The sequence below is a fragment of the Hordeum vulgare genome, chromosome 1H (assembly GCF_904849725.1).
Source record: "Hordeum vulgare subsp. vulgare chromosome 1H, MorexV3_pseudomolecules_assembly, whole genome shotgun sequence".
NCBI lineage: Eukaryota > Viridiplantae > Streptophyta > Magnoliopsida > Poales > Poaceae > Hordeum > Hordeum vulgare.
The window spans coordinates 370811928-370884016 of record NC_058518.1 but is presented as its reverse complement, the minus strand read 5'-3'; the positions used below and the strand labels follow the sequence as shown (position 1 = coordinate 370884016).

At 42.9% G+C, this 72089-nt stretch overlaps 1 protein-coding gene across 8 annotated transcripts; it reads right to left on the bottom strand.

Moving 5' to 3' along the window:
• Positions 1-24700: 24700 nt before the first annotated feature.
• LOC123437999 (carotene epsilon-monooxygenase, chloroplastic) lies at positions 24701-31612 on the bottom strand. 8 transcript variants are annotated; one of them, XR_006629168.1, is made up of 12 exons: positions 31065-31611; positions 28692-28988; positions 28370-28567; positions 27253-27354; positions 26995-27135; positions 26817-26924; positions 26284-26366; positions 26021-26183; positions 25427-25485; positions 25173-25251; positions 24989-25069; positions 24701-24906 (listed from the first exon to the last, which is right to left on the bottom strand). XR_006629168.1 is itself a non-coding variant. In XM_045115748.1 (10 exons), exons 1-10 carry the CDS (start codon positions 31536-31538, stop codon positions 25335-25337), a joined length of 1635 nt encoding a protein of 544 aa, XP_044971683.1. In that variant the 5' UTR covers positions 31539-31612; the 3' UTR covers positions 24973-25334. The 8 variants fall into 8 exon arrangements, 2 of the variants coding, with proteins under 2 accessions (XP_044971683.1, XP_044971682.1); XR_006629190.1 differs by having other exon boundaries at positions 24989-25066; XR_006629206.1 differs by lacking the exon at positions 24701-24906 and having other exon boundaries at positions 24973-25069; positions 25173-25344; positions 31065-31612.
• Positions 31613-72089: the final 40477 nt, after the last annotated feature.

Sequence of the window (72089 nt, the reverse complement as noted above, 5' to 3'; positions counted from 1 at the left end):
AATAGCAGGTTCTACTTCAATAATCTTAGCAGTTTCAGAAGTATCATCACATCTAGCAGCAACTCTAGCAATTTGTGCATCAAGGAATGCACCTAGTGGCAAAGCAGTATCAAGCAAAGCATCATCACAAGCATCATGGACAGCAGAAGTAGCATCATCAAGCACAGGCGACACATCAAAATTTCTAGCAGGAGGCGGTGTCGCAAACTTACTCATAACTGAAGGTAAATCAAGTGCAGAGCTACATGTCCTCGTAGTTGCGGGCAAGACTTTGGTTTTTGGATCTCTCGGATTCCTCATAGTGATCAACAGACGTAAATCCCAAGTGACTCACAGAATAGAGCTATGCCTCCCCGGCAACGGCGCTAGAAAATAGCACGTTGACGGGAGACTATTCTTGACTTGAGCTTCCCCGGCAACGGCGCCAGAAAATAGTCATGATAACCCACAAGTATAGAGGATCGCAACAGTTTTCGAGGGTAGAGTATTCAACCCAAATTTGTTGATTCGACACAAGGGGAAGCCAAAGAATACTCTCGAGTATTAGCAGTTGAGTTGTCAATTCAACCACACCTGAAAGACTTAGTATCTGCAGCAAAGTATCAGTAGAAAAGTAGTGTGATAGCAACAGTAGCAACGGTAACAGTAGCAATAGTGACAGGAGTGACAGCGGTAACAGTAGCAGAAGTGACAGCAGTATCAGCAAAGTAACAGTAGCAGCAGTGACAGCAGTAGAGGCAAATTAACAAAGCAAGGACCAGTAGGAAAAGCTCGTAGGCATTGGATCAGTGATGGATGATTATGCCGGATGACATTCATCATCCAACAACTATAACATGGAGAGATATGTAACTAGCTCCAGTTCGTCAATGTAATGTAGGCATGTATTCCGTATGTAGTCATACGTGCTTAGGGAAAAGAACTTGCATGACATCTATTGTCCATCCCTCCCGTGGCAGCGGGGTCCTAATGGAAACTACGGGATATTAAGGTTCTCCTTTCAATAGAGAACCGGAACAAAGCATTAGCACTTAGTGAATACATGAACTCCTCATACTATGGTCATCTCCGGGAGTGGTTCTGGCTATTGTCACTCCGGGGTTGCCGGGTCATAATACATAGTAGGTGACTACAACTTGCGAGATAGGATCAAGAACACACATATATTGGCGACAACATAATAGGTTCAGATCTGAAATCATGGCACTTGGGCCCTAGTGACAAGCATTAAGCATAGCCAAGTAGTAGCAACATCAATCTTAGAACATAGTGGATACTATGGATCAATCCCCATCAAAGCTAACTCGATTACATGATAGATATCATCCAACCCATCACCGTCGAGCAAGCCTACGATGAGATTACTCGCGAACGGTAAAGAGCATCATGGAATTGGCGATGAAGGAAGGTTGGTGATGACGATGGCGACGATCTCCCCTCTCCGGAGCCCAGAACAGACTCGAGATCTGCCCTCCATAGGAAGAACAGGTGGTGGCGGCGCCTCCGTATAGTAAAACGCGATGAACTCTTCTCCTTGATTTTTTTTCTGGACGAGAGGGACTAAATAGAGCTGGAGTTGGAGGCGGTGGAGCTCCGTGGGCCCCACAAGCCTGCTAGGTGCGGCCAGGGGGGCCCGCGCCTGGTGGGCTTGTGGGCTCCATGCTCCACTCCTCCGGTTGATTCTTGCGCCAGTATTTTTTATATATTCCACAAAAAATCCTCGTAAATTTCCAGTTCATTCCGAGAACTTTTATTTCTGCGCAAAAGCAACACCATGGCAATTCTGTTGAAAACAGCGTTACTCCGGGTTAGTTCCATTCAAATCATGCAAATTAGAGTCCAAAACAAGGGCAAAAGAGTTTGGAAAAGTAGATACGACGGAGACATATCATAGCCCTATTGGGCTGGCCTCACCAGCCCACCAAGGGCTGGTGCGCCAACCATGGGCTTATTAGGTTCTCTCCCGGGTGGGTGGCCCCTCCCGATAAAAACCCGAAACCCATTCGTCACTCCTGGTACACTGTCGGCAATGCCCGAAATCTTTCCGGAAGCCAAATGAAACAATCCTATATATCAATCTTCATTTCCAGACCATTTCGGAAACCCTCGTGACGTTTGTGATCTCATCCGGGACTCCGAACAAAACTTCGGTCACCAGCACCTATAACTCAACTACACCAAAACGTCACCGAACCTTAAGTGTGCAGACCCTGTGGGTTCGAGAACTATGCAGACATGACCTGAGACACTCCCCGGTCAATATCCAATAGCGGGACCTGGATGTCCATATTGGATCCTACATATTCTACGAAGATCTTATCGGTTGAACCTCTGTGCCAAGGATTCATATAATACCGTATACCATTCCCTTTGTTCTTCAGTATGTTACTTGCCCGAGATTTGATCGTCGGTATCCCTATACCTATTTCAATCTCGTTACCGGAAAGTCTCTTTACTCGTTCCGTAATACAAGATCCTGTGACTAACACTTTAGTCACATTGCTTGCAAGGCTTATATGTGATGTTGTATTACCGAGTGAGCCCCGAGATACCTCTCTGTCACACTGAGTGACAAAACCCAGTCTTGACCCATGCTAACTCAACGGACACCTTCGGATATACCTGTAAAGCACCTTTATAGTCACCCAGTAACGTTGCGACATTTTATACAGACAAGGTATTCCTCCGGTGTCAGTGAGTTACATGATCTCATGGTCATAGGAATGAATACTTGAAACGCAGAAAACAATAGCAACAAAATGACACGATCACATGCTACGTTTATAGTTTGGGTCTTGTCCATCACATCATTCTCCCAATGATATGATCCAGTAATCAAGTGACAACACTTGTATATGGTCAGAAAACCTTAACCATCCTTGATCAACTGGCTAGTCAATCTAGAGGCTTACTAGGGACATAGTTTTGTCTATATATCCACAGATGCATTTATGTTTTCATGCAATACAATTATAGCATGGACAATTATAGCATGGATAATAGGAAATATAATAATAAATATTTTATCATTGCCTCTAGGGCATATTTCCAACAGATCGGCGCGTCATCGTGTATTTGACCTAGCACCAAATGAGAATACACAATAGAGGTAGAGGTTAAGTTGTTAGAAATCAGTATGGCCTCACATGCCGGATCAACTACCTCACTCACTTTATGTGGTGGTGGCTCACTCACTCCCTCCAGGTAGTTGCACTCAAAGTCACATATGGTGGAGTCACTCATTTCACTCAAGTGGTGGGGGTTGTGGCTCTCCTCGCATGGGAATCGGGGCAACTCATCATATATGGGGCTAGTGGTGAAGACACTCTCACTCTCAACATGGTGGCATTAGTCGCTCAACTCATTTCCAAACACCGTCGTGGTCGAAGGGAAAATCCCATGCTCAACCACGTCGTCACCGTCATCGTGGATGAAGGTCAAAGATGGCACATCATCACTCTCGCCTCCAAAGATGGAAGCATCATCCTTGCTCGCCACTTTGTCGCTCTCCTCTAAAGTATTTTCCTTGAGTTGATCGGTAGTCGTGGTCATCATCGGCTGTCTTCAAAAAGAGTCGTGGTAGACTCGGCATAATCAATGCCACAAAGAGGTATGGCAGTAAAGTCGAACTTAGGAGCGTCGTCTTGGAGCTCGTCGGGCTTGGACATCTTGGTGGTACCGTCCTCATGCTCGTAGTCGTGTAGCTTGGTCATGCGAAGTGTGGGCGGGTTCAAGTATCCTTGGCCTTGAGTTCTTGTTCCGCCTTGAGAGCACCAAAGTAGAGGCCATCAAGAGACTTGTAGGTGTTGGTGAATATAGTATTGGCGATGTCGTTGTTCAATCCCACTGTGAAGTGGAACTTCATCCAAATGGGGTCTACAACTCCGGCTCTTCGCAAGGCTTTCTTCATCTCCATGAAGTACTCACCGAGGGGCTTTGATCCTTGTATGGTGTTCTCCAATTGGATTTGAAGATGTTCCATGTATGTACAAGGCACAAACTCTCGTCGCATAGCTTTCTTTGTCCTGGACCAACTCATCTCGAAGCTCTTCGAAGGTGTGTGAAGCCACCATGTGGATGCGCAGTCATGGAAGTTTCTTGTGGCGCACTTCACTTGATCTTCAGAAGGGACTTGAAGTAGCTTGAGGTAGGCGTCCAAATTTCTCTCCCACTCAAGGTACTCTTCACGGTCATGAGTCCCATAGAATGGAATCTCGAAGTCAATGTCGAAGTCATAGTAGCTTGTGTAAGTCGCGGAAGATGCCTTGAAGTGCTTGTCGATGAAGATGCCGCATATCCAAACGTGAAGATGCCTTGAAGTTTCTTGGTGAAGATGCAAAGGTAGGTGGTGAAGTCATCGAGCGGTGGTTGGTGTCGAGCTTGTGACCTTCACGCTTGTACGTCGTTGGGCGCCTTGATGTTCACGTCTTATTTCTTTGTGTTGCTGATGGTGTTGATGTCGGGTTGATATTGTCGAAGATGGTAGATCAGAAGCATGTGCACTTGAGCGTCTTCTCGAAGATGATGAAGACCTCATGTGGTTGTTGATGAGGGCTTTGAGCTCCTCTGAATGAGCATCCATCTTGGCGTCGATGGTTTTCTTCATGGCATAGAACTCTTCGTTGTCATTGTAGACCGGAGTAGATGTGCTTTGCCTTGCCATCACAAGACTCGAGCAAATGTGAGTGGGAAATGAGATAAAAATACCAAGATACCTTTTCCCAAAGTTGAGGATGTATCCCATTTCACTCAATGTGAAATTAGAGAATAGTGGAATTGGTACGGGACTTGCTCACTCACACCTACAAATAAATCTTATCAAGTGGCTTGGTTAGGACAAGTGGCACAAAATCATGCAAATGGAAGTCCAAAATATTGTAAATGTTGAAATAAATCCAAATGACTCAAAACGCAAAGCAAGTGATCGCAAAAATAGAGGAGGGCAATAAAGAAACACACGCGATGGGATAATGGGGTTTGTGCAACTATAGGGATGCGCAAAGCTCGTGTTGCACAAACACAAGGAGAGACGCTAGATTATTGCACATTTGGGCACGATTCACCACTTGGCACCAATCCTATTCATGCAAGCGAAACGTTTCCTATTCATGTATCCTCATGCACAAATATTTCTTGTCATGCTCAACTCTTTGCTTATAAGCTTTTGATCTTTCTTTCTTGCTTAAAAGCTTTTTTTGTCTTTTTTTGACTCTTCACTTCCTTCCTACAATTCTTATTGAGCCTCAACAAACTACTCCCTCTATTCCTAAATATAAGTCTTTGTAGAGATTTCACTAGTGAACCACATACGGATGTATATAGACATACTTTAGAGTGTACATTCAATCATTTTGCTCCGTATGTAGACACCTAGTGAAATCGCTTAAAAGACTTATATTTAGGAACGGAGGGAGTATATGAGAAAAGTATCACAAGATATGCATGGGAGCACGCAATTGCACTATATGATATTTCCAATGATGCAACAATATGACATCGTATCTCTATGGTGCACAAGTTTTCGCCAAGCCCGACAATAGTCGGATAGCCAGTCTCAATAGGTATGAAGGTAATCACAAAGATGTTGGGGCTATCAAGATGTAATGGCAAGGAAGGAAAAGTGTATGAGGAATGTATACCTTCGCCACACTTAACCTTTCACGAAGTCGGGGTAAACCGGCCTTGCTTCCGGTTGAAGATGGTCTCAAAGGATGGATGGTCGTCGTCGATGTTGATCGTCGATGGTCGATGTAGATGATGGACTGATACAAGTCACCGGTGGTTGATGATGAAGTAACCGTCCCTAATAGGTGAAACACCTTAGGAGACTCAAATCACAACACAAATAACCACAAATGCAATGGTAACCAAAATAGGTTAGGCTGCGGAAGACTATGATGGTAATGTAGATGATACGGTGGAGGGCCTAGGAAAACTTGCCAAAATTTGAAAAATATGATGGTGTCAAATGATTGTCGGAATTATTTTGTGGGATGGTGGATGTTGATAGCTACAGAACGAGCTAAAGAATGTCGAAATCAGAGTCCGGATGAATTAGTTATGGAATAAACAAAATTCAATCGAAATTAGATTCTCGAGGGTACGGACATCCGGAGGTGTCGGATATCTGAGACTCAGACGTCCGGGTGGTACGAAAATCCGAAAATCGGGTCTCTTTTGGGGTTTTGGACGTCCGGTGCTTCGTCGGGTCCGGACGTCCATAAGGTGTCGGACATCTGGTGGGTTGGGGTGAGCTCGACATTTGAGATCTGGAACGCGATTTTGGGCGGAAATTGATGATTTTGGGCTCAAAATTGATGGGGAAAAAGAAAAATTGAGTCTAGAGAACACCAAGGTAAGCAGATCCACTTGCCAAAAACTAGATCCACATATCAAAATCAACAAAAACGCACTAGAAACAACAAATCACAAAAAAAGTTGTGCAGCTCTTTTTGTGGGGAATTTTCAAAATTTGTAAGAACACACAAAATTAAGACTATAAAACAAAGGAGAGGACTCCAAATTCGTGAGAACCGTGGCTCTTGATACCAATATGATACGGAGCAGACCCGTGGGTGTCGATATTTCATGAATTGGAAGGGGATTCCTCAAGAACATGAAGAAGACGTGGATGAACGGGCAGAAATCAAAAGAGAAAACACTCAAGAACAACTTCAATCACACATTCACTAGACTCACCACACAGAAGACGCTCAAAGGTACATGAACAACAACAGAAAAGTAAGATACACGATAGAGTTCATCCCAAATCCCATAGGGAGATGGGGCCTCGAATCCACCAGGGATCTTCCCTCGTAAGGGGCCTTGGCATCCACTACTAGGTCTTCTCGCATGGAGGACTCTCCATGGGAGGAAGTGGTAGATGGAGCTATGCTCAACAATCAAAGATGTCTATGCATAAGTTAACCCTAGAAACGAGGAGGGTGGAGTATATATAGTGATAGCCATGAAAGGGTAAGTGGGAGAGAGATACAAGGCCAAAAGCCACGGCCGTGCATAGGTGGTTCCGGACGTCCGGAGGACGTCGTTCGTCTGATGGCTCGGGAGGGTCCGGACGTCCGGAGCGTCTCGGATGTCCGACGATTCAGCTAAGTCGAAGTGGTGTAGGATTTTCGGAGGACGTCGGTCGTCCGGATGCTTGGAGGTGTTAGACGCCCGAAGGGTGTCAGTCGTCCGGATGCTGAAGAGTGTCGGACGTCCGGAGGCTTCCGGTCATCCAACCACTGTAGACTTCCACATCTCCGTCTTCTTTTTTCTCCTCTTCCATGCTTCCCTCGCAGATGGTGTACATAGGTGATGGCACTCCTCCTCGTCATTCGTGAAGCTCCAACAATACCTATGCATGCACACTAGAGGAGTGTCAAGTAGTATACCATCCTTGAGGGGCACAAGCTCACACGTGTAAAGGAGAAGATTCATCTTTGTATGTATGAAGTAGATGTAGCACGTGTCACTTGGCAATGTGACTCTTGCCATGGTGATGTCCGTGGGATGCTCCGTATCAAAAAATCTCCTCTAGTTTTGCCGCTGGAATAGAATCCCAATACTATCACTGAAAACCAGTACCCTCAAAAACTTGTGTGTTATTCACAACAACCAAACTAGGATTTGAAAGCCTTGAACGCTGCCAAACATTAAGGAATCCATGGGAGGATGAACACTTGATGAATCACCCAAGGATGAACACTTGATGAATCTCTTGATTCTAGTGACGAGGATATAACATTTGACGAGGATAATGTGGAACATGCCTACTACGAATGTGAGAAGACCATATGAGCAATGCTACATGATTTTGATCCATTGATGTAATTCTCGGTGTGTTTTGTTGCGGCGTGATGAATTGTCACTCCAAAACCAGCCATATGTGGGTGGGAATGGGGTTGCCCACACATGTCTGCCACATCGGACCTGACAATCCGACACCACCCCAAACCTGCCCCAAATCCCCCCTCCATTGTGCGACCTCTCCTTTCTTGTCCTAGTTGTTGTTTGCCTCCTCCCACTCGCCACATCCACCTCCCTCTTAGCTCCTTGGTCGCACAAATCCCTCCGCCCTCCTCACTACTAGGTAAAACCCTAGCAGTAGCGCGGGCATCCGTGCTACTACTACGGCGCTACTGCTATGTTACTATAGCTAACTTTTAGTAGTAGCGCCGGTTACCGAGCACTACAGCTAATTTTTAGCAGTAGGGCCAGTTGCCCAGCACTACTGGTAACTGAGTTAGCAGTAGCATGTTTTTTTAACCCGCGCCACTACTAAATGCGCATATTTATTTATTTATATTTATATTCTATTTACACACAGTTAAACATATTAATATACATCAACAATAATAATTATGCAAAAAACAACATTTAGATTAAAGTGGATGGGTGCAAGTGATCAAGTTGCGGTTAGAGGGAAAATATGATGTTGCGAATTGCAACATCATATTTTCCTCTAATTCAACTTGGTCACTTGCATCCATCCACTTTAATCTAATATAAGTCATATAACTTATCATCCTCTTAATGATCTAACAACTCATCATCCTCTTAATCGACTAAGAACTCATCATCCTATTAATCATCTAACAACTCATCATCGTCTTAACCACACCAAGTGAAAATGTCATAAAACAGAAAAATGCCATAATAATCATCATATTAATTGATAATGCTAAGTTAATATATGTCATATAAACTAGAAAAACTCGTCTCTTATAGGACCTAGTCCTCTCTTCTAGGTAAAATGTCATAAAAAAGAATAAGACCTATGTCTCCATGATGAAGCAAAGAGATCCAACGGTCTCCAACTTGTGGCTTGTGATCCTTCTTTATTTCTCCCCATGCATCAATTTGAAGTTTTCCTTGTGGTTTGCGCTCATTCGAGTATGGAAAAGCGAAATGGGCCCTCGAAAGGCTTTTAATTGTCATATTACCTTTGCCATGCATCAACGGGGCACAACAACATTTGGTAGTTTCTGTTGAAGAACATAATAGTAGCCAATTTACATAATAGTAGCATAATTAGCATTGTAATTTGTGTAATAGTAGTGTAGTTAGCAACTCTTACCAAGATATTTGCGCAAATGTCTTCAACCCTCAACCTATGCACTAGTGGCATGTATAACATATAATTCGGGCCATGTCCATTATACATGTTGTCCTTAGAAGACATGACACTATTAACAAAGGTGACAAGAGAATCCTTCTCCTCCCAAGTTAGATGTGATCCATAAGTGCAGCGTGTCCTGTCTACTATCTTCCGTGTTTCACTCGAAGGCATGAAATAAGCTGTCAATTAAAAATAAACAAGTTAAGTAGGGATAAACACCAACTATTTTTAAATAAACAACGCAAATTACTTAACAAATATGGTTGACAAACTCACATAGAGGTGAAACTCGAAGCACATCGACATCCACCCAAATATCTATATTACCTTCAATATCATCTTCACGACAAATATCAAAGGTTATTTCCATATCCTCTTGAAATCCGTATGTCTTGCCTAGAGCTTCCCAAGTTGAGCAACCAAAATACGAGTGATTAACTGTATTGTATAGTTTAACCAGAAATGTGAAACCATGTTTAGTCCTCAGGTGAGCTCTCCTCATCTCCATATTCTCCATTTCTTGGAAACTAAGGTTCTCCAAGACATACCGTCTTGCATGGCAGGGGATGCACTAGTCGAACTATAAAAAACAGAAATTACCCGTTGAAGCAAAGAAGAAAAAATAGTGGTCATTGTTGCTTACCGTAAAAACATCAAAAGTCTCTTCAAGCTTGACGATGAAGAACATGTCGTTTCGCAAGTGAGTCCTGTCGCACAGACCTCGATCGTCGCCGCTATAATCACACTCAGGGATCCCCTCGTCATCAGACGACATTTCCGGCGTTCATGATTCGAAGATTAAAAATCGAGGAAAACTATTGATGTATATGAAAAATCAGCATGGGTTGAGTTTCGGTTTGTCGAGGCTTCCTTGAAAAACTCTCATATCTCATGGTGTATATAGTGCACACTTTCTCACACTAATATGGTGGTGTATGTTGGTGGACACTCCCTCACACTACTATTTCTACTGTCAGTGATGATCGCTCCTTCCTTCTTTCCCGTGTGCATTACCAAAATCTCTAGCACACGGGAACGAAGGAGGAAGTGACCCCCACGACAATAGTCGGGATTCTTCCTCTGATATTTCGACCGTCGATGATGGTCGCTTCCTCCTCTTATTCTCTCCCTCACACTAATATTTCGACCATCGGTGATGATCACACCTCTTCTTCTCTCCTTGCGCATTATACCGAGGTATATATCGCAATAAGAGAAGAAGAGGAAGCGACCCCCACGGCAACAGTCGGTATTCCTCCATCAATAACATACTGAAAGTCACACAAGGAGCTTTGACAAACTGAAAGTCAACCCTATAAGCATTAGTCATCCGAGTGGAAAATGAAGATGAAAATGTGAAAAAAGAAAATTAAAATGTGAAAATGAAACCTCTGAGTGGCCTATGTTTTTCTGGAATGTCATCTAATTCCTATTGTGACAAAATTTTGGCATAACCTTTTCTAAAAACAGAACATATCAAGCACGTGAAATTTGCCGGAACATAAATGAAACAACATTCGACAAAACATAGGCCACTCGAAGGTTTCATTTCTTCACATTTTCATTGCGAAAATACTAGCTTCATTTTTTATGCAATTGATAATCAATTTATAATGGAAATTCTCAAATTCAATATATGTACTACAAAAACTAAATCCCTGCAATAACATACACACCCATACTAATTAACTATTAACTATCTAACATATAAACCCTAGAAAGTGGTCACCTTTGCTGCCATTATCATCCTACCTATAAAATATCTACCATATGAACCCTAGAAATTAAAACAAAGAAGAAGAGAGGTATAGAATGGAGGCTACCTACGGCGAAGGGGACTTAGGACAACGAAGGGGGTCGAGGATGGTGAGAGGCGGCGGGGCCTCGCTGCGGCGATGGATGGTCGGGACGGGGGAGGGCGAACGCATGGGGACCGAGACGAGGGAGGGTCGGGATGGGGGAGGGCCGCCGCGTTGGGAGGACGGCCGGGATGAGGGAGCGCCGACACGAGGGAGAGAGTGGAGAGGGAGGGAGTGAAGAGGGAGAGAGTGAGGGGCGCGGGGAAGAATATAAGTGGATAAACTTAGCAGTAGAGGGGGATGGGTAATAGCGCTACTGCTAAGCTCTATAGCAGTAGCGCGTGTTGGCGTCTCACACTGCTGCTAAGTGGGTCCATCAGCTTACCCGTAGAAACATATGTGTAGCGCCCTTTTAAGGAAACGCGCTACAGATACACTAGTAGCTGTAGCGCTTGTTTTTATGGAAGCGCGGCTAATTTATGCTGACCCTGGGGTATTCTCTGGCCCACTTAGCAGTAGCGTGCTTAGGACTACCAAGCGCTACTCCTAAATAGTACCAGTAGCGCCTTTTTTTCTACGCGCTACTGGTACTTAGCAGTAGTGTTTAGCCCATAACCGGGGCTATTCGTAGCATTCTATTTATAGTGTTTTCCGTAGTAGTGCCTCCCTCCTGGTTGTTGGGCCACCACCCTCCGCTCGCCCGCCAGCATGGATCTTGGTTCGGCAAAATCTATGGGGCTGCTCACAACATCATTGCTGAATGTGGAGAGTCACACCCACCTGGATCATTGTATCTGCGAGCGCATCCGCAAGGTAGACAAGAAGGAGGTCACCAACCTAGACGTGGACATGACGTGCCCACGTTAGTGCCATCCTCGACTACGCCTGCATCCACGCCCTTGGCCACGCCCATGCATGTGGACGACTCTAGCATGCCTTTCCAACGATATAGTATCTAGGAGGGCTTCACCCAGGACCGAGACGCCTCCGCGGATACGTCCTAGAACTTGTCACAACTCCAACAGACATGGGTTCCGATGATGAGTGCGCACACAAACTATTCAAGGATATGCCTCGCCCACTCAAGTATTTCTCTTTCGCCCATATGCATTTTTAGAAATAAATTTAGGATGTTGGGCTCATTGTGATGCATGTTTAGGAGTATTACATGATGTATATGATCAATAATGGTCAAGAAGTTCTAATTTTGATATGGTGATCAATATCCATCGATGTTTGACGTTGGCGGTCATATGGAACGACAAAAGTAAAGAAGAGAGGAAACACATGCATCAACAAAGAAGATACTTTGTTGTGTCAAGCTTGGTTGAATACTAGCATGAATGTGTTATGTGGAACGGAGCAAAAGGACACAAACAGTTGGAAAAATCCATTATTACTTCCATGAACACAAGCAATACATGTAACCACATCCAATAACAAGTTGTTGGAATTATGCCCTAGAGGCAATAATAAATGTATAGTTATTATTATAATTCCTGTATCAAGATAATAGTTTATTATCCATGCTATAATTGTATTGAATGAAGACTCATTTACATGTGTGGATACATAGACAAAACACCGTCCCTAGCATGCCTCTAGTTGGCTAGCCAGTTGATCGATGATAGTCAGTGTCTTCTGATTATGAACAAGGTGTTGTTGCTTGATAACTGGATCACGTCATTAGGAGAATCACGTGATGGACTAGACCCAAACTAATAGACGTAGCATATTGATCGTGTCATTTTGTTGCTACTGTTTTCTGCGTGTCAAGTATTTATTCCTATGACCATGAGATCATATAACTCACTGACACCGGAGGAATACTTTGTGTGTATCAAACGTCGCAACGTAACTGGGTGACTATAAAGATGCTCTACAGGTATCTCCGAAGGTGTTAGTTGAGTTAGTATGGATCAAGACTGGGATTTGTCACTCCGTGTGACGGAGAGGTATCTCGGGGCCCACTCGGTAATACAACATCACACACAAGCCTTGCAAGCAATGTAACTTAGTGTAAGTTGCGGGATCTTGTATTACGGAACGAGTAAAGAGACTTGCCGGTAAACGAGATTGAAATAGGTATGCGGATACCGACGATCGAATCTCGGGCAAGTAACATACCGAAGGACAAAGGGAATGACATACGGGATTATACGAATCCTTGGCACTGAGGTTCAAACCATAAGATCTTCGTAGAATATGTAGGATCCAATATGGGCATCCAGGTCCCGCTATTGGATATTGACCGAGGAGTCTCTCGGGTCATGTCTACATAGTTCTCGAACCCGCAGGGTCTGCACACTTAAGGTTCGACGTTGTTTTATGCGTATTTGAGTTATATGGTTGGTTACCGAATGTTGTTCGGAGTCCCGGATGAGATCACGGACGTCACGAGGGTTTCCGGAATGGTCCGGAAACGAAGATTGATATATAGGATGACCTCATTTGATTACCGGAAGGTTTTCGGAGTTACCGGGAATGTACCGGGAATGACGAATGGGGTCCGGGAGTTCACCGGAGGGGGGCAACCCACTCCGAGGAAGCTCATAGGCTTTTGGGGGACACACCAGCCCTTAGTGGGCTGGTGGGACAGCCCCAAGGGAGCCTATGCGCCACGATAAGAAATTCAAAGGAAAAGAAAAAAAAGGAGGGAAGAAGTGGGAAGGGAGAGGGACTCCTCCCACCAAACCAAGTCCAACTCGGTTTGGGGGGGAGTCCTCCCCCCCTTGGCTCGGCCGACCCCTTGGGGATCCCTTGGACCCCAAGGCAAGGTCCCCCTCCCTCCTCCTATATATATGGGGCTTTTAGGGCAGATTTGAGACGACTTTCTCACGGCTGCCCGACCACATACCTCCATAGTTTTTCCTCTAGATCGCGTTTCTGCGGAGCTCGGGCGGAGCCGTGCTGAGATAAGATCATCACCAACCTCCGGAGCGCCCTCACGCTGCCGGAGAACTCTTCTACCTCTCCGTCTCTCTTGCTGGATCAAGAAGGCCGAGATCATCGTCGAGTTGTACGTGTGCTGAACGCGGAGGTGCCGTCCGTTCGGTACTAGATCGTGGGACTGATCGCGGGATTGTTCGCGGGGCGGATCGAGGGACGTGAGGACGTTCCACTACATCAACCACGTTCTCTAAACGCTTCTGCTGTATGATCTACAAGGGTACGTAGATCACTCATCCCCTCTCGTAGATGGACATCACCATGATAGGTCTTCGTGCGCGTAGGAAAATTTTTGTTTCCCATGCGACGTTCCCCAACAGTGGCATGATGAGCTAGGTTCATGCGTAGATGCCTTCTCGAGTAGAACACAAAAGGTTTTGTGGGCGGTGATGTGCGTTTTGCTTCCCTCCTTAGTCTTTTCTTGATTCCGCGGTATTGTTGGATTGAAGCGGCTTGGACCGACATTACTCGTACGCTTACGAGAGACTGGTTTCATCGTTACGAGTAACCCCCTTTGCTCAAAGATGACTGGCAAGTGACGGTTTCTCCAACTTTAGTTGAATCGGATTTGACCGAGGAGGTCCTTGGATGAGGTTAAATAGCAACTCATATATCTCCGTTGTGGTGTTTGCGTAAGTAAGATGCGATCCTACTAGATACCCTTGGTCACCACGTAAAACTTGCAACAACAAAATTAGAGGACGTCTAACTTGTTTTTGCAGGGTATGATTGTGATGTGATATGGCCAATGATGTGATGTGATATATTGGATGTATGAGATGATCATGTTGTAATAGAAATATCGACTTGCACGTCGATGGTACGGCAACCGGCAGGAGCCATAGGGTTGTCTTTATACTAACATATGTGCTTGCAAATGCGTTTACTATTTTGCTAGGATGTAGCTTTAATAGTAATAGCATAAGTAGCACGACAACCACGATGGCAACACGTTGATGGATGATCATGGTGTGGCGCCGGTGACAAGAAGATCGTGTCGATGCTTTGGTGATGGAGATCAAGAAGCACGTGATGATGGCCATATCATGTCACTTATGAATTGCATGTGATGTTAATCCTTTTATGCACCTTGTTTTTCTTAGAACGACGGTAGAATTATGAGGTGATCTCTCACTAAAATTTCAAGACGAAATTGTGTTCTCCCCGACTGTGCACCGTTGCTACAGTTCGTCGTTTCGAGACACCACGTGATGATCGGGTGTGATAGACTCAACGTTCACATACAACGGGTGCAAAACAGTTGCGCACGCAGAACACTCGGGTTAAGCTTGACGAGCCTAGCATGTGCAGACATGGCCTCGGAACACATGAGACCGAAAGGTCGATCATGAATCATATAGTTGATATGATTAGCATAGGGATGCTTACCACTGAAACTACTCTCGACTCACGTGATGATCGGACTTGGGATAGTGTAAGTGGATCATGAACCACTCAAATGACTAGAGAGATGTACTTTTTGAGTGGGAGTTTAGCGTATAATTTGATTAAGTTGAACTCTAATTATCTTGAACATAGTCTAAGTCCACTTTGAATATATTTGTGTTGTAGATCATGGCTCACGCAAGTGTCATCCTGAATTTTAATACGTTCCTAGAGAAAGCTAAGTTGAAAGATGATGGAAGCAACTTTGTAGACTGGGCTCGTAATCTTAAGCTAATCTTACAAGCTGGAAAGAAGGATTATGTCCTTAATGCTGCGCTAGGAGATGAACCACCCGCTACGGCTGATCAGGATGTTAAGAACGCTTGGTTAGCACGTAAGGAGGACTACTCAATAGTTCAATGTGCAGTCTTGTATGGCTTGGAGCCGGGACTTCAACGTCGCTTTGAGCGTCATGGAGCATTTGAGATGTTCCAGGAGTTGAAGTTTATCTTTCAGAAGAACGCCCGGATCGAGAGGTATGAGACCTCCGATAAATTCTATGCTTGCAAGATGGAGGAAAACTTGTCTGTCAGTGAACATGTGCTCAAAATGTCTGGGTACTCAAACCGTCTAGCTGAACTAGGGATTGAACTCCCGCAAGAAGCTATCACTGACAGAATCCTCCAATCACTGCCGCCAAGTTATAAAGGCTTTGTGTTGAACTACAACATGCAAGGGATGAACAAGTCTCCCGGCGAGTTGTTTGCGATGCTGAAAGTCGCAGAGTCTGAACTCCGTAAAGAGCATCAAGTGTTGATGGTGAACAAGACCACTAGTTTCAAGAGAAACGGCAAAGGCAAGAAGGGCAATTCGAAGAAGAGCGGCAAGCCTGTTGCCAATCCGCCGAAGAAACCCAAGGCTGGACCTAAGCCTGAAACAGAGTGCTTCTATTGCAAGGGTATGGGTCACTGGAAGCGCAATTGCCCCAAGTATCTGGCAGATATGAAGGCGGGCAAAGAAAAATCAGGTATATTTGATATACATGTTATTGGTGTGTACTTAACCGGCTCTCGTAGTAGTGCCTGGGTATTCGATACCGGTTCTGTTTCTCACATTTGCAACTCGAAACAGGAACTACGGAATAGACGGAGGCTGGCGAAAGACGAAGTGACGATGCGCGTAGGAAACGGTTCCAAGGTTGATGCAATCGCCGTCGGCACCGTGTCACTTCAACTACCATCGGGATTAGTGATGAACTTAAATCATTGTTATTTAGTGCCTGCGTTGAGCATGAACATTATATCTGGATCTTGTTTATTGCGAGACGGTTACTCTTTTAAGTCTGAGAATAATGGTTGTTCTATTTCTATGAGTAACATCTTTTATGGTCATGCACCGAATGTGAGAGGATTGTTCATATTGAATCTCGATAGCGATATGCATATACATAACATTGAGACGAAAAGAGTTAGAGTAAACAATGATAGCGCCATATTTTTGTGGCACTGCCGCTTGGGTCATATTGGTGTAAAGCGCATGAAGAAACTCCATGCTGATGGACTTTTGGAGTCACTTGACTTTGATTCACTTGACACGTGCGAACCATGCCTCATGGGCAAGATGACTAAAACTCCGTTCTCCGGAACAATGGAGCGTGCAAGTGACTTGTTGGAAATCATACATACCGATGTGTGTGGTCCGATGAGCGTGGAGGCACGCAGCGGATATCGTTATTTTCTCACCTTCACTGACGATTTAAGTAGATATGGTTATGTCTACTTGATGAAGCACAAGTCTGAAACATTTGAAAAGTTCAAGCAATTTCAGAGTGAAGTGGAAAATCATCGTAACAAGAAGATCAAGTTCCTACGGTCTGATCGTGGGGGTGAATATCTGAGTTTCGAGTTTGGTACTCACTTAAGACAATGTGGAATTGTTTCGCAGTTAACACCGCCTGGAACACCACAGCGTAATGGTGTGTCCGAACGTCGTAATCGTACTTTGTTAGAGATGGTGCGATCTATGATGTCTCTTACTGATTTGCCGTGATCATTTTGGGGTTATGCATTAGAAACAGCTGCATTCACTTTGAATAGGGCACCATCAAAATCCGTTGAGACGACACCATACGAACTGTGGTATGGCAAAAGACCAAAGTTGTCGTTTCTTAAAGTTTGGGGATGTGATGCTTATGTCAAAAAGCTTCAGCCTGAAAAGCTGGAACCCAAAGCGGAAAAGTGCGTCTTCATAGGTTACCCAAAGGAGACAGTTGGGTATACCTTCTATCTCAAATCCGAGGGCAAAGTGTTTGTTGCTAAAAACGGAACTTTTCTCGAGAAGGAGTTTCTCTCGAGAGAATTGAGTGGGAGGAAGATAGAACTTGACGAGGTTGTCGAACCTCTCATCCCTCTGGATGGTGGCGCAGGGCAAGGGGAAACCTCTGTCGTTGCGACGCCGGTTGAGGAGGAAGTTAATGATGATGATCATGAAACTCCAGTTCAAGTTTCTGTTGAACCACGCAGGTCGACGAGATCACGCGCTGCTCCAGAGTGGTACGGTAATCCCGTCTTGTCAATCATGTTGTTAGACAACAATGAACCTGCAAATTATGAAGAAGCAATGGTGGGCCCAGATTCCAACAAATGGCTAGAAGCCACGAAATCCGAGATAGGATCCATGTATGAGAACAAAGTGTGGACTTTGGAGATACTACCTGAAGGCCGCAAGGCTATTCAGAACAAATGGATTTTTAAGAAGAAGACGGACGCTGACGGTAATGTGACCGTTTATAAAGCTCGACTTGTGGAAAAGGGTTTTTCACAAGTTCCAGGAGTTGACTACGATGAGACCTTCTCACCCGTAGCGATGCTTAAGTCCGTCAGAATCATGTTAGCAATAGCTGCATTTTTCGATTATGAAATCTGGCAGATGGATGTCAAAACGGCGTTCCTTAACGGTTTCCTTAAGGAAGAGTTGTATATGATGCAACCCGAAGGTTTTGTCGATCCTAAAAATGCTGACAAGGTGTGCAAACTCCAGCGATCCATTTATGGACTGGTGCAAGCATCTCGGAGTTGGAACAAGCGCTTTGATGAGGTGATCAAAGCATTTGGGTTTATACAAGTGGTTGGAGAATCTTGTATTTACAAGAAAGTGAGTGGGAGCTCTGTGGCGTTTCTAATATTATATGTGGATGACATATTACTGATTGGAAACAACTAGAGCTTTTGGAGAGCATAAAAGGTTACTTGAATAAAAGTTTCTCTATGAAGGACCTAGGAGAAGCTGCTTACATTCTAGGCATTAAGATCTATAGGGATAGATCAAAACGCCTGATAGGACTTTCACAAAGCACATACCTTGATAAAGTTTTGAAGAGGTTCAAAATGGAACAGTCCAAGAAAGGGTTCTTGCCGGTGTTACAAGGTACAAGATTGAGTAAGACTCAGTGCCCAGCAACTGATGAAGATAGAGAGCATATGCGCTCCGTCCCCTATGCTTCAGCCATAGGTTCTATCATGTATGCGATGCTGTGCACTAGACCGGATGTTAGCCTGGCCATAAGTATGGCGGGTAGGTTCCAGAGTAATCCAGGAGTGGATCACTGGACAGCGGTCAAGAATATCCTGAAGTACCTGAAAAGGACTAAGGAGATGTTTCTCGTGTATGGAGGTGACGAAGAGCTCGCCGTAAAAGGTTACGTCGATGCAAGCTTTGACACAGATCCGGACGACTCTAAGTCACAAACCGGATACGTATTTATTCTTAATGGGGGTGCAGTAAGCTGGTGCAGTTCCAAGCAAAGAATCGTAGCAGATTCTACATGTGAAGCGGAGTACATGGCTGCCTCGGAGGCGGCTAAGGAGGGTGTCTGGATGAAGCAGTTCATGACGGATCTTGGAGTGGTGCCAAGTGCACTGGATCCAATAACCTTGTTCTGTGACAACACTGGTGCCATTTCCTTAGCAAAGGAACCAAGGTTTCACAAGAAGACCAGACACATCAAACGACGCTTCAACCTCATCCGCGACTACGTCGAGGAGGAGGACGTAAATATATGCAAAGTGCACACGGATCTGAATGTAGCAGACCCGCTGACTAAACCTCTTCCACGGCCAAAACATGATCGACACCAGAACTGTATGGGTGTTAGATTTATTACAATGTAATTCACATGGTGATGTGAGGGCTAGATTATTGACTCTAGTGCAAGTGGGAGACTGTTAGAATTATGCCCTAGAGGCAATAATAAATGTATAGTTATTATTATAATTCCTGTATCAAGATAATAGTTTATTATCCATGCTATAATTGTATTGAATGAAGACTCATTTACATGTGTGGATACATAGACAAAACACCGTCCCTAGCATGCCTCTAGTTGGCTAGCCAGTTGATCGATGATAGTCAGTGTCTTCTGATTATGAACAAGGTGTTGTTGCTTGATAACTGGATCACGTCATTAGGAGAATCACGTGATGGACTAGACCCAAACTAATAGACGTAGCATGTTGATCGTGTCATTTTGTTGCTACTGTTTTCTGCGTGTCAAGTATTTATTCCTATGACCATGAGATCATATAACTCACTGACACCGGAGGAATACTTTGTGTGTATCAAATGTCGCAACGTAACTGGGTGACTATAAAGATGCTCTACAGGTATCTCCGAAGGTGTTAGTTGAGTTAGTATGGATCAAGACTGGGATTTGTCACTCCGTGTGACGGAGAGGTATCTCGGGGCCCACTCGGTAATACAACATCACACACAAGCCTTGCAAGCAATGTAACTTAGTGTAAGTTGCGGGATCTTGTATTACGGAACGAGTAAAGAGACTTGCCGGTAAACGAGATTGAAATAGGTATGCGGATACCGACGATCGAATCTCGGGCAAGTAACATACCGAAGGACAAAGGGAATGACATACGGGATTATACGAATCCTTGGCACTGAGGTTCAAACGATAAGATCTTCGTAGAATATGTAGGATCCAATATGGGCATCCAGGTCCCGCTATTGGATATTGACCGAGGAGTCTCTCGGGTCATGTCTACATAGTTCTCAAACCCGCAGGGTCTGCACACTTAAGGTTCGACGTTGTTTTATGCGTATTTGAGTTATATGGTTGGTTACCGAATGTTGTTCGGAGTCCCGGATGAGATCACGGACGTCACGAGGGTTTCCGGAATGGTCCGGAAACGAAGATTGATATATAGGATGACCTCATTTGATTACCGGAAGGTTTTCGGAGTTACCGGGAATGTACCGGGAATGACGAATGGGTTCCGGGAGTTCACCGGAGGGGGGCAACCCACTCCGGGGAAGCCCATAGGCTTTTGGGGGACACACCAGCCCTTAGTGGGCTGGTGGGACAGCCCCAAGGGAGCCTATGCGCCAAGATAAGAAAATCAAAGGAAAAGAAAAAAAAAGGAGGGAAGAAGTGGGAAGGGAGGGGGACTCCTCCCACCAAACCAAGTCCAACTCGGTTTGGGGGGGGAGTCCTCCCCCCCTTGGCTCGGCCGACCCCTTGGGGATCCCTTGGACCCCAAGGCAAGGTCCCCCTCCCTCCTCCTATATATATGGGGCTTTTAGGGCAGATTTGAGACGACTTTCTCGCGGCTGCCCGACCACATACCTCCATAGTTTTTCCTCTAGATCGCGTTTCTGCGGAGCTCGGGCGGAGCCCTGCTGAGACAAGATCATCACCAACCTCCGGAGCGCCGTCACGCTGCCGGAGAACTCTTCTACCTCTCCGTCTCTCTTGCTGGATCAAGAAGGCCGAGATCATCGTCGAGCTGTACGTGTGCTGAACGCGGAGGTGCCGTCCGTTCGGTACTAGATCGTGGGACTGATCGCGGGATTGTTCGCGGGGCGGATCGAGGGACGTGAGGACGTTCCACTACATCAACCGCGTTCTCTAAACGCTTCTGCTGTACGATCTACAAGGGTACGTAGATCACTCATCCCCTCTCATAGATGGACATCACCATGATAGGTCTTCGTGCGCGTAGGAAATTTTTTGTTTCCCATGCGACGTTCCCCAACACAAGTGACCCCAACGCGAGTTCTCTCACTCGTAGATGGGCTTCCATCCAAGAGACAATGAACAATTTTTGTGGTGCACATGCTCAAGTGGTGAATAGGAACCGGAGTGGCATTGGAGTCAGAAACCATGTAAATTTTATTTTCTCTACATTTATCAGCATCTTTTTGATTGCTTCATTTCTCACAATATGTTGACATGTATATTTTTAATATTTGGGCTTGACCACCATATTATACCATCAAATTGAAAGGCATTCACTATGTCGCAGTGTTGGTTGGAGTTGAGCGAAAACCCAAATAGGCAACCCTCTTTGAAGACCTCAAGAACCCCAAGAAGAAGAAGAAAAACAATGATGGTTCAAGGTTCCATCAATTTGTTGGATTGGATGAAGAGGATGAGACAAGTGGAACAGCCAGTGGACTTGGGGCCGAGCCTAAGAGAAGTAGGAGCACGAGGGGGAAGAAGTGGGAGAGATATAGGGTCGCGGGTGATGAAGCGGCGAGCAAAATGCCAGCCATGTGAACGGAGTTCCTTTTCAACAGATTTTTTCCGATAAAGGAAGCTTTTATTGAACTCGCATCATTACATCAAGATGATACAATCATGCTGAGATCACTCCGGCCTCTGCATAACTAGGATGCACATAGCCCACACACACAAACAAGAGTTTTATATCAAGTGGAATAACAGAAAAATGATATGGATCGTCAATCCTTGGACTAGACCGCCACCCATGCTTCTGGGTAAAACATTCCCTGACCACCCGCTCCAAATGTTGACACGCCGCTGCAACCAACTCCTGAGAACCCGACTTCATAATAGTCCAGGTACGGAGCCAGTGGGTGACTGAATAAATAACCTGTAGAGGACATGAATTTTTTTTTCTGGTTAAAAACCACATCATTCCTGCATAACCAAAGCGACCAACAAGTAGCAGCCGCCCCTCACACGACTTGTCGTTTTAGGTCATTCCCTATGCCCCGTAGCCAACCACTAAACATATGTGACATACTTTGAGGTGGGAACAACCCCGAAGCTGCATGTATAATAGACCAGACAGCCCGTGCAAAACGACATTAAAAGAAAAGGTGTTGGATAGTCTCATCTTTGTGACAGAAGCAACAATTTTTACTGCCTTGCCAATTACGTTTAGCCAAGTTATCCCGTGTTAGAACTACTCCACGTCGTAAGTACCAAAGAAATATCTTAACTTTGAGCGGCACCCTAATTTTCCACAGGCTTTTGTTGATATTGGGAACATCACAATGCACAAGAGAAAGATAATGAAACTTCACCGAGAAAACCCCATCAGGAGTTAAGTTCCAGCGAAAAACGTCTTGCTCATGTGTGAGAACAATATTAGCAAGTCGAGGAAGTAAATTATTCCAAGCTACTAATTTTGGCCCCACAAGGTCTCTCCTCCCTTGTAACCTCGGGGGGTAAGTTTGGAGGACGTCTGCTAGAGTAGACTGTTTCTGCCTTACAATGTAGTAAAGATTTGGATATTGTTTCCACAACGGGATATTACCCAACCACTTGTCCTCCCAAAACCTGATTTGGGTGCCATCCTTTATCGTGAAAGTACCAACGCGGAGAAAATCTCCCTTCACTTTCATGAGGCTGGCCCAAAAGTGCGAATCTCCAGCTCTCCACTGGACTTGTGACAATGGATTACTACATAAGTAGTTATTGCGTATCAACTGTTGCCACACTCCATCAGTTGTGTGTAGCTTAAACAACCACTTGCTTAGCAAGGCAACATTCTTCATGTCCAAATCATGAATTGCTAGACCCCCTTGCTCTCTAGGGCGGCACAAAATGCTCCATTTAACCAATTTATACCTTTTCTTTTGATCATCACTGTGCCAGTAAAATCTAGAGCGGAAATAATCAATTTTTTATACAAGGGAAGGCTGCTAAGCACCGAGTTAATCAGTGTAAGGCGACCTCCTGAAGAAAGATATTTTCCTTTCCAACTACAAAGTCTTTTCTCAAACCGTTTTAATACCCTTTTCCATTTAGCATTTGTGAGTTTCCTAAAGTGAATAGGAATACCTAAATACGTTAATGGAAATTCACCGGAGGCACAACCAAAAATCTCGGTGTATTGACTCTCCATAGCTTGGGCTTCTCCAAAACAGAATAACTCACTCTTATGGATATTAAACTTAAGACCTGATAGTTGCTCGAACGCAGAAAGTAATATCTTCATGTTTCGAGCCTTCTCTAGATCATGATCCATAAAAAGGATTGTGTCATCCACATACTAGGTCATGATCCATAAAAAGGATTGTGTCATCCACATACTGAAGAATAGATAGACCTCCCTCAACTAGATGCGGCAATACTCCACTTATCTGCTCATCTGTTTTGGCTCTATTAATTAGAACAGCCAACATTTCAACAAAGACTTGGAATTGAAAAAAAAAACATGAAAGGGGAGAAGGAGAGATACAACCTCCACTTGGATTTTCAAGGGGGGGGAGGGTGTGGGAGAAGATGGTAATGTAATTGACAGAGAAAGGATGAAGATAGAGAATATGAAGGCATGAGAGCATATGAAGCTTGAGAAGATGAAGCCAATGGAGATCATTTAGATTGGGAAAGAGAAGGTGAGGATCGTGAGGTTCACCGAAGAGACAATCATGTTGACCGACACGAACCTCAAGAATGTTGATGCCAAATAGTGGACTACCAACACACGCAAAGACGCCAACATACATAAAAACCACTTGACTCATCTGCTTTATCAGCTATGTATGAATTACTAAATTTTATTTTGGCATGGGCCATGTTGGCTTGTTTGAATGGATTGCAAGAAAAGATGAGGATCACAAGGTTCACCGAAGAATCAAGGATCATGTTGACCAACACAAGCATCATAGATGCCCATGCCAAAGAGTGGACCATCAGCACACACAAAGACATCATCGCAGATAAAAAAATCTTGGTTCATCTATTTTATCAACTACGAATGAATTATTGGAATTTATTTGTTATAGATCATATTGGCTTGTTTGAATTGTTTATTCATGCTAAATTTGAGAAGGGGGAAAATGGGGACATCGTTGCTAAGGCGGACAATCGGAAAAAATGGAGGCTCAAGTCAAAAGTGTTTTATGATCCCAAGCTCATGTGAACTTTGGTGAACAATAAAATCAAAAGAAAATAAAAAAAAAACATTTTTCTTGTATGAAACATTGACAACTGTTTTAGTAGCTTGCAAAATTTCAAGCCCAGATGACATTCATGAAAAATCTAGCAAAAGAGCAAAATCGACGCTCCAAAATGTTATAACGTCAAAAAAAATTTGCCAGAATTTCCACAAATGTCATTTGGTATTGAATTTTTGCAAGCTATTAAAACATTTGTCAATGTTTCACACACAAAAAAATGGGATTATTTGAATTTTCTTTTGACTTTACTATTCATCCAAGCTCACATAAGCTCGGGATCATAACAGCCGTGTCCGGCTCAAGTTAGCTATTTGCCCTTGAGATGCTATAAGCCCTGGCATGGTAATACTACCTCCACTAGCTCCTATCGGAGTATTAATGGACCTTCGATGAAAAACAACTCGACATGTTGTTTTTCTGGGCAGAATCCTGCAAGGGTTAGTCGCCACTTCTCAGTCCACGTATATTCTGCTGGAGAAGGGAACCATACAGACAGAAATAAGGTATTTACATTAACTGTCAAAATCAGCAAGTCAATGGTCCACTTCTTTACAGTTTCCGCAACCTATTAGCCAATGATAGCTGGAACCTGCTGAAAAGATACAAGAACGGGGGGCATTTAGTCGGGTCAAAATTTCTGGACAAGGAAATATTTGTTCCTAACATGTCCAAATTGATTTGCACAGGCATCTCACGTATTGACAATTCTGTTGCCGCTGCCTGTACTAATCTCGCCCTGCTCTGCTTTACTTTGCTTTTGCCTAGCCTGATGGACTGCACGAGAGGAGTAGATAATCGGAAGAAGAAAAATAATCACTGAATGCATGTTGGATCATTCTGCCATACTGTCACCGGCACTAAAGAAAACTGGAGAGGCATTATTGGCAATCTGTACTTCTGTAACATCTGTTAGCTTATATAAAGATGATGAACATATTAATGTGTTTACCTCAGTGCTAAGTCAGCTTCTTGCTCAACTTTACGCAGACTTACATTCATGTACAGTCCCTGTACAAGAGAATATGTAATTTTATACCCGAAACAGGAAGTGTAACATAGGGAAGGAAAGAACTTAAGCTTGGTCTCAATTGATTTGAGACATGCTTTTTTTTTTGGTATCAGGACCGTGGCTACCCATTCAAGTAATCACAACACCATCATGGATGACGACAGGCCTACAGCAGCTATGGTTTTAGTCAAGTGATTTCGAAACATGCAGTACTTTTATCCTTTCACTCTTTGTCAGGGAAAGTGACCAAAGCTCCAAATTGCAATTTCACTGGATTTTCCCGATTTCATTCATAGTTCTAAAACCAAATATTTTCATCCATCTTGTTGATGGTGGGACAGGCATAACCTGGGAGCTTTCAACTAATCTAAAGAAACTCATACTAACACCAACATGGACATAATCACCTAATATGGTGTCGTGCAGAGTCTGCCCATGAGAGCTACAGCATTTTATGGTCTGCACCTCTATCGCAAATTGAAAGCAGCCTGATCATGCACAAGACACTGAAGTAATTGGATAGTACTTCCTTACATTGGTTGTATGGATGGTGGCCCCAGTGGTCATGCTGATTTTTTGATCTGCCACAAGCTGAACGTCCATCTTTTGTATGACAATTGCAAGTGCCACAATTGCTTCTAAAAGAGCAAACTGATCTCCAACACATTTTCGAGGACCTCCACTGAAAGGGATAAACCTGGCAAAAAAAGGTGATAATGGGAGCACAAAATAATGTAACCATTTTGCAACACTAAAATAACAGGATAAAAGAATATTTCTCAAGGTTACTTTCTGACCTGAAATCGGTGTTTGACTCATTTGGAATGGGACCCTCCAAATCAAATCTGTCTGGAATGAATTCATCTGCTCTGTCCCATACCTTCAATAGGAACAAAAGAATAATTATTGCAACGATAAAATGTATTCATGCCTGGACGCTTCCTGAGGATGACGATATACAGTAGACAGACTACTTCCAAGTTTTCAACCTCTGAAACTTAGCGTGGTAAGAATTTCTCTTAGTTCATGTTATCATTCTATTATGTAAATTGGTAGTTGGTATCATAAATCCATAATATCATCAGTGTAGGCAGCATCAAGGCCATACACATACATAAGTTATTTAACTGGTACTCCCTCTGTAATTAACTGCTAGGTCATGGTTTGAGAATCTTTTGAGTAACCATACACATTTCTGGTAATTAACTCTATTATTCATCAATAGACTAAACATAGATATGCTATATTTCACTATGCAAAATAGTTAATAAATAGCTTAAAAAATACCAGTCAATATCACAAGATCAAATATTCAGATGAAAAAGGATACCTCAGGTGATCTGTGAATATTGTACACAGAAATCATAATATCTTGACCAGTCTTAACCTTGTAGTTTCCAGGAAGCACATCATCAACTAGTGCACGCCGTATCAGCACCTGTTAATACAGTGTCCTTGAGTAACCAACACTAACTCTGAAGTTGCTTGTCTGAAGCACAAGGAATTACAGGAGGATGTGGGTATAGCCGCATGGACTCATTGATACAGCGCATCAAGTACTTCAGCTCTTTTACATCTTCATATCTTGGGAGTCTACCTTGTAGAACACGATCTACCTCATCTTGGGCTCTCCTTAGTGCTACTGGATCCTTCAGCAGTGTAACACTGAGCAGTCAATAGATATTAAAGAGATAATTTAAGTAATGTGTTGCTTCACATTTGGGATTTTATTTGATATATCATTTGGACAAGATAGAAAGGAGTACCTTACTGAGAAGATAAATAGTCCATGTCAGTACAGAGCCTGTTGTTTCGTGACCAGCAACTAACATTGACAATAGATCATCACGTAACTGCAAACTGCTGACCTGGGTCATATAAAGAAAGCATGTTAGTTAAAGCAGTAAGCAATTGAGCAAAGTGCTTGTAACATAAATAGTGAAACAGACAAAACAAATTGCAAAATTGCATGCAAAAACGGCACAACTGGGTTAGCACCAAAAGAATATACAGTGTTCGAAATAGGCTAATGTTACGTCGCTGCACAGAACAGGTCCTATGTGCTGTCAATACTCGAAAATACTCTATTACATAAACACCACGGTATTTTATACCTAGATGCTAAATTATTATTTTTTTACCAGAAAACAATCAGAGAGCCCTTACAGTAAAATTATTATTCAAAGGCAACAAAAAATATGGACTATGCTAAATATTACTCCCTCCGTCCCAAAATAAGTGTCTTAAGCTTAGTATAATTTTGTACTAGAGCTAGTACAAAGTTGAGACAGTTATTTTGGGACGGAGGGAGTATTATTTGTATGCGTAAAAGTGCTAACGAGTACAGCTAATTTTATGTCACTGCGCCAAACAGGTCCTCTGTACTGTCAAGACAACGGTATTTTATACCTACAGGCTAAATTGCTGTTGTTACAGGAAACACTAGGTGGGGGGGGGGGGGGGGGGGTCCTTGCGGTAAAATTAGTATTCAAAGGCAAATAATAATATGGTCTATGCTAAATATAATCATTTGTATGTGTATTTTTTACGCTGCAATAGTAATAGGATGTCAATAATTGCTGCAGAATCAAAAATGCTTTCTCCATCCAAACATTCAGTTGAATTGACATTAGCATCATTGATCAGCTGAGCACTCAAATGCATGGTGGATTAACAATTATCAAATAATGCAAAACTAAATGGATAATAAAAATAAGCCATCATAAGGGAAGATGAAAAACCCTGAGATAATAAGAACAATAAGACTAATTTCCAAGAATATATGAAACGAGGAAAGGTGGATTCCTAGACAGTACAAACATCAATAAGAACAATAGGAAATTGACATCAGACATTGTTTTAGCTTGGGATAAACTAAACTACCTCTTCACGGCTAGCAAGTAAAAAACGCAGGATGCTAGGATCTGCCTCATTTACATATTCTTCACCCTCAATCTGTTCATTTTCAGCATCTACGATTGCCTTGCATTTTATAATTAGCTCTTCAACAGTATTCCTTATTGTGTTAACTGCCTTTTCTGCTTTGATCTGTCTAGGAACAATCTTGCACAGCAAATCAATCTGTAAAAAATAAACAAGGATCACATCAGACATCAGTCGTGCAATTTTTCCCTTCTGCAAGTTAGCAAGACCAACGTCAACCAGAGGTCCAAAATTAGAAATGTAACATGACGAAAGAACCTACCTGCCAGTATGGTAAAAGATCTGTAGAACGAGCCTCTGCTTCTTTCAGTGCGGTGTAAACAGCATCAATAACAGGACTATCTGATGTGAGGGAATCAAAGTTGTAGTTGAACAAAGACAAACCAATCACATCTAGTGTCATTTGAGAAAATCTCGCTTCCATATTAACAGGTTCACCGCTCAAAGCATATGTCTCGAGCTTTTCCACCAATCTCTCAGCACATTTACAAAACACTTTATCAACCATTACTGAGAGAAATCTTTTGTGTAGAGATGGTACAACTGCTCTACGTCTCACCTAAAATAGCAGATTAATAGTAAGTTAAAGAGAGGATTAATAGATGAACAAAAGGGCATGAAAACTCAAAATCAAATTCATGTGAATTAGAGGCAGGAAGCTTTCGAATTGCACAAGCATCACTCCTTACTAGAAAATAGGAATTGGTGAGTGTCCCCCGAGTTCCAATTTCCGAAGAAGTCTAATAAAGTAATAGGGTGTATTTCACAAATACAAGGAAGCGAAACTGAGGGTCGTGGTCTGGTTATCAAGAGATCTACTCTAGTTCTGAGTCTTATTCTACACACACTAAGTAAACTTTAATCGAAGTATAGATTGTCATCTTTGTATTTTGACCATGATGTCCAGTCCAGCACCTATAGTTTGTTAAGTCATATTGGAAGGAGCTACACCGACACCATGTACCAGATAGTATATCAGCAAGTAAGGTGTATAACTGTTGTCTTAAGTCAAACTTGTGTAAGGTTGGCCAAGTTTATACTAGAAAAAACTGTTACAACTACAATACCAAGCCAAAACCATTTGATCCATTATAAAATGGGCTGTGCTACGCGTCGGCCGGCGCATCTTTTTAAAAGATCCGCCGGTCTACGAGCTGTCTGATCTGACCCTATCTCCGGGTCAGGCGTTATTGCCTTTTTGCAACAGAAGACGTGTTGCGAGAACCTTTTTGCAACACATGTCTTGTTGCAGAAATATTTGTAACAAATGTTTTCTTGCAGATTTTTTTGCAACCTAGGTCTTGTTGCAGAATATTTTTGAGATTTTTTTTAAATAGATCTCTTGTTGCAGTTTTTTATTGCAACAGATGTCTTGTTACAGAAAGCCAATGTGTTGCATTCCTTGCGGTCATGGCCTCGAGCAGAAGCTCGGTCTTGTTGGGGAAGGGAGAAGGGGAGTTGCGTATGCAATGATGGATTGATGGTGGTGGTGGAGGTGATGCAACATGGGGCAGGAGCGGCATGGATCGGCAACGACGGCTGGAGCGGAGATCCGGCATGCGCGCTCGAGCGGCCACGGCCACTGGCCGCAAGTGGACACACGGAGACGGGGAGTGGCGACCTCACCGGCGTGCTTGTCGGCAGCCTCGTCCGTGTGCTGCCGGCGGCGAGCAGCAGTGGCGGCGGTCGGAGCAGCACATGGAGGTGTCAGCTTAACGGGGAGCTCGGGAGAGCACGAGAGGATCCAGATCCAGATCCCGCAACACATTACTTGTTGCGGTGGGGGGATTGCAACAACGGCTCAGTTGCGAAAATTAGTCTAGTTAATACATTGCTTCCGAGCCATCTGATTAAAATTGATCTGAAGGTCACGAAGCCGGCAGACGCAGACGTGGTTATCAGTCGGGTGATTTGAATCATTTCCCTTATGAAATAGGGTCGCGATAACGCCCACATGTGTGGGCATTAAGGGGTCTTGCCACACGTCTCGTGTGGTATCTAAGAAAACCAGCCCACACGCCTACGTGTGGGCCAAACAGATAATGCCCACACGTCCAGCCTCCTGTCTCGCGGTCCCGCCTAGACGCCTACGAGTGGGCAAAATAGGTAACGCCCACAAGCCCGGTCTCCTACCCCACGGTCCCGCACGCCCGCGTGACTGTCAACAGTTGCCATGGTTGCTGAACTGCAGTTGTCATGATTGTCCAGCTGCAATCGCCATGTCTGAACAAACTGCAGTTGCCATCTCAGGTCAAGTGCAGTTGTCATTTATGGACAACTGTAGCTGTTGCCATGTATGGCCTGGTCTACTACAGTTGCCATGATTTGAAAAACTTTAAGAGTTGTCACCTACTAACACTAGACAGTTGCCATATAACACTTGAAAGACAAGGCAAAAATAATATCATGGAGTTGCCATATGCTTCTAAGCACACTAGGCAATTGCCACAAAAACACTACAAAAAAGACATGGCAAAAATAACATATTCGGGTAAGAGAGAGAGTTGCCATCTGCTTACAAGCATAGTAGGCAGTTGCCATGTATCACTACCAAAAAAAAAAATGATAACTGATAGTTTGGGATGTGGGAGAGGAGACGCTAATAACATTTGAGAGATAGAGAGAGAGAGCACACCGTCCAGAGCGCTCCCTCGGCGATGGCGAACCCAGAGCCAAAGAGGAACTCGGAGACCTCGGCGACGAGCCCCTTCTCGTACCGCGTGCCGTACCCGCGGAGGACGTGCTTGGCCACGGCGGGGTCGCTGACGATGACGAAGTCGCGCGGCCCCGCGGCGAGGCGGTAGACGGGCCCTTCCTCGCGGAACCACTTGAAGAGCGGGAGGAAGAGCGCGCCCCCGAGGAGGTCCTGCACGTCGTCGAGCTTGGCGGAGGCGACGGGGATCCCCGAGTCGTCGTTTCCCCGGCCGAGCACCGAGCGGGACAGCGACGTGAGCCAGTCGGGGCTGACCCACGACGTGGTGGGCTTGTCCCCTCCGCCGCCGCTGCTCCTTGGCGGGGGCAGGCGGAGGCTAGCGTGCCGAGGGGACGGTCGTGGGGCCCATGGAGGAGGAGGAGACGCGAGCGCGGAGGCGAATGCCGCGGCGGGCATCGCGCCGGCCGCCGCGGAGTTATGTCAATTTGGGTCGGGTTTGGGTGAGAGCAGTAGTGGGGGTGTGTGACAGAGAGAAGGGAGAAGAGGAAGAGGATGAGGTTTTATTATTATTGTTATTTTGAGGGAGAGCGCTGCGTGAGAGTGAGACCGTGAGAGCATCTCCAACGGCCCGTCAAATTCCACGCAGCATGCTCCACATCTTCAAATATTATAGCCTCTCAAAAATAAGTACTCCTCGGTAAACTAATATAAAAACATTTAAATTATTATTTTATTTATTTAAGCACTCTTATAATTAGTTTACGGAGGAAGTACATCCTATTCTTAATTCTTAGCGTAGTTTTCTGTAAAGCTAGAGTATTATGTTAGTTTTTCTTTCAAATAAATGTTATGTTGGTTTGATGATGCATTTTATGAGTGATTTTTACGTGCCAGAAATGATGCCACAGTGCTTTAAAAACCGCGGTTTAGACTACCTTGGATAATAACGCTGCTCCAATGGGTGATGCATATGCATATGGTGATGAGAAAAATTATGCAGCACAAAAAATGAAACCTCGATAAAATGCATCATCAGATGCAAAAACTACTTTTTCGATACATGGCACCGTAGAATCGAAGCGAAAACTGTGTTTTTCAGATCGAGAGAAGCTTTTTACCACGCCTCCCAAAAATATTTATGGGTCCAACGCGTTTGCGGGTTCTGATCGTTGCTACTTTTTCGTGCGGACACATATTTAGACGGTTATTTTACGGGTCGGGGCATTATACTGGTTCTGCTAGATATGCTCTAATTAGGGAGCAACTATCTAGCATTTCTTCGGGAGCCTTTCAAGGTTTCTTTCACGCACAACCACTTGGCGCGTTCTCAGTCGTCGTCACGTGCGCGTTCTTAGTCGTCGTCACGATTTCACGTTTAGGACGTTTCCTCTAGATTTTTTTTCGCACATATTTTTAGCCCTTTAAATGATTTTTCATTTTTTTGTGTTTTGTTTTTTCAACTGTCTTTCTTACCTTTTGGTCGGAAAAAATCAAAACAAAAAATGCATGAAAAAACATGTTTTCCTTTTTCATTGGTGCGAGGAACAGTTTTTTCTAGATTTGAAGCTATCATTGTATTTCAAGTACTTTTCACATAATTTTTTATTAATTGGCCATGGAATATTTTAGTAATTAACCACGACAAATTTAGTTAATGGATCATGGCAACTTTTAGTAATTCATCATGGCAAATTACATTCATGTATCATGCTAATTTTAGTATTTTGACCATGGCAATTCTAGTATTTTAAACATAGAAAATATTTTTTGTAAGAACCATAACACATTTTAAGGCACGTATCATGATAAATTTAAGTAATTCATCATGAAAATTTTAGTTTATGGTTCATGTCAAATTTGAGCCATTAGACATGCATTTTTAAAGTAATTAATGGCATAATTCTTTTTTACTTGTGAATCATGTCAAAATTATTTCATGGATCATGAAAAATGTAGTTTCTTAATTCCCTTTTTTATAACATGTCAAAAATTACCTTAAACGTGGAAGAAAAATAGTTGAAATATATCGTGACAATTTGGGTGTAATCATGATGGCAATTTATGTGTAATAGACATGATAATTTTTAACCAAGAAAGGTCATCGTAACATATAAATATAAGATCTAGTTTCGAAGATCCCGTCGCGGCAGATTTAATGGTGAAAACGATTTCTCAATCGGATTTTTTATTTAAAAGATAAAACATTCTTAAAACTAAAAAGACAAAAAATTCTGCTCACATCATCAGTTTCATTACTTGTGCATGTATGTAGTGACATGACCCAATGTGTGACCATAGGGCGTGTGGCCAGGTGTTATTCCCAGCACACGTGTGGTGGTTATCGATGCCCAAAAAATGTGCTTTGTGTTTTTTTCCTTTCTCGAGAGACATTGTTTTGTTTCTATGAGAGGTACGGATTTGCTTCCGCAAGAGGCACCGCGAGAAGCACATGTTGGAAATATTCCCTAGAGACAATAGTAAAGTGGTTATTATTATATTTCCTAGTTCATGGTAATTGTCTATTATTCATGATAATTGCATTAACCGGAAACCGTAATACATATGTGAATATATAGATCACAATGTGTCCCTAGTGAGCCTCCAGTTGGCTAGCTCGTTGATCAATAGATGATCATGGTTTCTTGATCATGGACATTGGATGTCATTGATAACGGGACCACATCATTGGGGAATGAAGTGATGGACAAGACTCAATCCTAAGCATAGCACTAGATCATGTTGTTCGTCTGCTAAAGCTTTTCTAATGTCAAGTATCATTTCCTTAGACCATGAGATTGTGCAACTCTCGGATACCGTAGGAGTGCTTTGGGTGTATCAAACATCACAACGTAACTAGGTCGTTATAAAGGTGCACTACAGATATCTCCGAAAGTATCTGTTGGGTTATACGAATCGAGACTGGGATTTGTCACTCCGTGTGACGGAGAGGTATCTCTGGGCCCACTCGGTAATCCATCATCACATTGAGCTCAGTGTGACTAAGGAGTTAGCCACGAGATGATGTGTTACGGAACGAGTAAAGGGACTTGCCGGTAACGAGACTGAACAAGGTATAGGAATACCGACGATCGAATCCCGGGCAAGTATCATACCGGTAGATAAAGGGAATTGCATACGGGATTGCTTGAATCCTCGACATTGTGGTTCACCCGATGAGATCATCGTGGAACATGTGGGAACCAACATGGATATCCAGACCCCGTTGTTGGTTATTTACCGGAGAGGTGTCTCGGTCATGTCTGCATATCTCCCGAACCCGTAGGGTCTACACACTTAAGGTTCGATGACGCTAGGGTTATAGGGGAATAGTGTACGTGGTTACCGAAGGTTGTTCGGTATCCCGGATGAGATCCAGGACATCACGAAGAGTTCCGAAATGGTCCGGAGGTAAATAATTATATATAGGAAGTGAGGTTTTTGTCACTGAAATTGTTTCGGGCGACACCGGTAATGTTCCGGGGGTCCACCGGAAGGGTTCCGAGGGTCCACCGGCAAGGGCCACCAGCCCCAAGTTATTACATGGGCTAAGAGTGGGTGGGAACCAGCCCATATGTGGGCTGGTGCGCCTCCACAACCAGCCCAAGGCGCACAAGGGGTGGAGAGAGGGGAAACCCTAGGCGTGGGAGGCCACCTTGGGCCTCAAAGGCCCACCCTAGGGCCCTCCACCCTTGGCTGCCGCCCTCCTTGGCTTCTAGGGCTGCCGCACCCTTTAGGGTGGGAAACCCTAAAGGGTGGGCACCTCCTCCCTCTCCTCCTATATATATTGAGGACTTTTGGGCAGATTTGAGACAACAATTGCCTCTCTCTCGGTGCAACCCTACTCCTTCTCCTCGTCCTCCGTACTGCTTGGCGAAGCCCTGTCGGAGTTAACACGCAGCTCCACCATCATCATGCCGTCGTGCTGCCGGAGCTCTCCCTCAACCTCTCCTCCCTCCTTGCTGGATCAAGGTGTTGGAGACATCACCAGTCTGCACGTGCGTTGAACACGGAGGCACCAACATTCGGTGCATAGATCGGATTTCACCGCGATCTGAATCGCTGCGAGTACGACTTCATCAACCGCGTTCTAGCAACGCTTCCGCTTAGCGATCTTCAAAGGTATGAAGATGCTCTACAACCTCTCTCGTTGCTGATTTCTTCATAGATAGATCCTTGTGTGGCGTAGGTTTTTTTTTTGAAATTACTACGTTCCCCAACAGCACGGACGTACCTCTTGAAAACGAAAACAAACACGTTTTTTTCATAAGAGGCATGACTGTTCTTTTCGGAAACGGAATAAAACATGTTTTCTATTTATTTTTCTTTTGCGAGAGACACGGGTTTTTCGTCTATTTTTTTTCATGAAAAAAATCATCAAAACCTATCAACATGAGATCTATTTTTAAAGATCTCGATGCGAAAAATTCAACGATAAAAACGGATCGAGATTTGAACGCACGGTTTGAGAGATAAAACATTTTGAAATAATAAATCTACGAAAGAAATGAAAAACTCTCACGTTGCACCAAGTGACACAAATGAATTGCGCCAATTATGAGCACATAGGAGTGACCTTTGAAAGAAGTACTCATCAATTAGTGATTTTAGGCTAACAAGCTAGCGCGCACATCCTCCCCCCCCCCTCCATGCACGCCCTATTGGGCCACTCCATGAGACAACGAGAACACCCCTCCTATATTTTTTGCATTTTTTCCTTTTTGCTTTAGGTTTTTTCCTCGTTTTATTTTTCCTTCCTTAAAATAGTTCGAGATTTCAAAAAGGTTTTTGATTTGAATAACTGTGAATTTCGGGAAAATGTTCCTAAAATCGTAAATTTTTCCTGTATTAACAAAATCATGATTTTTTAAAAAAATCTCGAATTTAAACATGCCAAATTAAAAAATCATTATTTTTTGTAAATTCACAAAAAATGATCATTTTTTTTAAATGTTAATCGATAACAAAAAAGTTCACCGACTCAACAATGTTCATCGACTCAAAAAAGAGTTTATCGATTCAAAATATGTTCGCCAATTCAAAAAAATATTCTCAAAGGATAAAAAATGTTCGTCAAATTGAAAAATGGTCACGGTTTCATAAAAATGTATCTAAATTTAAAAATGTTCATGAATTTGAAAAATCTTTGTGACTTTAAAAATATATTCAAAAAAATATTCACCAATTTGGGAAGTTGTTCGCAACAAGAATAATGAATAAAAAATAAAATAGAAAAGGGAAGAAAAATCCGGAAGAAAAACATTGAAAAAAGAAAAAAATAGTTAATAGTTCAGGCCGCTTCATAGCAACTTACGCACAAAATAGCACCCCCCAAAACAAAATGGTGCCCCAAGTGTTGCATATTTGCCGCGCTGCCGCAAAACAAAAATGCAGCCATGTGAAAACCAACTATCCCGTGGAAGTTCCCCATCGTGTGACGTGTCGCCACCAAACATTGATTCCGCCTGTATCTCGCCGCCGCAATGAGTGTGTCAACCACATCGGGCCCAACCCCCACCGTGTCGCCAATTCTCGTCATTGTTGTCGAGTCCATCCACGGCCGACCATTTTGCATCGATTCTGGCACCTTTTCTCCCCCTTCCGCCACTGGATATGGCCTCTGCGGCACCCAGGCTCTTCGTTGAGGATGAAAAGTTGTCCCTCCATCCCTCAAATGGTTGTCGTGGCCATCACCGAGATGTTGTTCTTCCAAGCTCTCAGTTGTCGGTCAACACAGCAATGATGGCTCTGCCCAAGATTCATGACTTCTCGGTGGTAGAGGGGTGATATATCCATTATGCATCATGAATTCTTGTTGATATTTATGTTATTCTGGTCCATTATTCATCATTATGATACAATTCTTATGTCTTTTCTCTCCGAATATGCAAGGTACACCACGAAGAGGGAAAACGTCGAAAACTAGAATTCTGGACCTCACAACCAAGAAAAGGGGTGAAAAATCACTAGATTCCAAATGACCTCAAATTTCACGGAGAATTTTTATGGAATATATAAGAATTTTTGGGCCAAAAATATACCTGTGGGAGAACCTGCTAGCCATGAGCCAACAAGGCGTGACCACCCCCTAGCCGCGCCCTGTTACCTCGTGGGGGCCATGCGGGTATCCCGAACCCCCCTCCCTCCTCTCCTCTCCTATATGTTGTGTTTTGACCTAGAAAAAATCATAAGCATACTCTTGGAACAAAGGCCACTGTCTCGAGGTGGAAATTTGGATAGAGGCCCTTTTTCTCTTCGGCACAGAGATTCTGCTAGGGAATTCCTTCCCGGGAGGGGGAGAATGAATCCACCGTCATCACCAATGCTTCCTCCTTCATGGGAGGATCAATAATCATCAACATCTTCACCAGCACCATCTCATCTCCAACCCTAGTTCATCTCTCGTATTTAGCCTTTGCCTTAAAACCTCAGATTGGTACATGTGGGTTACTAGTAGTGTTGATTGCATCTCGTAGGTGATGCTCGTTGGATTACTTGGTGGAAGATATCATGTTCAGACCCTTGATCACCATTATTGCACCTCTAATGTTGAACATGTCGATGAGGTGTGAGTAGTTAATATTGTACCTGAGGACATGTGAGAAGTTTTGTTATAAGTAATTATGTGAAGTTGTTGTTGCTTTTCTTAGTGGTGTCGTGTGGACGTCGACTACACTACACTTCACCATGTTATGGGCCTAAGATAAGGCATTGTGGAGTAATAAGTAGATGATGGGTTGCGAGAGTGACAAATGCTTGAACCCTAGTTCATGTCTTGCTTCAGAAAGGGCTGATTTGGATCCACACGTTTCATGCTATAGTTATATTTATCTTAATTCTTGTTTCACAGTTGCGGATGATTGCGAGAGGGGGTAATAATAAGTGGGTCACTTGTTCAAGTAAGAACAAGACCTTAGCACCGGTACACCCACATATCAAATTATCAAAGTAACGAACGCGAATCAACTCAACATGATGAACATGACTAGACAATAATTCACATGTGTCCTCGGGAGCGTTTGCCTCATATAAAAGAACTTTCTGGCATGTCCTTTGCTATAAAAAGGAGTGTGATACCTCGCCGCCCACTTTCTACTATTGTTACTTGTCACTTGTTATGAATTATCTTGCTACAAAACTATCTATCACTATTACTGACACGCTCATTTAACATCATGAATCTTTATTGATACTTGTTTCATTATTGTCCATTATTCCCTGTTATTATGTAATTCTTATGCATTTTCTCTCTGAATATGCAAGGTACATCACGAAGGGGAAGTATTTGGAAACCGGAATTCTGGATCGAGAAACCGAGAAAAAGGAAGAAAAATCAAGTTGCTCCAAATGACCTAAAATTTCACGGAGCATTTTTCTGGAATATATAAGAATTATTGGGCCAAAAATACACAGGAGAGGGGTAGCCAACTTGGCACAAGCCAACAGGGTGCCCTCCCCAGGCCGTGCCGTGATGGCTTGTGGGCCCCCTACTGGCCCTCCGACGCCCCTCTTCTCCTATATGGCGTGTTTTACCCTAGAAAAAAAAATCAAGATATAACTTTTGGGATGAAGCATCGTTGTCTCGAGGCAGAAACCTGGGCAGAGGCCCGACGTCTCTCGCGAGTGCGTTGGTTTCCCTCCAATCTTAAAGGATGATGTAGCACAGCGACGACAAGTATTTCCCCCGGTTAAGAAACCAAAGTATCAATCCAGTAGGAAGATCCACAAGACTATGTAAGCAACTCCTGCACACAAATAGCAAATCCTCGCAACCCAATGCATAGAGGGGTTGTCATTCCCTCGTGGGTAAAGTAAGGATAGGTTGATAGATGCAAATAAAAGAGATAGCAAATAGAACACAACAAGGTATTTTTTTATAATATAGATCTGAAAACAAAAGCGCAAATAAAGTAGAAAAGCAAATAGCAATGTAGAGATTGCAAATAGATTATGTGAAGTGGACCCGAGGGGCGTAGGTTTCACTAGTGGCTTCTCTCGAGAAAAATAGCAAGTGGTGGGTAGACAAATTACTGTTGGGAAATTGATAGAAAAGCAAATAATTATGACGATATTCATGACAATCATCATTCATATAGGCATCACGTTCAAAATAAGTAGACCAACTTGTGCCTGCATCTACTTCTATTACTCCACACACCGACCGCTATCGAGCATGCATCTAGTGTTTTGAGTTCATAGAGAAACGGGGTAATGCCTTAAGAATGATGACATGATGTAGAAAAGATCTATTCATGTAGGAATAGACCCCATCTTTTTGTCCTTAATGGCAACGATGCATCCGTGTCATATCTCTTTCTGTCACTGAGATTGAGCACCGCAAGATCGAACCTATCACAAAGCACCTCTTCCCATTGCAACTTAAAAGATCAAGTTGGTCCGACAAAAACCAAATATAGGAGAAGAAATACGAGGCCATAATAATCAAGCATGAATATGTTTTCATAGATCTGATCATAAACTCACAATTCATCGATCCCAATAAACACACCACAAAAGAAAGATTTACATCATATGGATCTCCAAGAGACCATTGTATTGAGAAACAAAATGAGAGAGAAATCCATCTAGCTACTGCCTACGGACCCGTAGGTCTGATATGAACTACTCACACATCATGGGAGGAATACCAATTTAGATGTTGAACCCCTACATGATCGTGTTCTTCTATAAAAAAGGCTCTAGATTGGTTTTCGTGGCTCTGAAACTTGCTGCGGCTAAAATGATTTTTTGTCGACTCCTCTTGGGTTTCTGGAATATTGGGGTATTTATAGAGCTCAGAGGCAGTGTAGAAGCTTTAGGAGGGCCCCACTAGACACGAGGCCGCACTAGGGGCCTCTAGCATGCCGTGGTGTCTAGTGGGCCCCTTGGGCCTTTGCTGCTGCACAATCTTGGCCTCCAAGTTTCCTTCTGGTCCAAAAAAACTCCGTAATGTTTCGTGGCAATTGGACCTCATCTGATATGGATTTTATGCAAAGGAAAAACAACAAAAAACAACAACTGGCACTAGGCACTATGTCAATATGTTAGTCCCAAAGAAATGATCTAAAATTGCTATAAAATGGTTATAAAACATCCAAGAATGGTTACATAACAGCGTGGAACAATAGAAAATTATAGATACGTTGGAGACTGATATGTCTCCATCGTATCTACTTTTCCAAACTCTTTTGCCCTTGTTTTGGACTCTAATTTGCATGATTTGAATGGAACTAACCTGGACTGACGCTGTTTTCAGCAGAATTGCCTTGGCGTTATTTTTGTGCAGAAATCAAAGTTCTCAGAACGTCCTGAAAATTTACGGAGAATATTCTTGGAAAATATGAAAAATACCTATGCAAAGATCTACCTGAGGGGGTGGGCCAGTGGGCCACAAGCCCTGCCACCGCCACCCCCTGGTGGTGGATGGAAAGCTTGTGGGGCCCACGTGGCTCTGCCGCCCCCAATCTCAGCTCTATAAGTTCACTTTTGTCCCAGAAAAAATCAAGAGAGAAGATTTCGTCGCGTTTGCGATATGGAGGCGCCGCCACAACATGTTCTTCATCTAGAGGGCAGATCTGGAGTCCGTTTTGGGCTCCGGAGAGGGGAAATCGTCGCCATCGTCATCATCAACCTTCTTCCCTCTCCAATTCCATGAAGCTCTTCATCGTCTGTGAGTAATCTATTCATAGGCTCACTAGCCGGTGATGAGTAGGATGAGATCTATCATGTAATCGAGTTAGTTTTGACGGGAATTGATCCCTAGTATGCACTATGTTCTGAGATTGATGTTGCTACTACTTTGCCATGCTTAATGCTTGTCACTAGGGCCCGAGTGTCATGATTTCAGATTTGAAATTATTATGTTGTCACCAATATTTGTGTGTTTTAGATCCGATCTTGCAAGTTGTAGTTACCTACTATGTGTTATGATCCGGCAACCCCAGAGTGACAATAATCGAAACCACTCCCGGTGATGACCATAGTTTGAGGAGTTCATGTGTTCACCAAGTGCTAATGCGTTGGTCCAGTTCTTTATTAAAAGGAGAACCTTAATATCCCGTAGTTTCCTTTTGGACCCCGCTGCCACGGGAGGGATGGACAATAAATGTCATGCAAGTTCTTTTCCCTAAGCACGTATGACGACACACGGAATGCATGCCTACATCACATTGACGAATGGGAGATAGCCACATATCTCTCTGTGTTATAACTGTTGCATGATGAATATGATCCAAACAAATCACCGACCCATTGCCTACGAGTTTGTCCTACTGCTGCTGTTACTTGTCTTGCTCTGCTGCTGTTACTTGTCTTGCTCTGCTGTTGTTACTTGTCCTGCTACTGTTGCTACTACTGTCGCTTGCTACTGTTGCTACTTGCTACTGCTGTCACTACTGCAGTTCCTTGCCACTGCTATTACTCGTTACACTGCTGCTACCTACTACAATACTTTTTCGCTAGTCGTTGACGGGAACAAAAAATTTCCGTCAACGAGGCAACTTGGCGCCATTGATACGACAGTTAGGAATAGTCTGCCGTCAACAGATCGTTTCTGACACCGTTGCTATCATACTACTTTGCTGTTACTACTTTGCTTGCAGATACTAATCTTTCAGGTGTGGTTGAATCTGACACATTCAGCTGCTAATACTCGAGAGTATCCTCTCACCTCCCGTCTGGCGATCAACAAATTTGGGTTGAATACTCTACCCTCGAAAACTGCTGCGACCCCACGCGCTGGTGGGCCGTCAACAACATTCTTCTAGTTTCGTTGCCGGGGAGTGCTAGCAGCATTCTTCTGGTGCCGTTGCAGGGGAAGGTCTGTTGTCACAAAATCAGCATTCGTCTAGCTATTGCCAGAGAGTGCCAGTCAACATTTTTCTGGCGCCGTTGCCGGGGAGGTATTGCTATATTCTCTGAGTTACTTGGGATTTATATCTGTTGATCACTATGAAGAATCTGAAGGATCCAAAAACCAAAGTCTTGCCCTCAACTACGAGGGGAGGTAAGGAATTGCCATCTAGCTCTGCACTTGATTCACCTTCAGTTATGATTAAGTTTGCGACATCACCTCCTGCTAGAAATATTGATATGTCGCGTGTGCTTGATGATGCTTATGATGCTATGCCTCATACTACTTTGCCTGATACTACTAGAGATGATATGCTTGATACTGCTAGAGATGCTATGCTTGATACTGCTTTGCCTGATGATGCTGGAGATGCTATTTTGCCTGATGATGCTATGCTTGATACTGCTAGAGATGCTACTTTTCCTGATGTTCCACTAGGGGTATTCCTTGATGCTCATATTGCTAGAGTTACTGCCAATGCTCGTGATGCTTCTGAAATTGCCAATACTATTGAGATAGAACCTGCTTTTGCTCCTGTTAGATCTAGCTCTCCTAGATATGAATTGCCTGATATACCTGAGGGTTAAGTTATGGAGGGAGAGATAACTGAGGATTTTCTTGCATGTAAGGATGCCTATGACGCTGAGAAATTACTTCTCAAGTGGAAGGAAAAATCTCTGAAAGCTAGGATGAAATACGACCCGAAGTTTGCCACTTCACCTATCTTTATCACCGATAAGGATTATGAATCCTCTATCGATCCTGAGATAATCTCTCTAGTCGAATCTGATCCTTTTCACAGTTATGAGTCTGAGACGGTCGTAGCCCATCTTGCCAAACTACACGATATAGCCACCCTTTTTACTAATGAGGAGAAGATCCGCCACTACTATATCCTTAAGCTGTTTCCTTTCTCTCTAAAGGATGACGCTAAAGCCTGGTTCACGTCTCTTGCTCCTGGATATGTGAGTAATCCCCAGGATATGGTCTATTACTTCTGTGAGAAATATTTCCCTGCCCATAAGAAGCAAGCTGCCTTGCAGGAAATATACAACTTTGCTCAACTCCAAGAAGAGAGTCTCCCACAAGCTTGGGGGAGGCTCGTCCAGCTACAGAATGCTTTTCCTGACCACCCTCTTAAGAAGAACGAGATACTTGATATCCTCTATAACGGAATTACCGATGCCTCTAGAGACCATCTAGATAGTTGTGTCGGTTGTGTTTTTAGGAAACGAACTGTAGAACAAGCTGAGACCCTACTGAATAACATCTTGATCAACGATAATACTTGGACTATTCCCGAACCACCTCCTAAGCCAACTCCGAAGAAAAGAGGTATTCTATTCCTCAGTCCCGAAGATATGCAAGAAGCCAAGAAATCTATGCAAGAGAAAGGCATTAGATCTGAAGATGTCAAAAATCTACCACCTATCGAAGAGATCATGGTCTCGATAACCCGATACAAGTAGTAGAAGTGAATTCTCTGCGTAGGTATGATGAGAGTGATATTCCTTTTGATAAACCTGCTAGCCTATGCTTTGATGAATTTGACAACTTTGTTGCCAAACAATAGAGTTTCAATGATTATGTTATGAGACACTTGGAACAAAGTACTCGTATGCTTAGCCATTTAAGTGCTTGTGTAGACAGAAATGTCAATGATCTGAAGCTTCTGAGTAAACATGCCTCTATGATTACTACTCAGGTAGAACAAGTACTTAAAGCTCAGAATGACCTACTCAATGAATTAAATGACAACTCTGTCAGAGTCATTTCTAGAGGAGGCAAAATGACTCAAGAACCTTTGTATCCTGAAGGTCACCCTAAGAGAATTGATCAAGATTATCAAGGAATCAATGCTGGTACACCAAGTCATCCTAAGGAGAAGAAGAAGGATGATATAAACCTGCATGTTAGTTCACCAAATACTGTCACACCTGAAGAACCTAATAATATTTCTGCGTCTAATGCAGAAACACAATCTGGTGATGAACATGAACCTGGTGACAATATGGACAGTGATGTTCATAATAATGCTCAACCTAGCAATGATGAGGATGTGCAGATTGAACCTACGGTTAATCCTGATAACCCACAACCTAAGAGATACGATAAGAATGACTTCACTGGTAGGAAGCATGGTAAGGAAAGGGAGCCATGGGTTCAGAGATCTATGCCCTTTCCTCCTAAGCCATCCAAGAAAAAGGATGATGAGGATTTTGAGCGCTTCGTTGAGATGATAAGACCCATCTTTCTGCAGATGTGGTTAACTTATATGCTCAAGATGTCTCCGTATGCCAAGTACATGAAAGATATCGTGACTAATAAACGGAAGATACCAGATCTTGAGATCTCCACCATGCTTGCCAACTACACTTTCAAAGGTGGAACTCCTAAGAAACTTGGTGATCCTGGAGTGCCTACTATACCTTGCTCCATTAAAGGAAACTACGTAAGAACTGCCTTATGTGACCTTGGAGCCGGTGTTAGTGTTATGCCGCTCTCTCTTTATCGTAGACTTGAATTGGATAAGTTGACACCTACTGAAATTTCTCTGCAAATGGACGATAAATCAACTGCTTTCCCTATCGGCATTTGCGAGGATGTGCCTGTTGTGGTTGCTAACACCACTATCTTAACAAACTTTGTTATCTTGGATATTCCCGAGGACGATGCCATGGCTGTCATCCTCGGAAGACCCTTTTTAAACACTGCAGGGGCTGTTATAGATTGCAACAAAGGCAATGTCACTTTCCATGTCAACGGTAAGGAGCACAAAGTGCACTTTCCGAAGAAACGATATCAAGTACATTGCATCAATGCAATGGAAAAGACTTCATCGATTCTTATTGGAAGCTTTGAATGCCCTATTCCTCGTGTCAAGATGAAGTATGATTTGCTTGTTGGGGAGATACATATCCCCATTGAGGTGACTTAGTGGCTATTCGAAAATTCTCCGTTCTCTCTTGCGATTCGAGAAGGTTTTGTCATGAGGACTTGATCAACCCCATTGACGGATTTCTTTCGATGACCATGAAATGGATGAATCAAAGAGTCACATACCTCTGTTTTGAGCTTTCATTTTCTGTTGCTTAGAATAAAAATGATAGATTTAGTTTAGTTTTCCTGTTTTCTGTTTTAGCGTCCCGGAGAAAAATACCTCGAAAATAAAAGTTCTCCGATGGTCTTGAAAATTTAGTATGATTTTTCTGGAATATTTGAAAATTACTGGGCCTGAGAGCTGGCCTGGGGGCCTGACCAGTGGGCCACAAGCCCTGCAACCGCCACCCCTGGTGGCGGCTAGCAAGCTTGTGGGGCCCACAGGGACCCCCTCCACTCATTCCAGCTCCCAGCCTCTTCTTCCACCTCCAGAAAAAATTGTTTCGCAGCTCAAACCCGTGTTCTTGCTCATTTGGCTGTGATTTTCGATCTCCTTGCTCAAAGCACCGTTCTCCGAACCGTTTTGGGGAAATTACTCCTTGGTAAGTGACTCCTCCATTGGTCCAATTAGTTTTTGCTCTAGTGCTTTATCCTTCGCGTATTCTTGCTACCTTGGTGACCCTGTTCTTGAGCTAGATATGTTGATTTAGCAGGTCCCAAGTAGTTTTAGCGCGTGATACGGTCTCTAGACACTAGTAGGAGTAGTTGCTACAAGGTGTGGTTGGCCTTCATTCACTTTTCTCTTGAACTTTAAAAATTTCAGCAGAAGGAAATTATGTTCAGGAGGAAGTTTCATGGTGGTTCCTCAAGTAAGAAGGGTCCCCGCCTTTCTTTTCGGGAGCCCGAACCTTTTCAACTAAGGGACGCGCCGGTACAACCATGTGAATGGCCTTTCGATGAGTTCATGATCGAAGCAGGTTTCAAGGATGAGTTTGATACACTTGTCCACAATGCCGGGTTAGAAGAATTCCTCTTAGATAAATGTGAACAGTATGCTATGCTCACTGCCTCTTTCGTGCGTAGATTTAAATTTTCAGTTGGCCGTGACTCATCCATACTGTTTGATCTGTATGATAAATCCTACGCCATGGATTTGGAGGATTTCAATAGGATTTGCAAGATACCCGATGGGGGTAGTATTAATGATCCTTCTAAGTCTTCGGTCAGAGACTTTGTCTCTAGTATAACTATTGGAGAAACCAGAGATATCACGCAAGCCACCATAGGAAGCATCCATTTCCCTGCTTTGCACTACTTTGCCCTCTTTATAGGTAGGTGCATTAACGGCAAGGGTGCACATTGTCACCTATGCCCTTCCGACCTTAGTATCCTTAAGAGCGCAATAACAGGTGACAGGAGCTTCAATATGGGAGCTATAATAGCAAGGAGGCTGAATAATAATGCCAGTGAGGGGGATTTCTTTGGTGGAGTTTATGCTACACGCTTAGCAAATTTTCTTGGAGTATCCATCCGTTTAGAAGACCCTCCTCTCCGTACAACCTACCTTGATCGTGTTGCTCTAACACGCTACCAGTTCCTTGAGAGAGATCATGGATCCCTCCTATACCGCTTGATATTTGACCGGCAGCGTGTTTTCCATATTACCCTTCCTGCTCCTGCTTTCTTTGACTTTCAGGTAAAACAAAGACACTACATAACCTTAGGAGAGGCAGAGGAGTATGAGAGGGAGGCGACGGCTGCTCGACTTCATGAGGCAGCTATTCACGCAGTGGCTGCAGCACTCCCGTATAACAACCATTATGATTTTGGGTTTCGCCAGGACCATCCTTGGGAGTAGACCAAGCTAGGCCAAAAGCCTAAGCTTGGGGGAGTACGCGTTCTCACCGACTTTACATTCATGCTTATGCTTTCACTTTGTTAGCTGGTGTTTACACTTTGCCACTGTACCATCCATGCTAGTTTATTTTCGTTTTCTTGTTTTGTGTCCTTTTGAGAAAACCCAAAAAGATTTTCCTTTCTTCTTTTGCTTGTTGGGAGCTTTTCCGTGTAAATAGTTTTCTTTTTCTTTGGGTCAAGGTAGAAGATATTGGTTACAATGTTTAGTGGTTCTTTCATGCATACCTGTTTAGCTTTCAAAGAGCCATATTACTTTGTCTTCTCCTTTGTGTTTGCGTGCAGATTCAGCTTAGTCCAATGCACGAGCACTCTTATTATTGTTCACATCGTTCGACCATGCAAATGAAAGGCAATAATGATGATACACGATGAAGTGACTGAGACTGGAAAAGCTGGTATGAACTCTATCTATTTTGTTCTTGTAAATATGACTAGCTTGTCGACCCAGATTCAGCTTTGTTGTGAGAGAACCATGTTTGCAATGACAACTTAGAGATCATAGTTTATGATGCCATGCTTAACTAGCTGAGAGCTTATAATGGTTTGTCTTGAATGCCAACATAGATTTTGAGATGACTATGATGTAGTATGATAGGATGGTATTCTCCTTTGAATGATTCAAGTGGCTTGACTTGGCACATGTTCATGCATGTAGTTGAAACAAAATCAACATAGCCTCTATGATGTTCGTGTTCATGGTGATTTATATCTTGTTCATGCTTGCATTCAATGTTAGTCAAACTCATTGCATCTTGATGACTGTTGTCGCTCTCTAGTTGGTCGCTTTCCAGTCTTTTGCTAGCCTTCACTTGTACTAAGCGGAATACTGCTTGTGCATCCACCTCCATAAACCCAAAAGTTTTTCCATGAGAGTCCACCATACCTACCTATTTGCGGTATTTACCTGCCGTTCCAAGTAAATTTGCATGTGCCACTCTCTAAACCTTCAAGAAATAGTCTGTTTTGCATGCCCGAACCGCTCATGTGGTGACAGGGGGCTATTGGTATCTTCCATGCTAGGAGTGTTATCCTCGACATGTGTTTATTCACTGTCATTCACGAGAAAGGGGCCGGTAATTGGAATGCCCGGTTCCACGCTTAAATCGAAAACATAACTGTAAAACAAGACTCCCCCCGGATTGATGTTAGTATGGACGGTACCCGAGGATTCGGCTAGCCGTGGAGTGTGATTGATTGGTGGTGGGGGAGTTAAAACTTTACTTTTCTGTTTGGGAACCGCCTATAGCATGAGTAGCGTGGAAGATATTGAGAACTCTTGGTCATTGTGTTGACAATGATAGCATGCCACCCAAAATTATTATCTTTGTTTTCAAAGCTTGAGCTCTGGCACGTCTGCAAATCAATGCTTCCCTCTGCGAAGGGCCTGTTTATTTATTTTCCTCTCGAGTCATCCTCTTCTTATATAAGCACCAATTAGAGAGCACCTGTGTCATTTTTATGCTTTGCTTTTGATTGATATTGAGTATGACTATGACTGGATCTTCATTGCTATGAATTACAATGTTTAGTCAGCCCTTGATCTTTGAAAGTGCTCTGCATTTATGTTTTGCGGTCTCAGAAAGAGCTAGCGAGATACCACCTATTCATATTGCTTCATGCTTGTTTTGATTGAAGTGTTGGTATTTGAAACTCGTTATTATTTGCTCGTTAGCAGATTATGCCATTGATATTAGTTTACCGTGAGACCTTTGTGTCACTTGCTTATGTGGTTAACTTGTGATCTTGCTAAAATTCTGGTTATGAGTTAGACATAGTTGCAACAACAAGATCAAACAGAGTTTGTCAAAGTTTTTCTTTCTCTCTCAGTTTGTCAACTGAGTTGCTTGAGGACAAGCAAGGTTTTAAGCTTGGGGGAGTTGATACGTCTCCATCGTATCTACTTTTCCAAACTCTTTTGCCCTTGTTTTGGACTCTAATTTGCATGATTTGAATGGAACTAACCTGGACTGACGCTGTTTTCAGCAGAATTGCCTTGGTGTTATTTTTGTGCAGAAATCAAAGTTCTCAGAACGTCCTGAAAATTTACGGAGAATATTTTTGGAAAATATGAAAAATACCTACGCAAAGATCCACCTGAGGGGGTGGGCCAGTGGGCCACAAGCCCTGCCACCGCCACCCCCTAGTGGCAGATGGCAAGCTTGTGGGGCCCACGTGGCTCTGCCGCCCCCAATCTCAGCTCTATAAGTTCACTTTCGTCCCAGAAAAAATCAAGAGAGAAGATTTTGTCACGTTTGCGATACGGAGGCGCCGCCACAACCTGTTCTTCATCTAGAGGGCAGATCTAGAGTCCGTTTTGTGCTCCGGAGAGGGGAAATCGTTGCCATCGTCATCATCAACCTTCTTCCCTCTCCAATTCCATGAAGCTCTTCGTCGTTCGTGAGTAATCTATTCATAGGCTCGCTGGGCGGTGATGAGTAGGATGAGATCTATCATGTAATCGAGTTAGTTTTGATGGGGATTGATCCCTAGTATCCAGTATGTTCTGAGATTGATGTTGCTACTACTTTGCAATGCTTAATGCTTGTCACTAGGGCCCGAGTGCCATGATTTCAGATCTGAAATTATTATGTTGTCACCAATATATGTGTGTTTTAGATCCAATCTTGCAAGTTGTAGTTACCTACTATGTGTTATGATCCGACAACCCCGGAGTGACAATAACCGGAACCACTCCCGGTGATGACCATAGTTTGAGGAGTTCATGTGTTCACCAAGTGCTAATGCGTTGGTCTGGTTCTTTATTAAAAGGAGAACCTTAATATCCCATAGTTTCCTTTTGGACCCCGTTGGCACGGGAGGGATGGACAATAGATGTCATGCAAGTTCTTTTCCCTAAGCACGTATGACGACACACGGAATGCATGCCTACATCACATTGACGAACGAGAGCTAGCCACATATCTCTTCGTGTTATAACTGTTGCATGATGAATATCATCCAAACAAATCACCGACCCATTGCCTACGAGTTTGTCCTACTGATGCTGTTACTTGTCTTGCTCTGCTGGTGTTACTTGTCCTGCTACTGTTGCTACTACTGTCGCTTGCTACTGTTGCTACTTGCTACTGCTGTCACTACTGCTGTTCCTTTCCACTGCTATTAGTCGTTACACTGCTGCTACCTGCTACAATACTTTTTCGCTGGTCGTTGACGGGAACAGACAATTTCCGTCAACGAGGAAACTTGGCGCCATTGATACGACAGTTAGGAATAGTCTGTCGTCAACAAATCGTTTCTGACACTGTTGCTATCATACTACTTTGCTGTTACTACTTTGCTTGCATATACTAATCTTTCAGGTGTGGTTGAATCTGACACATTCAGCTGCTAATACTCGAGAGTATCCTCTCACCTCCTGTCTGGCGATCAACAAATTTGGGTCGAATACTCTACCCTCGAAAACTGCTGCGATCCCACGCGCTGGTGGGCCGTCAACAACATTCTTCTAGTTTCATTGCCGGGGAGTGCTAGCAGCATTCTTCTGGTGCCGTTGCAGGGGAAGGTCTGTTGTCACAGAATCAACATTCGTCTAGCTATTTCCAGAGAGTGCCAGTCAGAGACGTATCAACGCCCTTTTGCTTTCCTACAGAGCGATTCTGCCGGAGGAATTCCTCTCCGTGAGGGGGAAATCAAAGCCATCATCATCACCAACACTTCCTCCTTCGTGGGAGGACCAATCTTCACCAACATATTCACGAGAACCATCTCATCTCCAACCCCAGTTCATATTACGTATTTAATCTTCGTCTCAAAACCTCGGATTGGTACATGTGGGTTGATAGTAGTGTTGATTACATCTTGTAGTTGATACTTGTTGGATTACTTGGTGGAAGACATTATGTTCAGATCCTTAATTACTATTATTACATCTCTGATCTTGAACATGTCGATGTTGTGTGAGTAGTAATTATTGTTCCTGGGGACATGGGAGAAGGCTTGTTATAAGCAATCATGTAAAGTTGGTATTCATTTGATATGTTGATGATATGTATGTTGTTACTTCCTTTAGTGGTGTCATGTGAATGTCGACTACATGACACTTCACCATGTTATGGGCGTAAGGGAAGTCATTGTGGAGTAACAAGTAGATGATGGGTTGCAGAGTGACAGAAGTTTAAACCCAAGTTTATGCGTTGCCCATAAGGGGTTGATTTGGACCCTCACGTTTCATGCTATGGTTAGAATTATCTTAATTCTTATTTCGTAGTTGCAGATGCTTGTGAGAGGGGTTAATCATAAGTTGGTTGTTAGTTCAAGTAAGAACAACACCTTAGCACGGGTCCACCCACATATCAAATTATCAAAGCAACGAACGCGAATCAACACAATATGATGAACAAGACTAGATAGATACTCCCATGTGTCCTCAGGAGCACTTGCTTAATATAAGAGTACTTTCAGGCCTATCCTTTGCTAAAAAAGTATTAGGCTACCTTGCTGCACCATTTCTACTATTGTTACTTGTCACTTGTTATGAATTATCTTGCTACAAAACTATCTATCACTATTACTTACATCACTTGGAGAGGAATGCTTCCTGAAAACTACTTATCATTTCCCTTTGCTCCTTGTTGAGTTCGACACTCTTACTTATTTAAAGGACTATGATTGATCCCCTATACTTGTGGGTCATTAGTTACTCAAAGCACTTGCATATAATACCTTGCTGAAAACTGCTTATTATTTCCTTCTGCTCCTCGTTGGGTTCGACACTCTTACTTATTGAAAGGACTATGATTGATCCCCTATACTTGTGGGTCATCAAGACTATTTTCTAGTGTCGTTTCAAGGAAGTGAAGCACCTTTGGTACGTGGAAATTGGTAAGGAAACATTTTTGGTACGTGCTGAAATTTACTATTGCTTGTTACTATGGACGATCACCCTTTGAGTGGCTTTTTCAAGGTATCTTCGCTTCAAATGGAAGTTGAAAAGTTGATCCTCAACCTACTGAACCTAATGAAAATATTTATCATGAGATTATTTTGGGTATGCTAGAGAATCTTATAGATAATGCTTATGATGGTACAACTCATCGTGATTATCACTTGATATATGTCGACGAGGTTTGTGGATTATTTAAGGTTGGAGGTTTGCCTGGAGACAAAGTTAATAAGAAAGTTTTCCCTTTATCTTTGGAGGGAAACTCATTGGTGTAGTAGAGGCTATTGGATGATATTGGATCATCTGACCGGAATCACTTCAAGCTGGAATTTCATCAGAAGTTTTATCATATGCATCTAGTTCATCGCGATCGTAATTTTATTTATAATTGCTAGCCTCGTGAAGGAGAAAGCATCGCTCAAACTTGGTGGAGGATTAAATCTATGAAACAACCTGCCCCAATCACGAGTTCTCGATAGAAATGATTATACAAATTTTTTATGCTCGACTTTCTCATGATGATCAAGTACAACTCGATTCTTCTTCTACTGGATCTTATATGAAGAGGACTATTGAATTCAAATGGGATCTTCTAGAAATAATTAAATGCAACTGTCGGGACCCCGATCCTAAATCATAGGAATCCAGCCTGTAACACATCACATCACCTTGCGGCCTCACGCACGGTAAACTCCATGGCTGCCACCTTACCTTGGACGGGACTGTTTGCGTCTTTTGGCTCACGTATGTGAATGTGTCACTAGTATTCGAACGACAAAGAACCCAGGTCAACATGACTAATTATAAACCCAAGTGGCACATCCGTACAGGGACATGCATACATAACCCAGCAAAGCAGGTGTCGGTCATAAGTGTGTGTAGACGAGTCATAGCAAGCTACATGGACTCCATTACACCGCGTGACATTTCCCCGAGGGGACAGACACAACAGCAAAGAAGGATACATGCCGTGTGTCCGAAGCAGTAGCAAGCTACCAAGGCTCGGCGAAAGCACAAAGAGGCATTTCTCTGTAAAGAGTACTACTAAAGGCACATAACTAGGTGTCGAATCCCACACATATAATGCATTTCATAACATACACACAATATGCACGATATGTGTAGATACAACATGTCATCACAATATAACTCTATGACTGAAGATTTTATTAAAGACTCATAAGAGTCGACATAGTATGATATTACAAACAGGGGTCACAAGACCCAACACTCAAGTCATACAAACAAACAAGTGGAAGCACAACATGTCTGGGTACAGACATCTAGAAAGTAAAAAGGCTAAGAAAGCCTGTCTATCTACAAGACCCTCCATAGGAACCAGACCTTTGTCTGGGATTTCCAAGATACTCAGTCAACATCGATCTTATCGTAGAAATCACTAGCGAGACTGGAGTCTCCTCTGCAAAACATAAATTAAGCAACAGTGAGTACAGAGGTACTCAACAAGACTTACATCAGAACTAACTACATATGCATCAGTGTCAAAAAGGGGGATGGTGGGGTTTAATGCAGCAAGCCAGCTTTAACTCTGTGGCTATCATGTATTATGACTACGAGTAGTTTAATAATGTGAGAAAGCGCACACGAGTCCACTAACTAGTCTCCACAACAATACACCACCATGGGTCCACTCCCGTCTCCCTACGAGAGAGCCATCCATAGCACTCACACTTGCCTTGAATATTTTATAGTATCCATTCAAGTTGTCTATGACCATATAAGTTTCCAAGTAGTCCATATCCGCGGACGCGGCTATTCGAATAGATTAGATTACCCTGCAGGGGTGTACTTCTTCACACATGCTCCCACCACTTATCACCATATGCATGTAATGCATCTCGGCAACCTTCAAGCGGAAGCACTGGCGTGGGCGTCGGCCACGATCTAACCAACCACACAAGACTCTAGTCCAGGTTTATTGCCTATTTAAGACTGAACCCGCAAGGAAGTCCGGCCGGGGTTTCCTCTACGGCCCCAAACAATGTGTACAAGGTTCCCAAGCCCACCTCGACGGATGGTACTATGCTTGGTACACCGGCCACGATGCCTAGTCTGTCCCAAGCCCACATGTACGGGGTGCCACTCGGTAGACTACTAACATGTCCTACAAACACCAGAAACTAGTTGCAACTCCTGGACAGAGACCTAGGTGATTAATAAGCCGAGAGAGTCAATTAAGGATCCCAATGTGCGGTAGTAGCTAGTCTTGGATAAGATACATGGGACTCAGTTCTTAAAGACGATCCCAATGAGACAACCCGTCATGTACTCCTACATAGCCTCTCATCTGTACCTTTACCAAATCAAATACAACACTTATCCTTTTGTCACTAGAACACATTCATTCACTTCAGCTCATCACCCAGATGAAACAGGCCCGACATAACTCTAAGCATAGCAAGCATAATAGGGTAAAGCACATCACGACACAAGCAACTACCAAGTATGCTAGGTTGCAAGGTTTAGCTATTTACTGTGACAAGGTTACGCCATGCAAAGGAATGGGTTTAACTACCGAAACAAAAGCATTGGAAGCGATGTGTCCTAATGCAATAATTGAGAGTAGAGATGAGAACATGGGATTTTATCGGGATGTTCAAGGGGGTTTTGCTTGCCTGATAAGATGATGATATGTTACTGCTCCTCAGATGGATACTCGACCGTACCCTCTGGAATAGTACCTAACACAAAGAACAACCAGCGAAGGGGAACAAATTAATGCACATCAACTGCGACAGTATGATGCATGAATATGGCATGGCAATATGATGTGGTTTGGCCTAATGAACCTAGCAACATATTTAAATGAAGTAGGTTTGAACTCTAGGTTCAAACTCAACTCCACATGTGATGATACATAATGTAATTTGAACAAAACCTTCAATAACTCCTATTTAGGTTGCTCTATCATGCATGAAATTAGTACCAATGGATTCTTTGGATTTTTCTGATACTTTTTCATATATAAATTATTTTCATCCGAGTTATATTTTAATTTCTATGAATTTTCAAAGTTTTAGCAATTTTCTGGAATTAATTTAAATCAGAAAAAGAGTTACTGCGTCATGATGACGTCAGCAGGTCAAAGGTGCCAGCCCAGGCCAAACTTGGCAGCTGGGACCCACCTATCATTGGCTCAAGTCTTAACAGATTAGTTTTAGATTAATCTTGTTAGTTAAATAGATGGGGCCCACATGTCGGCGTCTCTAGGGGGGGGGGGGGTTAATTAGGCAGGGGTTAGCGCTAACGTTGGCCACGTCGTCTCGCCGGAATCCCGCCGGCGACGACCAAACCGACGGCGGCATCCCGCCGGAATCGGACAAACGGCGATGGATGGACGCGCGGAGACCACCAAGAGGTAGCCCACCTCGGGCCGCATCCATTCCCGCAGGTTTGGGGGTAAGGGGGTCGCCGGAGACAACGACAACAATGACGGGGCGGCGGTCGGAGCTCGGCCAGAAGGGGCTCATTGCCAGAGGGTGCGGGAGGAGGAGCTCGGCGACGGGGAGGCACCTACGTGCCCCCACGAACACGCCAGCGTGCTCGGACAGGCGAGAAATAGGCCCTGGCCTCGGCGGCCATTGCCGGAGCAGTGAGCTCGAGCTCCGCGGTGGAAGGGGAAAAGAGGAGGGGAACGGCATCGGGAAGGAGGGGAATGGGACGAGGGGCTCACGGCGAAGCTCCTGGAGCTGACGGCAGGGTCGGGGAGGACCTGGAGGCGGCGAATCGGCGGCGGCCGGAGCTCCTAGGAAGGAGATCCAGGAGGGGGGAGAAAGAGAGAGGAAGAGGAGGAGAGAGATGGGAGGGGGAAGGAACTAGAGGGAGGAGATAAGGGAGAGGCGAGCTCGCTGGCACGGGGAGGCATGGGGAAGTGCCACGGCGAGCAGGATGTGGCGGGGCTGCCGCCGTGCCTTCCTTCTCCTCTGCCTACTCGCACGAGGAGGAAGACGACATGGAGCTCCAGGTGGGCTGGGCCTGCTCGTGGCGCGAGTTCTTCTCCTCTTTCTTCTTTTCTGTTTTATTTTATTTCTTTCTACCATTTGCTTTGATTTGAAATTAGTTCAAATCATTTTTATAAAACCCTGATAATATTTTAGGTGGCATAATATATTTATCTAATGCCACACATTTATTTTCAAGAATTTTGGAACTATATTTTATGTATAGCAATATAATTCCATTGCAAGTAATTGTTAGGTTTAAAACAAAGGTCCAAGATAAAAAATTTCTGTGATCCAAAATTATTGGTTGACAACTTTATATCATGCCACTAATTTATTGAAAAACGAGGGATATTTTCCTGAAGCTATTGAAGAAATCTTTTCTATTGCATATTTCACAAAAGTTTGATTCCTGGGGCTTGATCACTTCCCCACTTCAATTTTAAAAGAATTAAAATATGCATGCATGAATGCTTGGCAAGCAAAGAAGACCTAGGGTTGTGACAACAACTATGAAGAATAGGAATTCAACGAAGGTAAATGGCCAGGTATAAACCTTAAGTTTGATTGTGTTAAGTCTTTTATGGAAACTAATACTTTTCATAAGTTCAACAATAAATACGGGCTTGACTACGAGATAGTAGCTAATTCGTGTGAATCATTTGCTTTTCATGTCGATCTACCTAGGGAGAGGTGGTTTAAATATCATCCACCTATTAAAAAATTATTAGAGGAACCCATTAAATTGAAGGAGGAAGCAATTGTTTATCATGTTACTCCAATTGTACCTACTGCTTATATGGAGAAACCGCCTTTTCATGTTAGGATTAGGGAACATGCTAAAGCTACAACTATGGTTAATAAAAGTTTTGTTAGAACACCCAGACCTTCTAAACAAATAATGTGGAGCCTAATATTTTTGTAGTTAAAGATCTCTTGGTTGATAATGTTGATGGGCAAGTTATTTACTTCTGTAATGAAGTTGCTAGAATTGCAAAGCCTGATAGAAATGAGCAGGATAAGCTAGATAAAAAACAAGTTGTTGGCATGCATGTTGTTTCTTTTAAGATTGAAGATCATTTCTATCATGGTTTATGTGACATGCATGCTAGTGTTAGTGCTATACCTTTTACCTTATATAAAGAAATTATGAATGATATAGCACCTTCTAAGATTGAAGATATTGATGTCACTATCAAACTTGCAAACCGAGATACTATCTCGCCGCTTGGGATTGTTAGAGATGTTGAAGTCTTGTGTGGAAAAGTCAAGTACCCCACTGACTTCCAAGTACTTGGTTCTGAACAAGGTAACTTTTGTCCCATTATATTTGGTAGACCTTTCTTGAATAATGTCAATGCAGAAATTAATTGTGTCACAGAGAAAGTTAAAGTACGCTTTCGTAACGAGCCTCACGAATTTAATTTCTCTAAATTTGGTAGACAACCATATGAGAAGGAGTTATCTAGTAAAGATGAAATTATTGGTCTTGCTTCCATTGTTGTGCGTCCTACAGATCCTTTAGAGCAATATTTTCTAGACAATGAGAATGATATGCATATGAATGAAAGAAATGAGGTAGATGATATATTACTTAGACAAGCACCTATCCTCAAACACAACTTGCGTGTTGATATCTTAGAGTATCCTCCTCCACCAAAAGGAGATCCCGTGTTTGAGTTAAAGACATTACCTGATACTTTGAAATATGCTTATATTGATGAAAAGAAGATATATCATGTTATTATTAGTGCAAACCTTTGAGAGCATGAAGAAAAGAGGTTACTCAAAACTCTGAAGAAGCACATGGCTGCTATAGGATACACTCTTGATGATCTTAAGGGCATAAGCCCCACTCTATGTCATCACAAGATTAATATGTAACCAGATACTAAACCTGTTGTTGATCATCAACGTCGCTTAAATCCTAAGATGAAGGAAGTGGTAAGAACTGAAATATTAAAGCTTCTAGAAGCATGTATAGTTTATCCTATTGCTAAGAAAGGAGGTATAACTGTTGTTCCTAATGATAAAAATGAACTTAATCCACAAAGAATAGTAACTGGTTATAGTATGGTAATTGATTTCAGGAAATTGAATAAAGATACTAGGAAAGATCATTACTCCTTGCCTTTTGTTGATCAAATGTTAGAAAGATTATCTAAGCACACACACGTTTGTTTTCTTGATGGATATTTTGGTTTCTCTCACATACATGTGTCAAAAGAGGACCAAGAGAATACTACTTTCACATGCCCTTGTGGAACCTATGCTTATAGACATATGCCTTTCGGTGTATGCAATGCACCTGCTACCTTGCAATGATGCATGGCTGCTGTATTCTCTGACTTTTGTGAAAATATTGTTGAGGTTTTCATGGATGATTTTTCCGTTTACGAGACTTCTTTTGACGATTGCTTGAGCAACCTAGATCAAATTTTGCAGAGATGTGAGGAAACTAATCTCTTCTTGAATTAGGAGAAGTGCCAATTTATGGTGAATGAAGGTATAGTACTCATGCATTTTCTGAACAAGGCATCGAAGTAGACTAAGCTAAAGTTGATGCAATATAGAAAATGGCATGTTCGAAAGATATCGAAGGTATACGAAGTTTCCTCGGTCATGCTGGGTTTTATAGGCATTTCATTGAACATTTCTCAAGCATTTCTAGGCCACTAAGTAATCTTATGAAAAAATATTTTCCCTTTGCTTTTTTTATGGTGGTTGTGTAGAAGCCTTTGAAATACTTAGAAAGCATTGGTTTTCGCACCTATTGTCTAAACACCCAATTGGAATATACAATTTGAAATTATGTGTGATGCTAGTGATTATGTCGTTGGTGATGTTCTAGGTCAAAGAGTAGCAAGAATTTAAATGGTATTCATTATGCTAGTAAGACCCTAGACAATGCTCAAAGAAATTACGCTACCACTGAGAAAGAATATTTAGTAGTCGTGTTTCCATGTGATAAATTTAGACCTTAGTTACATTGTTGATTCCAAATTTACTATTAACACTGATCATGCTATTGTAAAATACCTTATGGAAAAGAAAGATGCTAAACCTAGACTTATTAGGTGGCTGCTTTTACTTCAAGAGTTTGACCTGCATATCATCGATAGGAAGGGAGCTGAAAATGTGGTAGTGGATAATTTGTCTAGGATAGAAAATGTTCTTGATCACCCACTGCCTATTGATGATAGTTTTTTGATGAGCAACTTGCTGCTATAAACACTTCACATAGTACTCCTTGGTATGCAGATTATGCTAACTATATTGTTGCTAAGTATATATGATACTTGTGATATGTGTTGGGTTTTTCGTCAAGAGGAACGGGTGCTGCAACACAATATAGGTAAGTATTCCCCTCACTAGAGAACCAAGGTTTATTGAACCAACATGAGTAACAACCAACCCCCATCTTCAATGACCGCACACAAGAAAAACAAACACTTGAACCCAACGCGGGAAAGAGGGTTGTCAATCCCCTTGTCTCGTTATTTGCAAGCAAGTAAGTAGTGTGGTTGGAAGTTCCAAACTTAAAAGTAAATAAAAAGTAAATAAAGGCAGCGAGGAAATTGTAGTGTTTGTAAACTTATATGTGAATAGACCCGGGGGCGTAGTTTTCCCTAGTGGCATCTCTCATGAAAGCAAGCATACGGTGGGTAAACAATTATTGTTGGGAAATTGATAGAAAAGCGCATAGTTATGTGATATTCACAGCAATGATCATGTGTATATATGCATCATGTCCATAAGCAAATAGGCTGACTCTTGCCTGCACCTATTATTATTACTCCACCATCGACCGCTATCCAACATGCATCTAGAGTATTAAGTAAAATAGAGTAATGGTTGGAGAACATTGACATGAAGTAAACAAAGAGAATTCAATTAATATGATCTAACCCCATCGTTTTATCCTTGGTGGCAATAATACAAAGATATATCTTGTCCCCTTTATGTCACTCGGATATAGAAATCCATTAGATCGAACCCACTACAATGCACCCCTCTCACTGAAGAAAGATCAATCTACTTGGTCAAAGAAAATCAGTAGATCGAAGAGATTTACGAAGCTATAATGATCATGCACAGAAGAATCATATTTAGAATTTAGAGAAGATTCAATATTTATCATGAATAATATGAACATAAACCCACAGTTCATCGGATCCCAACAAACGTACCTCACAAAAGAATTACGTCGGATAAATCAAAGCAAAGATGTGATGATCATTATATTGAAGATCAAGAGAGAGAGAGAGAGATAGCCATCTATGTACTAACTACAGACCCATAAGTCTATGGTAAACTACTCACACATCACCATGGGAGCAGCAAGGATGATGTAGAGACCCTTCGTGATCGATCACCCCTCCGGCAGGGCACCGGAACACGACTCCAGATGAGCACACGAAGGAACATAAACTTGTGGTGGCGAAAAAAGTGTTTCGGGTGGCTCCCTAGGGTGTTTAGAATATATGTGAATTTATAGGACGGAGAGGTACGTGTGGAGGAAACCGAGGGGAGCACGAGGCAACAGGGTGCACCCTAGGACCTCGTCACACCCTGTTAGCCCATGCCTCCCTCATGAGGCTTCTGGCCTCCTCCCGAAGCTTCTAGGTCTTCTTTTGGTCCAGAAAAAATTACCAAAAAAGTTTTGTGGCAATTGGACTTTGTTTGGTACTGTAAACCTGAAAAGCCAAAAACATGTAGAAAATAACAACTGACATTGGGCACTAGGTCAATAGGTTAGTTGTAACGTCTAAGATGCGACACTTTCCTTATTTGGGGGTGATGCCTCAAAAGGGGAAAGAGTCAGATCTAAGAGTTTTCACAAGCAGGATAAACATTGCAATACATAATAGATGGAAGAGTAATAAGCTTTGTCTTACACTCGCCACAAGCTAAATTATAGATCCACACAGTCATACATTATTTAAATAGAAAACAGGGCCCATCTACGAACAAGATAAACGACAAAAGCTAATGCTATCCCGCCTTGCTAGGCCCACGATCACGACCAAGTGCCTCTAGTCCTCGGGATACATCACGTATAGCCTGCCACTGTCCTCGTCAAACTCCCACTTCAGCTGGGGTATTCTCGGAAGCATCTGGATCTGGGGTACCTGTACCAGAGGGTTGTTGTAGTAATCTGTGAGCCACAAGGACTCAACAATCTCATGCCCTTGGTATCGAATTTAACTAAGTCATTAGGTCAAGATGGGGTATGTGTTTGAGTTTGCAGCAACCTAAGCATTTATGGTGGTTAACTTACGTTAAACAAGAATTAAAGATATAGTGGTCTAAGCATGACGGTCGTAAAATAAGAATAATCAGTAAGTGATCCTGAACACCTACTTACGTCATTCATAACCCCACAGTGTTCTCGATCAGAGAATGAACTCTGAAGGAAACAATCATGGTTACGCACATAGTTGGCAGGTTTTAATTAAGTTGCTTCAAGTTATATAGAACAGGATGTTAACAAAATATCCATGATTGCCACATAACCGCGGGCACGGCTTTCTGATTTAATCCTGCAGGGGTGGTCCAACTAATCCATCACAAATTACCAGAGGCCGCATAGAAATCCTTGATCACAAAACTTGTGATCTCGTCGGATTCCTTAGTGGAAAGCCTCAACTCTGAGAAGACCCAAAGTCTCACCGGAATCCCAATGCACAAGATATATCAATAAGATAAGATATGTCCAGCAAGACCTCTCGACGTGTCGACGAACCCGATAGGATCCACGTATCTCGTTTTCAGGACACGACGGATGGCCCTACATACATAGGCCGGATAGAAATCCCCCGAGTTTCCCCAGGTGGCCACGCAAGTGGCTCTAGTTTGGACCAACACTCATGAGGAGCACTGGCCCGGATTGTTGATTAAGTTCCTCGAGGTAGCTATTCCCTATGCTTTTTATTATTAAGTTGTTAGCAAATTTAACACCAAAGTTGGGGTTTGCCAGATGATACGTCCATTTTGCATCATGTTTTCATGTTGATATTCATCGCTTCTTTGGTTGTTATTTCACTTCACGGTACAATTCTTATGCCTTTTCTCTCTTATTTTGCAAGGTTTACATGAAGAGGGAGAATACCGGCAACTGGAATTCTGGCCTGAAAGTGGAGCAAAGTTGAGATACCTATTCTGCGCAACTCCAAACGCCGTGAAAATCAACGGGGATTTTTTTCCCAATTTATCAAAAATACTGGGCCAAAGAAGTGCCAGAGGGGCACCAGGGGTTGCCCACAAGCCTGCACGGCGCGACCACCCCCCCAGGCTGCGCCATGGGGGCTTGTGGGCAGCCCACTAGCCCCCCTTTTTTCTATATGGAGGGTTTCGTCCAGGAAAAAATGAAGGAGGAGCTTTTTCATGGTTTCGCCGCCGCCACGAGGCGAAACTTGAGCAGAACCAATCTAGAGCTCTGGCAGGACGATCCTGCCGGGGAAACTTCCCTCACGGAGGGGGAAATCGTCGCCATCGTCATCACCAACACTCCTCTCATTGGAGGGGACTCATCACCATCAACATCTTCATCAACACCATGTCATCTCCAAACCTTAGTTCATCACTTGTAACCAATCTCCGTCTCGCGACTCCGATTGGTACTTGTAAGGTTGCTAGTAGTGTTGATTACTCTTTGTAGTTGATGTTAGTTGGATTACTTTGTGGAAGAGTTTATGTTCAGATCCTTAATGCTACTCATTACCTCTCTGGTCATGAATATGGTTATGCTTCGTGAGTAGTTACTTTTGTTCCTGAGGACATGGGATAAGTCATGCTAATAATAGTCATGTGAATTTGGTATTCGTTCGATATTTTGATGTGTTGTATGTTGTTTTTCCTCTAGTGGTGTTATGTGAACGTCGACTACATAACACTTCACCATTATTTGGGCCTAGAGGAAGGCATTGGGAAGTAGTAAGTAGATGATGGGTTGCTAGAGTGACAGAAGCTTAAACCCTAGTTTATGCGTTACTTCGTAAGGGGCTGATTTGGATCCACTAGTTTAATGATATGGTTAGACTTTGTCTTAATTCTTCTTTTGTAGTTGTGGATGCTTGCGAGAGGGGTTAATCATGAGTGGGATGCTTGTCCAAGTAAGGGCAGTACCCAAGCGCCGGTCCACCCACATACCAAACTATCAAAGTAACGAACGCGAATCATATGAACATGATTAAGCTAGCATGACAGAAATTCCCGTGTGTCCTGGGGAGCGTTTTCCCTCCTATAAGACTTTGTCCAGGCTTGTCCCTTGCTACAAAATGGATTGGGCCACTTTTCTGCACCGTTGCTACTTTTGTTACTTGTTGCTTGCTACGAATCATCTCACCACACAATCACTTGTTACCGACAATTTCAGTGCCTGCAGATTTTACCTTGCTGAAAATCACTTGTCAGATCCTTCTGCTCCTCATTGGGTTCGACACTCTTACTTATCGAAAGGACTACGATTGATCCCCTATACTTGTGGGTCATCAAGACTCTTTTCTGTCACCGTTGCCGGGGAGTGAAGCGCCTTTGGTAAGTGGAACTTGGTAAGGAAACATTCATATAGTGTGCTGAAATTTGTTGTCACTTGTCACTATGGATACTAATACTTTGAGGGGCTTGTTCGGGGTATCTTCACCTCGAACGGAAGCACAAATAGTTTCTCCTCAACCTACTGCACCTACTGAAAATATTTGCTTTGAATTTCCTTCGGGTATGCTTGGGAAACTGCTGGCTAATCCTTTTACACGAGATGGAACATCACATCTAGACTTGCATCTAATATATGTAGATGAAGTTTGTGGTTTATTTAAGCTTGCAGGTGTGCCCGAGGATGAGGTCAAGAAGAGGTTCTTTACTTTATCTTTGAAGGATAAGGTGTTGATATGGTATAGGCTATGTGATGATACTGGATCATGGGACTACAATCGGTTGAAATTGGAATTTCATCAAAAGTTTTATCCTATGGATTTAGTACATCGTGATCGAAATTATATTTATAATTTTTGGCCTCATGACAGAAAGCATCGCTCAAGCTTGGGGGGGGGCCTTAAATCAATGCTATATTCATGCCCCAATCATGAGCTCTCGAGAGAAATTATCATTCAGAACTTCTATGCTCGGCTTTCTCATGATGATCGCACCATGCTTGACACTTCTTGTACTGATTCTTTTATGAAGAGAGATATTGACTTCAAATGGAATTTATTGGAGAGAATTAAACGCAACTCTGTAGATTGGGATATTGAAGAAGGTAAGGAGCCAGGTATGAATTTCATGTTTCATTGCGTTAAATCCTTTGTTGAGACAAATACCTTTAGTGATTTTAGCGCTAAGTATGGACTTGACTCTGAGATAGTAGCTTCATTGTGTGAATCCTTTTCTCCTCATATTGATCTCCCAAAGAGAAGTGGTTCAAATATCATCCTCCTTTAGAAGTCAATGTAGTTAAACCCACTCCATTTGAAGAGAAAGTCATTGCCTATAGTGATCATGTTGTTCCCAGTGCTTACATTGAGAAACCATCTTTCCCTGTTAGGATAAAGGATCATTCTAAAGCTTCAACTGTGATACGTAGAGGCTATATTAGAACACCTACACCCCCTGAGAAAATTAGAGTTGAACCTAGCATTGCTATTATCAAATATCTTCTATCCGAAGAAGTTGAGGGACATAATATTCACTTCTGTGAAGATGCTGCTAGAATTGCTAAACCTCACGCTAGAGACAAACATAGGCCTGTTGTTGGCATGCCTATGGTTTCTGTTAAGATAGGAGATCATTTTTATCATGGCTTATGTGACGTGGGTGCTAGTGTTAGTGCAATACCTCAATCCTTATATGATGAAATCAAAGATGAGATTGCACCTGTTGAGATAGAGCCTATTGATGTCGCTATTCAGCTTGCCAATAGAGATACTATCTGCCCTGTGGGAATTGTTAGGGATGTTGAAGTCTTGTGTGGTAAAACAAAGTATCCTGCTGATTTCCTCGTTCTTGCTACCGCACAAGATAGCTTTTGTCCGATCATATTTGGTAGACCTTTTCTCAATACCATCAATGCTCATGTTGATTATGAGAAGCAAACTATCACTGTTGGCTTTGAAGGTGTGTCACATGAGTTCAATTTCTCTAAGTTTGATAGACAACCTCATGAAAAGGAGTTGCCTAGTAGGGATGAAACTATTGCCTTAGCCTCTATTGCCGTGCCTCCTACTGATCCCTTAGAGCAATACTTGCTTGAGCATGAAAATGATATGCATATGGATGAAAGGGATGAAATAGATAGAGTTGTCTTAGAACAATATCCTATCCTTAAGAATAACTTGCCTGTTGAACTGCTTGGGGATCCACCCCCACCAAAGGTTGATCCTGTGTTCGAGCTTAAACAGTTGCGTGATACTCTTAAGTATGCCTATCTTGATGAAAAGGTGATATATCCTATTATAATTAGTGCTATCCTCTCAGAGCATGAAGAAAATAAGTTACTAAAAACTATGAGGAAGCACCGTGCTGCTATTGGATATACTCTTGATGATCTTAAGGGCATCAATCCTACTCTATGTCAGCACAAGATTAAAACTGATCCTGATTTCAAACCAGTTGCTGATCATCAAAGGAGATTGAATCCTAAGATGAAAGAGGTAGTAAGAAAAGAAATACTAAAGCTCCTGGAAGGAGGTATCATTTATCCTGTTGCTCATAGCGATTGGGTGAGTCCGGTACATTGCGTTCCTAAGAAGGGAGGTATTACCGTTGTCCCTAATGATAAGGATGAATTGATACCACAAAGGATTATTACTGGCTATAGGATGGTGATCGATTTTAGGAAATTGAATAAAGCCACTAGGAAAGATCATTACCCTTTGCCTTTTATCGACCAAATGCTAAAAAGGCTGTCCAAACATAGACACTTCTGCTTTCTAGACGGTTATTCTGGTTTCTCCCAAATACCAGTTGCACAATCTGATCAGGAGAAAACCACCTTCACCTGCCCTTTCGGTACCTTTGCTTATAGACGTATGCCTTTTGGCTTATGTAATGCACTTGCCACCTTTCAAAGATGTATGATGGTTATATTCTCTGACTTTTGTGAAAAGATTGTCGAGGTTTTCATGGATGACTTCTCCGTTTACGGGTCTTCCTTTGATGATTGCCTCAGCAACCTTGATCGAGTCTTGCAGAGATGTAAAGAAACCAATCTTGTCTTGAATTGGGAGAAGTGCCACTTTATGGTTAATGAAGGCATCGTCTTAGGACATAAAATTTCTGAAAGAGGTATTGAAGTTGATAAGGCTAACGTTGATGCAATCGAGAAAATGCCATACCCCACAGATATCAAAGGGATAAGAAGTTTCCTTGGTCATGCTGGTTTCTATAGAAGGTTCATTAAAGACTTCTCTAAGATTTCTAGGCCTCTTACCAACCTCTTGCAAAAGGATATTCCTTTTGTCTTTGACGAGGATTGTGAGGAAGCCTTCGAAATACTTAAGAGGGCTTTGATAACTGCACCTATTGTTCAACCACCTGATTGGAACTTGCCTTTTGAGATCATGTCTGACGCTAGTGATTATGCTGTTGGTGTTGTTCTAGGGAAAAGAGTTGACAAGAAGTTGAATGTTATTCACTACGCTAGTAAAACTCTAGACAGTGCCTAGAGAAACTATGCTACTACGGAGAAGGACTTTTTAGCAGTCGTGTTCGCATGTGAAAAGTTCAGGTCTTACATAGTTGATTCCAAAGTCACTATTCACACTGATCATGCTGCTATTAAGTGTTGGAATTATGCCCTAGAGGCAATAATAAATGTAGTTATTATTATAATTCCTGTATCAAGATAATCGTTTATTATCCATGCTATAATTTATTAAATGAAGACTTATATACATGTGTGGATACATAGACAAAACACTGTCCCTAGCAATCCTCTAGTTGGCTAGCCAGTTGATCAATGATAGTCAGTGTCTTCTGATTATGAACAAGGTGTTGTTGCTTGATAAATGGATCACGTCATTAGGAGAATCACGTGATGGACTAGACCCGAATTAATAGACGTAGCATGTTGATCGTGTCATTTTATTGCTACTGTTTTCTGCGTGTCAAGTATTTGTTCCTATGACCATGAGATCATATAACTCACCAACACCGGAGGAATACTTTGTGTGTATCAAACGTCGCAACGTAACTGGGTGAATATAAAGATGCTCTACAGGTATCTCCGAAGGTGTTCGTTGAGTTAGTATGGATCAAGACTGGGATTTGTCACTCCGTGTGACGGAGAGGTATCTCGGGGCCCACTCGGTAATACAACATCACACACAAGCCTTGCAAGCAATGTGACTTAGTGTAAGTTGCGGGATCTTGTATTACGGAACGAGTAAAGAGACTTGCCGGTAAACGAGATTGAAATAGGTATGCGGATACTGACGATCGAATCTCGGGCAAGTAACATACCGAAGGACAAAGGGAATGACATACGGGATTATATGAATCCTTGGCACTGAGGTTCAAACGATAAGATCTTCGTAGAATATGTAGGATCCAATATGGGCATCCAGGTCCCGCTATTGGATATTGACCGAGGAGTCTCTCGGGTCATGTCTACATAGTTCTCGAATCCGCAGGGTCTGCACACTTAAGGTTCGACGTTGTTTTATGCATATTTGAGTTATATGGTTGGTTACCGAATGTTGTTCGGAGTCCCGGATGAGATCACAGACGTCACGAGGGTTTCCAGAATGGTCCGGAAACGAAGATTGATATATAGGATGACCTCATTTGATTACCGGAAGGTTTTCGGAGTTACCGGGAATGTACCGGGAATGACGAATGGGTTCCGGGAGTTCACCGGGGGGGGGGGGGGGGAGGGGGGGAAACCCACCCCAGGGAAGCTCATAGGCCTTGGGGGTGGCGCACCAGCCCTTAGTGGGCTGGTGGGACAGCCCAAGAAGGCCCTATGCGCCATGGGAAGAAAATCAAAGAGAAAAGGAAAAAAAAGAGGAGGTGGGAAAAGGGGGAAGGACTCCTCCTTCCAAACCTAGTTGGACTCGGTTTGGAAGGGGATATCTCCCCCCCTTGGCTCGGCCGAAGCCCTTAGGGGTCCTTGGACCCCAAGGCAAGGCTGCCCCTCTTCCCCCTATATATACGGAGGTTTTAGGGATGATTTGAGATAACTTTGCCACGGCAGCCCGACCACATATCTCCACGGTTTTACCTCTAGATCGCGTTTCTACGGAGCTCGGGCGAAGCCCTGTTGAGACGAGATCATCACCAACCTCCGGAGCGCCGTCACGCTGCCGGAGAACTCTTCTACCTCTCCGTCTCTCTTGCTGGATCAAGAAGGCCGAGATCATCGTCGAGCTGTACGTGTGCTGAACGCGGAGGTGTCGTCCGTTCGGCACTAGATCGTGGGACTGATCGCGGGATAGTTCGCGGGGCGGATCGAGGGACGTGAGGACGTTCCACTACATCAACCGCGTTCACTAACACTTCTGCTGTACGGTCTACAAGGGTACGTAGATCACTCATCCCCTCTCGTAGATGGACATCACCATGATAGGTCTTCGTGTGCGTAGGAAATTTTTTGTTTCCCATGCGACGTTCCCCAACATTAAGTACCTCATGGAGAAGAAGGACGCTAAACCTAGACTTATCGGATGGGTTCTCTTGCTACAAGAATTTGATTTGCACGTTGTCGACAGAAAGGGTGTTGATAACCCAGTAGCAGATAACTTGTCTAGGTTGGAGAACGTTCTTGATGACCCATAACCTATTGATGATAGCTTTCCCGATGAGCAATTGAATGTCATCAATGCTTCACGTAGTGCACCGTGGTATGCTGATTATGCAAACTATATCGTTGCCAAATATATACCACCTAGTTTCACATACCAGCAAAAGAAGAAATTCTTCTTTGACTTGAGACATTACTTTTGGGATGGTCCTCACCTTTATAAGGAAGGAGTAGATGGTGTTATTAGATGTTGTGTACCTGAACATGAACAGGGATAGATCCTACAGAAGTGTCACTCCGAGGCCTACGGAGGACACCATGCGGGAGATAGAACCGCACACAAGGTATTGCAATCAGGTTTCTATTGGCCCACTCTCTTCAAGGATGCCCGTAAGTTTGTCTTGTCTTGTGATGAATGTCAATAAATAGGTAATATTAGCAAACGTCAGGAAATGCCTATGAACTATTCACTTGTCATTGAACCATTTGATGTTTGGGGCTTTGGTTATATGGGACCTTTTCCAAAATCCAACGGGTATACTCACATCTTAGTTGCTGTTGATTACGTCACTAAGTGGGTAGAAGCTATCCCCACTAGTAGTGCTGATCACAACACTTCTATCAAGATGCTGAAATAAGTTATCTTCCCTAGATTTGGAGTCCCTAGATATCTCATGACCGATGGTGGTTCACACTTTATTCATGGTGCTTTCCGTAAAACGCTTGCTAAGTACGATGTCAACCATAGAATTGTGTCTCCCTATCACCCTGAGTCGAGTGGTCAAGTAGAGCTAAGTAATAGAGAGATTAAACTGATTCTGCAAAAGACTGTCAACAGGTCTAGAAAGAATTGGTCTAAGAAGCTCGATGATGCAGTGTGGGCTTATAGAACTGCCTATAAGAATCCCATGGGCATGTCTCCGTACAAAATGGTGTATGGGAAAGCATGTCACTTGGGAATGGTGTATGGGAATGCACTGTGGGACTGATCGTGGGATAGTTCGCGGGGCGGATCGAGGGACGTGAGGACGTTCCACGACATCAACTGCGTTCACTAACACTTCTGCTGTACGGTCTACAAGGGTAGGTAGATCACTCACCCCTCTCGTAGATGGACATCACCATGATAGGTCTTCGTGTGCGTAGGAAATTTTTTGTTTCCCATGCGACGTTCCCCAACAGTGGCATCATGAGCTAGGTTCATGCGTAGATGTCTTCTCGAGTAGAACACAAAAGTTTTTGTGGGCGGTGATGTGCGTTTTGCTGCCCTCCTTAGTCTTTTCTTGATTCCGCGGTATTGTTGGATCGAAGCGGCTCGGACCGACATTACTCGTACGCTTACGAGAGACTGGTTTCATCGCTACGAGTAACTCCGTTGCTCAAAGATGACTGGCGGGTGTCAGTTTCTCCAACTTTAGTTGAATCGGATTTGACCGAGGAGGTCCTTGGATGAGGTTAAATAGCAACTCATATATCTCCGTTGTGGTGTTTGCCCCTCAATGTTGAAACTAACATTATCCAAGTGATGACTCGTGAAGAACACATAAGAGAGACCTGACGGTACACCCCAAAACGTTGAAAAGGGCAGGTCTATGATACGGTAAGTAAACCGACTCCAAAAATTCAAAAAAAAATCTATTGGTTTTGGTATTTTAGAAAAATTCCAAAAAATAAAAAAGAGTCAAGGGACCCACGAGCCAACAGGGCGCGTCCATCTCCCCTAGGTGCACCCTGTTGCCTCCTGGGCCATCGTGTGCCTCCCAGACTATGTTTTGTTCCTGGACACATATTCTAACCTAGAAAAAATCATTATATATATACTCCTGTATGTTTTGACCACTGCATTGTGAGTTTCTCCTTTGTTCTTGTTTTGGGCTGTTTTTCTGACATATCTAGATCGCCAAGACAACATCAAGATCCTCCAAGGACAAGTTCTTCGAGAAGGTCATCAACCCTTACCTCCCGGAAGTGATGAAAAACCCTCAAACCATTGATATGCATGAGGGGGTGCTTCACATCCGTGATGTGCAAGGGCCGAAGAAGGAGGGAAGTGAGAAGGCCCGGTCACAGTAGTGGAACAAGAGATCTTCAAGTGCCAAGGGATGGCAGAGTGTGGACTCAGCAAAAATCACTCCATGATTACACATTCTATTTGTAAGAATAATAAGGATAGTGATGAAATTGTGGAGATGATCTTCAAGCTCCATGACAGGCTCCAAGATCTTCACAACTCAAATTTATGACCTACAAAACTAAAACCGTGGGTATGAATCTCGTTTCTATAGGATGAGTATAGGTGCAAATTTTAGTATTCCAGAGAAGAACTCTTCTGTCTTCAAAGGGGAACCAATGCCATGGGAGACGAATAACAAGCCTACTACCTCAACACCACCATCACCCAAGAAGGACACCTGAGTACATGGGTATGGGCACCACCCTTAGCTTGTTCCAAGCTTGGGGGTGGTACCCCGGTATCGTATCACCATCACTTTTATCATTACCATCTATCTTAGTTTGATCCTTAGTATATCATGATCTAGAGAAATAAAATTTCAGATTTGCTTTGCTTAGAATTTTTGCTTTGAGATCTATCTACCCTTGTAATCGTATCTGAGAGTTATATAATAAAGATTAGTTTAGTTTGTGTGCTTTTACTCTCATGCATTTATCATCATAGAATTGAAATAAAATAAATAAAAAACTCATATGCTAGTCCCATGGGGAGTAATGACTTCATATAGTAAAGGTATAAGTGATAAAAGTTGTTGAGACTAAACAAACATATCATTAGTCATTGATAAAATCTATGCAAGATTATGATAGAGGAGAGGAGATTTACATACAAACACATTATCATGGACATCTTTATGATTGTGAGCCCCCATAAAATATTATATAATGATCAAGTGTTGATGTTGGACATGGAAGACAGTGTAATGATCATGATAGTTTACATTCACCATAAGTTATGTGGCCTTGGATCCCTTAACATGTGGTGCTTGCATTAGATCTTCTACTAGCCCAAAAGTTCGCACTAAGTAGAGATACTACTTGTGCATCCATAACCCCTTAAACCCAGTTTCTTTCCATGAGAGTCCACCATACCTACCTATGGATTGAGTAAGACCCTTCAAGTAAGTTGTGATCGGTGCATCAAGCAATAAAAATTGCTCTTAAATATGTATGATGTTTTATTGCAAGGGAAATAAACTTTGTATGATCTTGTAATGGCAAAGAAATAAAAGAGTTCGAGTGCATAATGAAGTTTCCTATCATAAGGGGCAATATATAGTGATGTTCCTTTGCATTAAGAGTTTGCACATCCAAAAACTTAAAAGCGCATGACAACCTCGGCTTCCCTTTGTGAAGGGCCTATGTTTTATCTTCATGAGTTCACTTCTGGGCAAGAGTCGATAAAGTTTATCCTTCTTCCAACCTATTAACTCTCTAGTTGGAAAGCATCATGTGTTGAGGATAGATCTGGATAAATATATCCACTTGAATGTAGGTGATCATGAAACATTATTGTTGACATTATCCCCGAGGTAAATAAGTTGGGTGGCAAAAACTATCAAGCCCCCATCTTCCTATGTGTCCAACGAAAACACTAGCTCAAAAAATATGCAATGAGTATCAGCAATCATAGAAGACTAAATGATAGTTGAGTATGTGAACTTGCTACAATGAAAATCTCTTAGATAGACTCTTCTCTGGAATATGATGAATTATGATTGTCTCAATAACTAAGAACATAATT

Coding starts and splice junctions, on each gene's coding strand:
- LOC123437999 (XM_045115747.1), bottom strand. CDS start 31,538: ATGCCCGCCGCGGCATTCGCCTCCGCGCTCGCGTCTCCTCCTCCTCCA. Junction 27,136..27,252: donor CTATTTATCTTCTCAGTAAG/GTACTCCTTTCT, acceptor ACACTGCTGAAG/GATCCAGTAGCACTAAGGAG. Junction 26,184..26,283: donor GAGTCAAACACCGATTTCAG/GTCAGAAAGTAA, acceptor TTTTTTTGCCAG/GTTTATCCCTTTCAGTGGAG.